This window comes from Aquarana catesbeiana, linkage group LG02 (genome assembly GCF_042186555.1).
Source record: "Aquarana catesbeiana isolate 2022-GZ linkage group LG02, ASM4218655v1, whole genome shotgun sequence".
NCBI classification, from domain to species: domain Eukaryota; kingdom Metazoa; phylum Chordata; class Amphibia; order Anura; family Ranidae; genus Aquarana; species Aquarana catesbeiana.
In genome coordinates this window covers 293,068,322-293,140,410 of record NC_133325.1, presented here as the reverse complement: position 1 = coordinate 293,140,410, position 72,089 = coordinate 293,068,322, and positions in this window count along the sequence as shown.

Sequence of the window (72,089 nt, the reverse complement as noted above, 5' to 3'; positions counted from 1 at the left end):
CTTCAGACAATAAAGCAGAAATACCCTTAGTGTAGTTCATCAACAGTAGGAACAAATAGAAGAAATATAATTAAAAAAATACTTCCTGTGCAATACAAAAAGTCTTTATGTTCTATTAAATTTATAGCTGAAACTTTTGAACATATCACTAATTAAAAGTCTTATGAGAGTTGCCATTCACATTAAAAATCTCTTTGGATATTTAATATCAATCAACATCTAAGCTCTACAATAGTACTGAAATAAATTATACTTTACCTTTTACACAGTTTCTTTAACCTTCTCAGTTGTTACACATCATCTCAAAAGGAGGTAGGATCTGCCAAGATTCTGTCCTCTACTGACTAGACAAGCAGTTAGACATCTAACAAGCCAGTGTTTAACCTCACAAGCTCTAAGGAAGTTTGTTTAGAACTGTTAGAAAAAGTATGAAGTCTTAATACTCTTCATCTGAGCACCCTGCAATTTACTGTCAGAAAGACAGCTAATATAGACAGTATTAATGCTTAAAAAGTGTCAGTTGAGAAGACTGTTTGACAAGTTGTATCATTTTGATAGCTGTATAGTTTTCATTTACTTGACATATGATTTTTCAATCATCCCAGTGTGAAGATCCCCTAGTCAAACTAAAATGTTAGTGATAATACACAGCTTAAAATGAGATTTTGCTTTTCCCTGATGTTGATGTACATGATTTACATGTCATGATCTTTGAGAGGGGGTTAGTGTAAAAAGAGAATGTACTAGATTTTGGTCTAATATAATGTGTATATTAAATGTACATTGTACAATGATGTGTGTATGATGTAAACTAAAATGCATGAAAACCTAACAAACCTGTAATGATATTTTTGTTTCTGTTTTGAAAGGGTGGAAATTGTGTTGCATAAAAAATTAGCATGGTGGTTTAACCTTTTCATTGCAAGGCCCTGCGCTCCATTTTTAAAATCAGCTGGCCGGACCATTTTTGCAATTTTTCCTTTGTTTTTTCTATTTTTTACTTATAGCTTTCAGAGTTTGTAAAAGACCCCCAAACCATATATTTTCTGAAAGCACAGGACCAGGAGTATAAAAAGAAGGTGCTACTGATTTTTAAGGCCAGATGATATTTGGGCAAATACTTATCAAAACATTATCTTTGCTAAAAATACACTAAAACCATTATTACCAGAAAAAAACACAGCTAATTTTACAAAATGCCTGCTAAATTCCTACTAAATATAAAAGCTTAACCTATAATGAGTTACTAAATAACAAATATTTGTAACTTTTAAATTCAAACCAATGCAAAAATGTAAACATCCACATCTCTCTAAAAATCTGAAGGTTTTCATTTTTCCCTTCCAGTTTTCAGAATTTGTGAAAGACCCCCCCCCCAAACCATATATTTTCTGAAAGCATATGACCTATAGAGAGAGAAGGTGCTACTGATTTTTAAGGCCCCGTGGTATTTGCAAAAAATGTTTATTAAATTTTTATTTTCACAAAAAATACACTAAAATCATTATTAGCAGAGTAGCAGATAAAAACACAGCAAATTTGACAACATTCTTGCTAAATTCCTACTAAATATAAAAGCTTAACCTGTGTTGAGTTAATAAATAACAAATATTTGAGAATTTTAAATTGCGCCTTTTTGCAAAATGGTGAAATTCGAACATACCCCAAAATTTCTAAAAAAATCTGGAGGTTTTCGTTTTTCACTTACAACTTTCAGAGTTTGTAAAAGACCCCTCAAACCATATATTTTCAGAAAGCTCATGACTAGTAGAATAAAAAGATGGTGCTACTGATTTTTAAGGCCCTGCGATTTTTGCGCAAATGTTTATCAAATCACTATTTTCACTAAAAAAAACACTAAAATCCTTTTTGCACGCATAAGCACAATTTAACTTACTTAATTTTTCCTAAATTCCTACTAATGACTTGTTTAGTGGGGTGTGCATCAATGTGCAGGCAATCCTATTCATGTAAAATGGGATGCAGCAGCTGCAAGGACAGATCTGACATCCATGTGGGTTTAGGTGCATGGACCGAAATGCAGACACTGTGAGTTCAGAGACATGCACCCACACGGATGTCAAGATGTGAGAAGTGGCTGTGTCCTTGCAGCTGCTACATCTCAATTGACATGAATAGGACTGCCTGCACAGGAATGCACAAAACACCTGTGTATTCCTGTGCAGCTGCTGTGTCCCAAATTACATTAATGGGACTGCCTGCATGGAGATGCACGGAAAACCTTTGCATCCCTCTGCAGCTAAACACGGCCCTGTAGTAGTAGCCCCACATGAACAAGGTCTTAGGCTTTGTTTAGACTTATGGTTGGGGGGTGGTATTAATGCATGACTGAGCTGCCTTTCTGCCACCCACCAATCACACCCCTCAAGCTGCAATAGACAGCGGATGAGGGTGTTTACATAATGGGGCATGATGCTTTGATGCTTTGCGCCCATGGCAAAGTTGACCTGACTTGTAGCGATGCCGTCTGCCGAAAGCTACCCATTAAAATGGGAAAGTGTTGCAAATGCTCTGGCGCATTTGTTGGCAAAAAACAGGCGAGGAGGAGGCATTGCATCACTTCATCACCACTTGTCAGTAGCCTCTGGAGCCTAGCCTCAGGCTTCAGAGGCAAGGGCGATTTGGACGCATGTCTAAATCTACCTTTACTATGATTTTTATTTTTATTTTACAAATTTTTTTTAGTCCCTTTCTCTGCAGGCTCAGCTGCAATGTTTAAGAATGCAATGTTGCAATGCTTATGGAATGTTTACAATGCCACCGTGACAGCTAAACATACAGCTAAACCATGACAGCTAAACATACAGCTAAACATCCACTATGTTCCTCAAGGAAAGGAAGAGGTCTGGTAAACACATGTTTACCAGCACCCTCCTGCTCTCCATCCTGACAACGAGCAATCCAGGCTCCCTCCTGTGCTCCCTCCTGAGGGAAGCCACAAGCTACAGGGGAGGATCGGTTGTGCAGGGGGGCAGGGGTGAGCAGGTTCGGTGCAGGGGTGTGGGGGGGGTTAGTGTAGAGAGTTAATGAGGTGCTGCAGGGATTAGTGAGGCAGGGAAGGGGTGTATTTTAGGTTAAAGCAGGGAGAAATGTCAGTGTACTAGCGGTGGCAATGGTGGTGGTGGGCACCTTTATGGGGGAATAGCTAATCAGCTAATCAGAGGTATTGTTTTGTTCAGCAGAGTCTGCTGAACAATTCTGATATAATTAACTGAAGTGACCATGAGCTTATAACACAAGGAGGAATGTGAGGTCCGTATGGGGTATGGACCTGGCCAGCTGGAAGCAGTTCTGTAAGTCTGTAAGCCATATGGACCTGACATTGAAAGAGTTAACAGCATCATAGACCATATGTTATTAAAGCATACATTTTTGTCTGGTCATCGTCTGGTTTAAATACATTTAGACTTTGTCATGGTAGCACAGACATCATACCTCAGATATGAGTTTTTGTAATATCAGATTTTTATTATTCTACAATGGTAGACATCAGGCTGGATATGCCTATTCAGTTGATTATCCAAGGTCCCTAAAGAGGACACATAGCCACGATTTTAGGAGAAAAGAGGTTTAATCTTAGATTGCGGAAAGAGTTCTAGCAGAAAGTGGTACTAGCTGAGAGTGTCAACCACTTCAAAAAACCTTTAGATGTCCTCTTATACAGAGTATACATAGCTATGCGAATGGCTAAATAATAGAAACCACACAAACATATACCCACACATAATTTGAACTGGTCGATGTGTGTCTTTTTTAATCTTATAAACTATGTATCATGGTTTTTGTTAAAGTGGTTGTAAAAGTTATTATTTCATTTTTTTTTAAATAACAAACATTTTATACTTACCTGCTTTGTGCAAGGGTTTTGCACAGAGCAGCCCTGATCCTCTTCCTCTGAGGTGCTCCGGTGATGCTCCTGGCTCCTCCTCTTCATTGGGTGCTACCGTAGAGACACTTTCCCTGGGGACACCTGTGCGGGGAGCTCACAAGTCCGCTGCTGTGTCTATTGACACAGACAGCAGGACTCAGCCCCGCCCCCAGGTCCCATTTCACTGGATTTGATTGACAGCAGTAGGAGCCAATGGCTCCTGCTGCTATCAATCTATCCAATGAGGACCCGAGACAGCGGCTGGAGCTGCTGGGTTTGTGCTCGTCCCTGGAACGGTCGTGTTCAGGTAAGAAAAAGGAGGGGCTCTGGGGGCAGCTGCAGCACAGAAGGTTTTTCACCTTAATGCATAGCATGTATATTTAGGTGAAAAACCTTGAGACTTTACAACCCCTTTAAATATTTGTTTTAAGCTTTATGGATAAAATCACAAATTTCACTCTTATGAGCAACTGTTCCCAAAAGCTCACTTACCACAGAAATCCTATCCTTGTGCTAATACCCTGTTTATATACTTGCCTGTTTGGTCATTATGGTTTCTACTGTTCCTGCACCTGTTATTCAATACATTTAAAGATAGAATAAGCAAATAAAGACAATCTTACTAAACTACAGACTTGATAAGGGGTAGCAGGGCTGAGCAGGAAAATAAATATAACTGCAAAGACAGTTGCTAAAATATTATGAACAGTTTCTGAGGGAGAAAGCCAAGCCACTTGGAAAATAGGTGACAATCTAAAATCTGTCATAGCCTGGTGGTTTCAAGAAATGCCTTTTTGATGGTATATCTTGAGCATGTGTCAGCAAGCATGATGAACTTTAATTCTCTAAGAAAAAGCTAATATATAGAGCTATGTTAAATTTAGGTCTCTAGTAAAATGTAATAACATGAACTGCACAACAGATCTGTCAGTTATTGTAGGTACCTGCTGTAGCTGTATTATTATGAATGTACCAGAGAAACAGAAATCCCCAATATCAACAAATTGCTTGAGGAAACCTTAAGTGCAAGAAGAAAAGAGTTTGATTGCAAAAGAGAAACTATTGATATGGGAAAGCAGTAACACACTTGTTCTAAAATCTTACTTAATTTACTACTTTCTGATTCTTCATAATGTTCATAATGTTTATGGGATTATATTATTTTTGCATCGTCTAGTTCACAAGCTTTGAAGGTGGGCAGGTGCATTCTTTAGGACAAACTAGAAAATTAACATATTTCAGGGGCTTGTTATATTCCTGTCTTTCTATGATTCATCATTAAATACAGCATTCAACTAGAGTTGGGCGAACAGTTTGAGCTGAGCAAAAGTTTGGCCTGAACATCGCCTGTTTGCCCGTTCAGTGAACACCCAAATTTGCAGGGCGCTTGGCAGGCAAACATTGCTGCATAGTGCTGGTTGTTAAGGAGGGGGCCGGGAAGCCGGCTGCTGGATCCTTAACCACTTCTCGCCCGGCCTATAGCAAAATGACGGCCCGGCGGTGGTTCAGTTATCCTGACTGGGCATCATATGACATCCTTCAGGATAACAGTCGCTGCGTGTCTGTGTGTCCGTTCAGTCTGACACACCGCTCCACCGATCTTGGTAAAGAGCCTCCGGCGGAGGCTCTTTACCACATGTTCAGCCGTGTCCAATCACGGCTGATCACGATGTAAATAGGAAGAGCTGTTGATCGGCTTTTCCTCACTCGTGTCTGACAGACGCGAGCAGAGGATAGCCGATCAGCGTCTCTCCTGACAGGGGCGTCTACACTGATTGTTTATCAGCGCAGACCCCCTTCAGATGACCACACTGGACCACCAGGGGCACCACTAGGACCACCAGGGAAGGGGGCAACATGTAGATGGCCAGGTATGTACCCCATGGCCATCCACATGATCAAATTAATGCCCAATCTGTGCCAATCAGTGCCCACAAATGGGGCACCAGTATGTAGTAACAGACATCAGTGATGCCCAGTAATGCCACCCATCAGTATCATCAGTGCCACCCATCAGTGACATCAGTGCACTGATGGGTGGCAGTGCCCATCAGTGCCCACCTATCAGTGCCCATTTGTGCCACCTATCAGTGCCACCCATAAGTACCCATCAGTGCCACCCATGAGTACCCATCAGTGCCACCTGTAAGTGCCCATCAGTGCCGCCTATGAGTGGCCATCAGTGCCGCATACCAGTGCCACCTATCAGTGCCCATCAGTGCCACCTATCAGTGCCCATCAGTGCCGCCTATCAGTGCCCGTCATCAGTGCCCGTCAGTGCCACCTCATCAGTGCCCATCAGTGCTGCCTTATCAGTGCCTGTCAGTGCTGCCATATCAGTGCCCATCATTGAAGGAGAAAACGTACTTATTTACAAAAATTTTTAACAGAAACAAAGAAAAACGTGTTTTTTTTTCAAAATTTTCAGTCTTTTTTTATTTGTTGCACAAAAAATAAAAATCCCAGAGGTGATCAAATACCACCAAAAGAATACTCTATTTGTGGGAACAAAATGATAAAAAATTTGTTTGGGTACAGTGTAGCAATCGTCATTCAAATTGCGACAGCGCTGAAAGCTGAAAATTGGCTTGGGCAGGAAGATGTCTAAGTGCCTGGTATTGAAGTGGTTAACAACGGATGAGTCATCAGCTTACAATGGGCTTCCCCACTGACAGCTGAATGAAAAATAAAACAATGCTGGCAATAGAAAAAAGTGAAAAAAACAGCATGGGGGTCCCTCCAATCCATACCAGGCCCTTCAAGTCTGGTATGAATTTTAAGAGGAATCCCTTGCCAAACTAAAAAAAAAATGTCATGGGGTCCCTCTTCCAAATCCATACCAGACCCTTATCCGAACGAGCGCCCCACCCCTCCCAGTCACATGCCCTCAACATGGGGGGGTGCTCCCCATGTTGATGGGGACAAGGGCCTCTTCCCGACAACCCTTGGTGGTGGCTGTGGGGATCTGCGAGAAGGGGGCTTATCAGAATCTGGAAGCCCCTTTTAACAATTTTTTCATTGTACCCCTACTCATTCACCAAAAAAGTGGCAAAATAAATAAAGACAGTAAGAAGTTTTTGACAATTTCTTTATAAAAAAATAATAAAACAATGTCCCCCAATGTAGATCCATCATCAATCACCGCTGCACCACCGGACCCGCAAAAAGAAGAAAAAAAAAACACTCAGCCCACAATGATGGCTAAAAGACAAATGCCTGCTCCACCAGTTGACAGTTCTTAAATAGGTAAGGGGTGGGGCCACCTGGTGAAATCACCTGGTGGCACCGACCCCACATGCACCATTATAATTTAAATGTCATTTTTTTTTCTTTATGAATTTCAGTTTTGCTGCAGCAGGTTCTATAGACAGTACAGATATGCCACTTTGCAGGCAGACTATGAGGACCCCCAGGCACTATATTTAAAGGGATTTTTCATTTTTATTGTTTCACTTTAAGCATGGTTAAAATCAATGCTCCTTTTAAAAACATTTTTAGAAATGATACATGTCCCCCAGGGCAGTACCCGAGCCCCCATACCCTTTTTATGGCCAATAACCTGGATATAAGCCTTCAAAATGGGCACTTTTGATTTTTCAAGTTCGGGTCCCATAGACTTTGTAGTGCTGGTAGATTTGCAATCTACCGCATGTTAGGTAAATTTAGTAAACTGTGCGTTAGGAAGGTTAAAGTTTGCCTCTGTTCCAGCTTGGCTGACATGGGGGGAATTTCTGTGCTGACTGGTGCTTGTCGCTGTTGCAATTGGTCAGGGTTGGAAAGGCAATGTGTTGAAGCGAATGGATGCTCCTCTGTCCCAGAGGCATGCTCAGTGGAGGTGGTCCTCCGAGTTGCATTCTGGGCAAAGGTATTTATGGGACAGACGCCATATTTTGGGGTTCATTTTACAGCCACCCGCTGGCCCTCCTGGCCGACAGGTATGCGTTAAGGAGCTACCTTGTGGTCCTCCGTTGGGAGGCACACAAAACAGTGGCGCGGGGGTGGGTCCAGAGGCTTGTCTGGAGCCTACCACTGCGGCCGAGGAATGGTCCTGAGCTGTCGGTCCTGTGTGAGGAAGCTGGACAGCCGAGGAGATCCCGGGGGAGGACCCGTCTTGGAGAGATCATGCGGCATGCTGGTCTATAGAGGGGCCTGGTGACTCAGTTGGAAGACGTATCCAAAAAGTAATCATACAGCATAGTGTTGCCGGCTCGGCTTAAAGGTTTAAGCACTGTGACTGACTTTCACTATAGAGAAACCTATACATCCTGTGGCAGAGGATTGTACGGATTTTGTTCCCAAACAAGTCTGTGGCAGAGACTTTGATTCGTGCTGCGTGCTGGCTGCTAGACCGGTGAGAGAGGCCTATCCAGACGAGCAAGGAGTGTGTCCCACAAGGGAAGCGCATTTCAAATAGTATTTGAATTCTACCAGGACATTTTGTCAAGAGAACCCTACCAGAGAATATTTGAGTTTCTTCTGCAAGTTTCCTTTCTACCTCTTTCCTGCTACTGCCTAAGTCGTTTGTTTAATAAAGCATTGAAAACGTACTCCAGTGTTGGTGCCTGTGTTGTTCAGGAGTAAACTCAACGGAACCCTAGACCCGGTGCCGGTGAAACAGAGGGAAGCAGAGCGAAGATAACAGACCCGCTTAAACCAGCAGCTCCACCGTGAGTTAGTGCTACACTTTAATAAGGTTTGCGGTTCCGGGTGTTCAGCACAACTCTACATTCAATTGAAGGAAGTAAAGCAGAAAGTCATGTCAGCTATTTTTAGGTATATGCATGTTAAAAAAATATTGTTCCCCTACATGATTTACACCATACCACATTTGTATCCACAAGTTGAGTGGAGGAATGCATCTCAATCAACTATTTTTTAACCATTTCCAATATACAGTATAAGGTAACAAGTGCAAATCATAACAAAAAGGGAATAGACATGCAAATACTGTAACAGGGATAACCCCTTTCCAAGGAACTCTATCCTCAGGGTCCCCAATCCCTTTCTCACACCAAATTGTATAAAAGTCACATGATTCCAGAAACATGAGCACACAAGGGTTTCTGGGAAGGAAGTGGTGTTTAGCTCAGAGGCAACAACAATAATCCTCCTTGACTGGTGTTATTGACAGCAATAAATACTCTCATCACTAGTGTCACTTGACAGCAATGGTACCTCCCCCCCTAATTATTGATGTCAGTGTCAGTAATAGGAAAGAAAAAACATATTTATAGATGTGCTGTCAGTGAAACCAATAACAGAGCCCCCACGCCATTGTTGTTAGTAATACAGACATCATCTACATTGCTGTCAGTTTGAGCAAGAATAAAGACGCCCTTTCCTTGGTGTAAGTGTCAGCAGTAATAAAGCCCCCCCACCCCAAATGGTGTCAGTTACAGCAATATTACAGATCCCCCTTCATTGGTGTCAGTGACAGCAATAATAAAGACCCGCTTTCATTGCTGTCAGTGGCAAGAGTTGTAAGATTCCTCCTTCATTTGTGCTCAGTGGAAGCAAAAATAACCCCCCCCACACTGGAGAAATGTCTATGCCCAATTACCAATAGCTTATAGAGTGCAACAAGTGACCACATATTCGAAAAAATTTAAAATAACTACTTGCTCATAGCATACATTAATGAAAATATGGTAGCGATACAGGGTTGGTAAACTATTTGAATTTGAACACAGACATTTCTCCAGTTCTGTTGTTCAGTGCAAGTCAGTGATAATACTCATGTCTGTAAGTCTCCCCCAACTATGTAATTTCACTGCATAATGTCACTATACAGTATGTTCATTACAGTATGCTATCAACAAGTAAGTATTTGGCATTTGCAAAGCATGGCAAGGAATGGCCAGAGAGTTATCACTTTAACATAGCTGGCCAGCTTGAACATCTGTTGCAATATATGCAAAGCAAGAATCCTTGTTTTTTTGCAAACCTTTGCAAGACATATGTAATGATACATAGCAGTGCACAGAAGGTTAATTTAGAATCTTTGGTAAAAAAAAAAAAAATCCTACATTTGTGTTCAGTAGTTACTTACAGTATCTCACAAAGGTGAGTACACCCCTCACATTTTTGTAAATATTTTATTATATTTTTTCTTATGACAACACTGAAGAAATTACACTTTGCTACAATGTAAAGTAGTGAGTGTACAGCTTGTATGACAGTGTAAATTTCTGTCCCCTCAAAATAACTCAACACACAGCTATTAATGTCTAAACCGCTGGCAACAAAAGTGAGTACACCTTGGGCCCAATTAGCCATTTTCCCTCCCCAATGTCATATGACTCATTAGTGTTACAAGGTCTCAGTTGTGAATGGGGAGCAGGTGTATTAAATTTGGTGTTATCGCTCTCACTCTTTCATACTGGTCACTGGATGTTCAACATGGCACCTCTTGGCACCTCATGGCAAAGAACTTTCTGAGGATCTGAAAAAAATAATTGTTGCTCTACATAAAGATGGCCTAGGCTATAAGAAGATTGCCAAGACCCTGAAACTGAGCTGCAGCATAATGGCCAAGACCTTACAGTGGTTTAAAAGGAAAGATTCCACTTAGAACAGGCCTCACCATGGTCGACCAAAATAGTTGAGTGCACGTTCTCAGCGTAATTTCCAGAGGCTGTCTTTGGGAAATAGACGTATGAGTGCTGCCAGCATTGCTGCAGAGGTTGAAGGGGTGAGGGGTCAGCCTGTCAGTGCTCAGACCATAAGCCGCACCCTGCATCAAATTGGTCTGCATGGCTGTCATCCCAGATGGAAACCTCTTCTAAATATGATGCATAAGAAAGCCCGCAAACAGTTCACTGAAGTCAAGCAGACTAAGGGCATGGATTACTGGAACCATGTCCTGTGGTCTGATGGTGTCAAGCGTATGTGGTGGCAACCAGGTGAGGTGTACAAAGACAAGTGTGTCTTTCCTACATTCAAGCATGGTGATGGGAGTCTCGTGGTCTGGGGTTGCATGAGTGCTGCCAGCACTGAGACTGAGGAGCTACAGTTCATTGAGGGAACCATGAATGCCAACATGTACTGTGACATACTGAAGCAGAGCATGATCCCCTCCCTTCAGAGACTAGGCCGCAGGGCAGTCATCCAACATGATAATGACCCCAAACACACTTCCAAGAAGACTAGTGCCTTGCTAAAAAAGCTGAGGGTAAAGGTGAGTGACTGGCCAAGCATGTCTCCCGACCTAAACCCTATTGAGCATCTGTGTGGCATCCTCAAATGGAAGGTGGAGAAGGGCAAAGTCTCTAACATCCACCAGCTCCGTGATGTTGTCATGGAGGAGTGGAAGAGGACTCCAGTGGCCACCTGTGAAGCTCTGGTGAACTCCATGCCAAAGAGGGTTAAGGCAGTGCTGGAAAATAATGGTGGCCACACAAAATATTGACACTTTGGGCCCAATTTGGGACATTTTCACTTAGGGGTGTACTCACTTTTGTTGCCAGCAGTTTAGACATTAATAGCTGTGTGTTGAGTTATTTTGAGGGGACAGCAAATTTACACTGTTATACAAGCTGTACACTCACTACTTTACATTGTAGCAAAGTGTCATTCCTGCATTGCTTCCTCATACCTTGATGATGTCAGCTCAGAAACTATTCCTGTAGTACAAGATCACTTTGCCCCATAGGCAGTGCTGGAGTCATTTAAGTGCAGGGTCCTGTAATGCTGAGAGCATTCCAGCACTAGGCATCCTGCTCCGACTCTGTATTGTGTCCACTGAAACCTTTCAGGCCACAAAAGAAGTACCCAAGAGCTGCATGTGGCCTGTGCCTGCCAGTGTATCTAAAAATCATACATTACATTTTTTGGTTTGGGATTGAGTAGGGTTAGAATAACTGCCAGATATTTATTGTCGTCTATTTCCCTTTTAGGGAGTTTCATGCTCTCTGGGCTAGTGGCAACTGTCACCATAAATGAAAGTGCAGGCAAATCCAAAAGTTTGAGTTGTCACTGGAGGGCAATAGAGCAGTACATTCTCTAATTGGGACAATTGCTCTGATGACAACTGTCTAAGGAGTTTTCCCTCATATTTCTGCTCACATTCTGTTGTGTTTACAGAACAAGAAGCGAGGACAAATCTCTCTACGAGAAACAGGTGGCAAAAACAGTTTTAGCTTTAGATACACTTAAAAAAAAATCTCTGTGGGCACTTTATATATTGATGTGCATTATGTGGGGATCTCAAATTTATGAACAGAGATAAATTGATCATCACTATATTGACCACTTCAATACCAGGCACTTATGCACTTTCCTGCCCAGACCAATTTTCAGCTTTCAGCGCTCTCACACTTTGAATGACAATTACTCAGTCATGCTACACTGTATCCAAACAAAGATTTTATAATTTTTTCTCACAAGTAAAGCTTTCTATTGGTGGTATTTAATCACCACTGGGTTTTTTATTTTTTGCGATAAAAGCGAAAAAACAGCAAAAATTTAGAAAAAAAAAACATTTTTTTTAGTTTCTTTTGTAAAATTTTGCAAATAAGTAATTTTTCTTCATAAATTTGGGCCAACATGTATACTGCTACATTTCTTTGGTAACAATAACCAAAATTAGTGGATATTATTTAGTCTGTGTGATAGTTATAAAGTCTACAAGTTATGGTGCCAATCACTGAAAATTGATCACACCTGATGTACCAACAGCCTATCTCCTTTCTTGAGACCCTAACAAGTCAGCCCACAAATGACCCTTTTTTGGAAAGTAGACACTCCAAGGTATTTACAAAGAGGCATGGTGAGTTTTTTGAAGTTGTAATTTTTTCCCACAATTTTTGGGAAAATGAAGAATTATTATTTTTTTTTACACAAACTTGTCATATTAACAGGTTAACACAGAGCATATGCATAATTGCAAATACACCCCAAAATATATTCTGCTACTCCTCCTGAGTATGGTGATACCACATGTGTGAAACTTTACACAGCCTGGCCACATACAGAGGCCCAACTTTGAAGTAGCACCTTCAGGCATTCTACGAGCATAAATTGCACATCTCATTTCTCAACCATCTCTTACACTTTTGAAGGCCCTGGAGCACCAGGACAATGGAATTGCCCACAAAATGACCCCATTTTGGAAAGCAAACACCCCAACATATAATCTATGAGGCATAATGAGTCTTTTGAGTGGTTCATTTTTTTTCCAGAAGTTTTTGGAAAATGTGGAAAAAAAATGAAAACGCATTTTTTTTACACAAAGTTGTCCATTTATAAGATATTTCTAACACATAGCATGTACATAGCCAGTGGCTTTGGGGGGGTAAGGGGGGCTGGAGCCCAGAGTGGGCCCCAAAAAGCCCCGGGTCTCGGGCATTCACAAATGTATTATTATTCCTGAGCCAGAGTAGGATCCGATCTGACTTGAGCGCGGCAGAGTGACATAGCAGGTCCCGTCTTCTGGAGCCTGCAGCGCCTATGATGGACGTTCCACTGGTCCAATGCCAGGACCGTGGGTCATGTGATGTCCATTATGGGTGCTGCAGACTCCAGAAGGTGAGAATTACAATGCGGCCACATGACTATGAGAATATCCCCACTCGGAGCTTGGGTAGGCGGCTCTCCTCTACTCTCCTGTCTCTGGCTGCCTGCTGTGTCCTGGGATGGGCGCGCCGGCACTGCACACTATGGCTGAGCTGCAGTAGGAGCCAGAGGTCATGGTCACCTGAAGTCTAACATCATGTGTAATTGGTCAGACAGGTCAGTGCATGTCAGTGTGTGTCAGGTAGGTTAGTGTGGGTCTGGGTCAGTGTAATGGTCAGTGTATGTCAGTGTCAGGTAGGTCAGTGTATGTTGTCAGGTAGATCAGTAGGCGTCAGGTAGGTCAGTGTGCATCAGGTAGGTCTGTGTGTGTCAGTGTGATGATCAGTGTGGGTCAGTGTGGGTCAGGTAGGTCAGTGTGGGTCAGGTAGGTCAGTGTGGGTCATGTAGGTCAGTGTGGGTCAGTCAGTGTAATGGTCAGTGTGCATCAGGTAGGTCAGTGTGTGTCAGGTAGGTCAGTGTGGGTCAGTGTAATGATCAGTGTGGGTCAGGTAGGTCAGTGTAATGGTCAGTGTGCATCAGGTAGGTCAGTGTGCATCAGGTAGGTCAGTCTGGGTCAGTGTAATAGTCAGTGTGGGTCAGGTAGGTCAGGTAGGTCAGTGTGTGTCAGCTAGGTCAGTGTAATGTCATGTAGGTCAGTATAATGGTCAGAGTGTGTCAGGTAGGTCAGTGTGGGTCTGGTAGGTCAGTGTAATGGTCAGGTAGGTCAGTGCATGTCAGTGTGCGTCAGGTAGGTCAGTGTGGGTCTGGGTCAGTGTATGTCAGTGTCAGGTAGGTCAGTGTATGTTGTCAGGTAGGTCAGTGTATGTCAGGTAGGTCAGTGTGCGTATGCAAGAAAAATAACCTGCTGCTCAAGGTGTATGATGAGAGACTAATGGGAGAGTCTCATAGAGTGCCAGCCCCGGCCCGACTCCGTGGGAAACTTGGAAAGAAGAAAGAAATGGTTGGACATCCAGAACTCCCAATTGCCTTTTATTGTTCACAAGGATAACACCAAGTACACCAATATATGGTCACATAGACGCGTTTCACACATACATCTTGTGCTTAATCATTACCAATGATTAATGATTAAGCACAAGATGTATGTGTGAAACATGTCTATGTGACCATATGTTGGTGTACTTGATGTTATCCTTGTGAACAATAAAAGGCAATCAGTAGTTCTGGATGTGCAGCCATTTCTTTCTTCTTTCCAGGTCTGTGTGCATCAGGTAGGTCAGTGTGGGTCAGTCAGTCTAACGGTCAGTGTGCATCAGGTATGTCAGTGTATGTCAGGTAGGTCAGTGTGTGTCAGGTAGGTCAGTGTGCATCAGGTAGGCCAGTGTGGGTCAGTGTGATGATCAGTCTGGGTCAGGTAGGTCAGTGTGGGTCAGTGTAATGATCAGTGTGGGTCAGGTAGGTCAGTGTGGGTCAGGTAGGTCAGTGTGGGTCAGTCAGTGTAATGGTTAGTGTACATCAGGTAGGTCAGTGTGAGTTAGGTAGGTCAGTGTGAATCAGGTAGGTTAGTGTGGGTCGGTGTAATGATCAGCGTGGGTCAGGTAGGTCAGTGTGGGTTAGTCTGTGTCAGATAGGTCAGTGTGGGTCAGGGAGGCCAGTGTGGGTCAGGTAGGTCAGTATGGGTCAATTAGTGTAATGGTCAGTGTGTGTCAGGTAGGTCAGTGTATGTTAGGTAGGTCAGTGTGTGTCAGGTAGGTCAGTGTGCATCAGGTAGGTCAGTGTGGGTCAGTGTAATGATCAGTGTGGGTCAGGTAGGTCAGTGTAGATCAGGTAGGTCAGTGTGGGTCAAGTAGGTCAGTGTAATGGTCAGGTAGGTCAGTGTAATGGCCAGTGTGTGTCAGGTAGGTCAGGGTAGGTCAGTGTAATGGTCAGGTAGGCCAATGTAATGGTCAGGTAGGTCAGTGCGGGTCAAGTAGGTCAGTGTGGGTCAGGTAGGTTAGTTTTTAGTGGTCAGCAATGATGGGCACTGGTAAGCCAGGCAGCAACCAGCAGGTGAGCTTACTCATCCACCCCCCCACACAACACCCCCCCTTTTCAGGCTCGGACTTCAGTCTGAAGCCCCTTGTCTTTTTCCCATCTAGCAACGCCCTGGTACATAGCAAAAATGACACCCCAAAATACATTCCACTACTCCTCCTGAGTATGGCGATACCACATGTGTGTGACTTTTACACAGCCTGCCCACATACAGAGGCCCAACATTGAAGTAGCACCTTCAGGCGTTCTACGAGCATAAATTGCACATCTAATTTCTCAACCACCTATTACAATTTAGAAGGCCCTGGAGCACCAGGACAATGGAATTGCCCACAAAATGACCCCATTTTGGAAAGCAAACACCCCAACGTATAATATATGAGGCATAACGAGTCTTTTGAACGGTTTATTTTTTTCCAGAAGTTTTCAGAAAATGTGGAAAAAAAAATGAAAACGCATTATTTTACACAAAGTTGTCCATTTATAAGATTTCTAACACATAGTATGTACACAACAAAAATGACACCCCAACATACATTCTGCTGCTCCTCCTGAGTATGGTGATACCATATGTGTGAGACTTTTACACGGCCTGGCCACATACAGAGGCCCAACATCCAAGTAGCACCTCCAGGTGATCACATCCAGGTGATCTAGGAGCATAAATTACACATATAATTTTCTAAAATACCGATCACATTTTTGAAGGCCTTTCATATTTCTAATGCCCTGTACACACGATTTGACGTTCCACCAACACACGGTCACACAAATATTGGCCAACAATTATGAACGTGGGAACGTGGTGACGTACGACGAGCCAAGAAAAGGAAAGTTCAATAACCAGTACGGCTCTTTCTGCTTGATTCTGATCATGCGTGAACTTTTGTGCGTCGGGCTTGTGTACACGCAATCGGTAATTCCGACAACAAAGTTTTGTTGGCGGAAAATTTGAGAACCTGCTAGCCAACATTTGTTGGTGGAAAGTCCGACAACAAATGTTCAATGGAGCATACACATGGTTGGACTTTCAGCCAACAAGCTCATATCCAACATTTGTTGTCGCAATATCCGATCGTGTGTATGGGGCATTACACACAACATGTACATACCAAATAACAAAAGATTACCTGTGGTTTTAGGCAGTGGTCCACAAAGGAGAGCATTGGCCCAGGCAGCAAGAAGGGATATGGTCAGCAACAGCAAAAGCAATCATCCAGGCAGCAAGCAGGAATACTGTCCATAGTTCGTACAGGCAGAGATAATGTCAGCACAGCCAAAGCACAGCCAAAGCATTGGTCCAGCTATCAACCAGAGGTGTCCAGGCAGAAATACTGTCCATAGTCAGTAGAGGCAGCAGGCAGATATATGGTCAAGACAGCCACAGTATTGGTCCAAGCAACAGGTAGAAACATGATCCATAATGTCCTGGGTCATTACAGGCAGCAATATGGTCAGCACAGCCAAAGTATTGGTCTAGGCAGCAGGAAGGACCATCAAGCTTAGGGCCAGGGTGACAGGGGTAGAGGATTCTCCCACCCAAATCTCTTTGAAGCCTCAGGGCAACCAGATCCTGTTCTGGGAGCACAGAAAATGAAAAACTGGTTTGCTCTACTCAGAACGCTATTCTAAAGCCCCTCACATATATGAGACTCCTGTGTACTAAAGTAGAAGGGCAAAAGATCAGTCCAAGTGGCAGGCAAAAACATGTTCGATAAACAGGCAGTTGGTGCACGTGGAAGTCAGAAACGTGGTTTAAATCTGCAGGCAAAGACATTGTTGGTAAACAAGCCAGGGTCAGTTAATGGAAGGTAGTAACATGGTAGCAGTCAAATTATCCACATAGGTATGTGAAATGGGGAAATGGCAGTCTGTTAATAATAAGGGGAACTAATATCTGATAGATGTGTGATTTTTTTTTATTTTGAAGCAATCTCCAGGCATAGGCCAGATTGGGAGGGACATTGGAGACAATAATAGCTAGTATTTCTTCTAGCTCCTCCTCTACTGCATACACTGCATTTCTTTTGGCATCTTCTTGCAGATTCTGTGGGGGGAATGTTATAGGGAAAATGTTGCTCATGAAGGCGACTCACATTATCAGAGTGAATGCGTCCTGGGGCGGGACCTTGTTGGTAAATCAGGGCAGTGACGATTTCTTCAATATACTTGAGGTAGGTGATCTGTTGGTTTTAAGTTGCTTTTTGGTAGCAGACAAACAAATTAATCAGGGCTATATGAAACAGGTGAAATGCAACTTTCTTATACCAGTAATGGGACTGTCTGGTTGACAAATAGGGTTGTAGCATCTGATCGTTTAAATCCACCCCCTCATGTACAGATTGTAGTCATGGACACATTCAGGCTTTACAACGGGGCCGCGTCTTCTCTGGATCTTCACCAAGGTGTCATTGTGGATGGTAGAGAGGATGTGGACATCTTTCTTGTCCCTCTACTTCATGGCCAACAGCTCCTCAATTCTCATGAATGCCGATTCTCCATTTTGCAATTTTTTTGTTAGCAGAATTTGTGGGAATCCCTTCCATTCTATTTAAGGTACCGCAGGCCAGGGTTTGTTTACTGTAAAGGTGACAAAAAAGGGGCAGGCTGGTATAATAATTGTCAACATATAAGTGGTATAATTTTTTGAACAGGGGGTATAACAGCTCCCAGACAGTTTTCCCGCTGGTTCCAATATATGTCTGGCACTCACAAGGGTGGAGCTAGGAGTCTTTGCTTTCATAATGTATACACGTATCCAGTGGCTCGATCACACAATTTATTTAATTTCCACCCATCCCTGGCTCTCTTACTTGGTATATACTGCTTGAAGTGCAGTCGACCAATAAAATGTATAAGGGATTTGGTCTGGGATAAAAATGTCTGCAAATCGCTGGGAAAAGGAATTGATTAGGGGGCCTATCTTGTACAATTTGTCGTGGCTGGGATGATCTCGGGGAGGGCTCTTCGAATTATTGTTGAAGTGTAAAAAAGCATAATCGTGTCATATCATGTCCTTTGCATAACAGCAGAATATATCGGCATGTGGTGGATGGGGTTGGTGGACCAATAGGCATGGAGTTTGTTCTTTTTGTAAGCCTCATATTGAATGTAAGCCCCAAAAACAATTTAACTTCTTCAGATCCGTGCTATATATGATGGCTACAGCGTGGATCTGCTTTGCCGGGAGTACATCTATTGACATCCTCCCCTTTGCAGGCTCACCACGCCCCTCTGAAGGGGGAGCGCGGCGTGTGCTGTGATCACCGGAGTCGATGAGACTCCGGTGATCACATATCCGAGTAAGTGGCCTATCCCAGCCCCTTACCACATGATCAATTGTCAGCCAATAACAGCTGATCACATGATGTAAACAGAGCATCAGTAATCATTTTTTTTCTTCTCTCGCTGACAGCGTGAGGAGAAAAAAAGCCGATCACCAGCTTCTGTTTGCAGGGACATTGGTCCCGAAGAGGAACAGCCTGTTATGTGCCCCATCAGTGCCGCCTAGCAGTGCTACCTATGAGTGCCACCTATTAGTTCCCTTCAGTGCCACCTATCAATGCCCTTCAGTGCCGCCCATCAGTGCCACCTCTCAGTGCCCACGAATGCCACCTATCAGTGCCCACCAGTGCCGCCTATTAGTGCCCATCAGTGTCACCTTATCAGTGCCCATAAATGCAGGCTATCGGTGCCCATCAGTGCAGCCCATCTGTGCCCTTCAGTGTAGCCTCATCAGCGTACATCAATGAAGGAGAAAAACTACCTGTTTGCAAAATTTATTAACAAAATATAAAACGGTTTTGTATTTTTTTTTTTTTAAATTCGGTCTTTTTTAATTTTATTAACAAAAAATAAAAAACCCAGAGGTGATCAAATACAACCAAAAGAAAGCTCTATTTGTGGGGAAAAAAATGATAAAAATTTCATTTGGGTACAGTGTTGTATGACTGCTCAATTGTCATTCAAAGAGTGACAGCACTAAAAGCTGAAAATTGGTCTGGGCAGGAGGGGGGGTTTAGGTGCCCAGTAAGCAAGTGGTTAAGTTTATCCAGTGTTAGACGTTGCCACTGGAACATGCGGAAGTAGGATGAATTGGGGTTGGCAGCAATAAATTGGGATGCATACAGATGGTTTGGTACACAATATTCGGCAGCAAATGTAGTGGGAAAAATAAATAAAAATAATATAACTGGGAAAAATTTGTATGTAGTGTTGGGCTGCACACCTGGGTGTGCAGTGAAAGGGGGATTATAGCGGATCCTGAGTTGGCAGGCAAACATAAGGGGTTTGCCAGGGCATCAGGAAGGTAGGACTGGGGCTGGATATTTTGGGTTGGGCGTGCAATTTCAGCACTTGTACTGGGCTCCTCTTCCTGGGGTCTGGTGCTGGTGGTGGTGGGTAGGTCTTCTGATCTTGGTCCTGATCTCCTTATTATTTTAGGAGGGACGGTTTCCTCCGCTGACTTGGACTCTGATCCACTATCCTCCACTGGCTCGTATACCGAGTCAGAATCGGATGATGGGAGCTCCCCGCTGCTCTCATCATCCAACATGGTAAGAATGGCATATGCCTCCTCAGGTGTGTAAACCCTTTGAGACATTATGGTGGTACTTATTGGCGGGCCTGTGTGATGGTACTGCTGGTGGTACTGGTGGCGGGCCTGTGTGGTGGTACGGATGGCGGTATTAGTGGCGGCCCTGTGTGGCAGTACTGATGGTGGTACTAGTGATGGGCCTGTGTGGTGGTACCGATAGCAGTACTGGTGGTAGGCATGTGTGGCGGTACCGATGGTGGTACCAGTGATGGACCTGTGTGGTGGTACTGATGGTGGTACCATTGGCGGGCCTGTGTGGTGGTACCGATGGTGGACCTATGTAGTTATACCCATGACGGTATTAGTGGCGGTACTAGTGAAGGGCCTGTGTAGATATACAGATGGCAGTATTAGTGGTGGCACTAGTGAGCCTGTGTGGTGATACCGATGGTGGTACTGGTGTCGGTGCTGATGGCGGTACCGATGGCAGTGCTGGTGGCGGGTCTGCATGGTGGTACTGATGGTGGTACTAGTGGCAGACCTATGTGGCGGTACCGATGGCAGTACGGGTGGCGGGCCTGTGTGACAGTACCAATGGCGGTACAGGTGGCAGTACTGGTGGCGATACCAATGACGGTACTAGTGGCAGGCCTGATGGCGGTACCGATGGAGGTACTGGTGGTGGTACCAATGGCAGTACTGGTGGCGGGCCTGTGACAGATGGGCTGTTTAACAGATGGGCTGTTTGACAAGTGGGCTGTTTGACAGATGGGCTGTGTGACTGACCGAACCAGAGAAAGTTCTGACAGGTCCTCTTTATTGGGGGGCCATGTTGTGCACAGTAAAACAATAAACTTTTAAAACAGACACTGATATCTCACTCACTGATCCCTGCTCTCTCCTCACATGATCAGTGTGTGAAGAGAGAGCAGGGATCAGATAGTAACTGCCCTCCTGTGTTGACATTTGTGACCGGCTATGATTGGACACAGTTGATCACATGGTAAACAGACAATTTCAGTGGCTGTTTACCCTGATCAGGGAAGCGCTGAAGCACTATGTCCAAGGGACATGCGCACTCCCTGATCCCCACGTTGCGCGGCATCCTGTAAGCACGTTTCATGTGCGCCTCTGATTTGTCTGTCACATGTGATCAGCTGTGATTGGACACAGCCGATCATGTGGTAAACAGCCAATTTTATTGGCTGTTAACCATGATCGGGGTAGCGGGCACGCGCTAGGGGTCATCCTGCTGGATGTCATATGAGGCCCAGTCAGGATAACACAACCACCGCCCGGCCGTCAACCTGCTATAGGCTGGGCGGGAAGTAGTTAAGCAATCTCAGTATAACAACATCACTATTGTAACACTGCACTTGTACATGTACATTAAAAAAAAAAAAAACAATCTGTATAGGTAATCACAGATAGGTAATCAATTAAATGTGTAATTTATGCACCCGCAACTCCTGAAGGTGCTCCTTGGATTTTGGAGCCCTCTATGCAGCTAGGGAGTGAAAAAGTCTCACACATATGGTATCCCCATACTCAGGAGGAGTAGCAGAATATGTTTTGGGGTGCAATTATAAGTATGCCCATCCTGTGTGAGAATTTCTCACACACAGCATAGGCATACTTATAATACTTATAACTTTGTGAAATGACAACAATTTGTTTTTCATTTTCCAAAAAAGGGTGACAAAAATTTCCAACTTTAAAAAACTCACCACGCCTCTTACTAAATAACTAAACACTTTCCAAAAAGGGGTAATTTGGGGGGGCACTGGTAATGTCCTAGCATTTTAGGACCTCAAGAAATGAAACAGTACATCAGGACTAATCAATTTTCAAATACACATACCATAGATTGAAGACTATAACTTTCACAGAGACTAAATAATGTACACTGATTTGGGTTATTTTATTTTTTTACCAAAGAAATGCAGCAGTATAGATGTTGACCTAAATTTATGGAAAACAAAGGATTAGTTATTCACAAAATTGTATAACTGTAGAAAACAAATTGTCAGAATAGTTAAGCTTTTTTTATTTATATAGTAGAAAAAAACCCAGTGGTGATTAAATACCACCAAAAGAGTGTTCTATCTGTCTCAAAAAATGATAACAATTTAATTTGGGTACAATGTTGCATGACTGAGTAATTATAATTCAAAGTGTGACAGTGTTGAAAGCTGAAAATTGGACTGGACTGGATAGGGGTGAAAGTGTCTGGTCTTGAGGTGGTTAATATATGTCCCCCCCAGGTCAGTGCCCATATTTCCATGCCCTTTGCCGTTTTTTACAAAACAACTATAGCCAGCAGAGAAATGTAATTTTATGGCAATTTTTTGTTGTTGTTAATGTTACTTTTGCTATGGTACATCTAACATATACCCCAATTCATAGGCAGGTTTAAGGCATCCCTGAAGCCTGTAAATATAGCCATTTAAGCCTTTTTAAAAGAACTGCTCTCCACTAAACAGAGTTTAAAAATATATATTTTTGCATTAGTACATATCCTTCCTTGCAGCTCCCAGCTCCCAGCTCCCCACACCCTTTTTGACAATCCCTTGCCTATTATACTGAAAATGGAGAGAATTAATTTTCAAGATTTGCCCTTCATGGACTTCATTGAAGATCACAATTTACGGATTTTGGGGATGTGTTCTCTGAATGGCCCTGCAAATCAATCCCGTCACTAATAGACATTTCTACATTTTCCTGACTGTTTAACATAAAAAAGGAATACATATTTTAGTGACTCCATAAACAGCATTTCAACATTTTTGGTAGGCTGAATTTTAAACAGGAAGGACTACAGTCAAGTTTAAAAAAAAAATCAACTTTAGATTGTACAGTATTTAATTTACAGAAAAAGACAGCTAAATATTGCATATATTGCATCAATACATAGTAATTTATGTATTTTTTTTTACCGCATTTTGCGCAGGAGAGAGACCAGACTGCCTTTGAAAACTGAAATCAGCAAAATTATTTATTAACTGCATATAAACAGTTTTAATAGGCCACAGTTTAATAGGGAGTCATGAGACATGTTGTAATGAGGAAATCACAGTTGTTTATTGTCTTACTATTTCATAGATTCAATAATTATATATATTCTTTGTTGATGAAGTAATGGAATAAGCCACAAACCAGGAGACACAAAGACTACTTTACCCTGCAATGAATACTATAGATTTTGCAGCTGAAGAGGACCAGTTGTGGAAAACATGTGGAAACATGATGTGTGGCACTATAACAATATCTGATCACAAGAATACACCCCAAATTGACCCTGTAGAAAATAATTACCAAAGCTGCAGTTGAGGCTTAGCAGAGGATACATTATGCATGACAGTACTTGATCACTAGAATACACCGTAAACTTTGAATCACAAATCAGGGTTGATCCTGCAGAAAAAAAATATAAGATTAGATTCATTCTTATCTGCCCATTGTGCTTAATGCCTTTTCTGACAGCACACTGGCCACAGGGCAGGCAGCAGCTCAATTGCATACTGGGAAACCTCTGGCCAGTAGTCAGTTAGACACTGACTACTTAGACACCCAAAAGTCCAGGAGGTATTTGGCTCTAGGTTGTCCACATTCACCTTGAACCCCAGATTATCTAAGTTTATATTGTTTAGGCACTGTCTATGACTGATGTCACCATCCAGGCCTTTAAAACCTTCTCCTTCTTAAAACCAGCACCCCGACACTTCTCCTAAAGCTTATTGTCACGACTAGTACTTACCGAGGCCAGATGCCGAGAGCGGCTCGCCCTTACGACCACACGCGCCCAGTCCCCCGAAGATGATACAGGAAGCAGGGGGCACGCAGAGGCACGGGCCACCAGCAGGTGAGTACTCCAAAGGTAGAAGGACTGTATCCAAGGTGGGGGTTATCAGGAGCTGACTGGAGGTGCCAATGCGGAGTCAGATCATCAGGTACGGAATAAACAGGAAGTCCGTAGAACTAGCCAGGGGTCACAACCAGGTAATCAGAGTTAAGCAAAGTCCGTTTGGATAGCCAGAGGTCAAGCACAGGTAATCGGGTATTTAAGCAGAGTCCGTTTGGAAAGCCAGGGGTCAAGCACAGGTAATCAGATATTTAAGCAGAGTCCGTTTGGGAAGCCAAGGGTCAAGCACAGGTAATCAGGTAGTTAAGGCAGAGTACACAGCGAACGGGAACCAGGGACAGCTGACGACAAACCAGCAACCCGACTGGGTGCTGGAGCCATCTGAAGTAGCCCACACAGTGCGCGCATCAGCGTGACGCGCTACCGTGCACCCGCACGGGCGACCACGCACACAGGGACCGTTGTGCATCCGCACGCACCGCACCATCAGGAGGGTATCCCTTCCAATGGATCAGGTACTGAAGCTGCCTGCCTCTCCTTCTGCAGTTCAAAATGGACTCCACTTCAAACTCATTTTCCCCGTCCACGATAATTGGTGGGGGAGGAAGTTCCCCTCTTCCGGGAAAAGGGCTGGGCACAACAGGTTTCAACAAGGATGCATGAAAAACAGGATGAATTCTGTAGGAGTTCGGTAATGCCAGTTCAAACGCCACGGGTTAATCATCCTTTTGATCTGAAAAGGCCCGATGAACCTAGGTCCAAGTTTCCATGATGGCAGAGGTAATTTAAGGTTTGTAGTTGATAACCAGACCTCCTCACCCACATTGAAAATTGGATTCTCCCTTCTCCATTGATCATACTGTTTTTTATAATCATCTTGAGCCTTTTGTAACATATCCTGGATCCTTTGGAAGTTAGATTGTAGGGAAGTTATCTGATCTTGAACAGCAGGAACGGTCATCTCAGGGACGTTATTAGAGAGAAAAGTAGGGTGAAACCCAAAGTTTGCCCAAAAGGGTGTTTGATTAGTAGCCGAATGAATAGAGTTATTATAGGCGAATTCGGCGTATGGGAGGAGACTTGCCCAATCGTCCTGAGAGCCAGAACAGAAACAATGGAGGTATTGCTCCAGGGTCTGATTTGTCCTCTCCATCTGGCCGTTGCTCTGAGGGTGGTATGCTGAAGAGAGGCAAACTGTGATGTCCAGGGTCTTGCAGAGTTCTCTCCAAAATTTAGAAGTAAATTGCACGCCCCTATCCGACACAATACTTTTGGGCACACCATGGAGTCTAATTATCTCTTTGAAAAAAATATTGGCTATGTCCACAGCAGAAGGGGTGCCCATCATGGGTAAAAAATGAGCCATCTTGGAGAGACGTCGACGACAACAAAAATAGTAGTAAAACCTTCTGAGGCTGGTAAGTCCACAATAAAATCCATGGAAACGTCAGCCCATGGTCGTTCTGGGATGGGCAAGGGCTTGAGCAATCCCCAAGACTTGGTGTTTTGCCCCTTGTTACGTTGGCACAGAGGACAAGAGGAAACATACTTCTTACAATCCCATCTCCACCCAGGCCACCAGAAGGAACGAGAGATCAGTTCAGATGTCTTCTTCGTCCCAAAGTGACCTGCCAATTTATGGTCATGACACATTTTGAGGGCCAGGGGCTGTATTTCCCATGGTACAAAAATTTTCCCCCGAACCCAGAATAGATCATCAAATTTCTCCAAAGAATGTACCTCTGATTCGGAACAATGACTGGATGAAGACTTGATGGAAGTTACTAGGTCTGTTTGGGTAAGACCGAGGAAATTTTGTGAAGAGAGGATGGTGCCGGGTTCAGTCATTTGGGGGTCTGCAGAGAACATCCGGGACAGTGCATCTGCCTTTCCATTCTTTGAACCGGGTCTATAGGATATGTGGAAGTTGAAACGGGAAAAGAAGAGAGCCCGATGTGCTTGTCTAGGTCCGGAGGTATTCCAAATTTTTGTGATCTGTAAAGATCATAACTGGGTGAAGTCCACCTTCCAGTAAATACCTCCACTCCTCAAGAGCGAATTTAATGGCCAGCAGCTCCCTGTCACCCACGTCGTAGTTGAGTTCTGGCGGGCTGAGTTTCCGAGATGCGAAGGCTACAGGGTGTAAAATGGTTTTAGGCCCATGTCTTTGAGAAAGGATGGCCCCTGTTGCGATTTCTGATGTGTCCACCTCTAGTACAAATGGTCGAGTTGGGTCCGGATGGCGGAGAATCGGTGCAGAGCTGAATAAGGTCTTCAATTTGCTAAAGGCTTCTTGTGCTGCTTGAGACCACTGAAAGGAACTGTGCTGACGTGTCAATTGGGTAATAGGTGCCACAATAGAAGAGAATCCGACAATAAATCTCCTGTAGAAGTTGGCGAACCCTATAAAACATTGCACCCCTTTTTTATCAGATGGAGACAGCCATTCCTGGGTCACTTGAATCTTTTGTGGGTCCATTGCGACCCCGTTGGTTGAAATGATGAATCCTAAAAATTGTACGACCGACTTCTCAAATTCACATTTTTCGGCTTTCAGGTACAACTTATGTTGTCTAAGTATGGTAAGGACCTTTCTTACATGCCCTCGGTGCAGCTCAATAGTGGAGGAAAAGATAAGAATATCATCCAGGTATACAACGAGGAAGTCATCCAGGTATTCTCGGAATATATTATTCACCAGGTGTTGAAAGGTGGCCGGGGCGTTGCAGAGCCCAAACGGCATCACCAGATATTCAAAATGTCCAAATCTGGACCTAAAAGCCGTCTTCCACTCGTCCCCAGCCCTGATCCTGATGAGATTATAGGCACCTCGGAGGTCTAGCTTGGAGAAAATTCTGGCTGATCGGAACCATTGGAATAACTCAGGAATGAGCGGCAGCGGATACCTGTTTTTGATGGTTATATTATTGAGCTGTCTGTAGTCCACAGATGGCCTTAGGGATCCATCTTTTTTACCTACAAAAAAGATGCCATGTCCGGCAGGTGAGGAAGAGGGACGAATGAAGCCGTTCTCGAGATTTTCGTCAATATACTGTTTGAGGGCTTTTAGCTCAGTTTCTGATAATGGGATTATACGGCCAAATGGAACCTCTGAACCAGGCAAGAGATTAAACGGACAGTCGTATGGCCGGTGAGGTGGTAAACAGTCAGCCATTTGTTTGTTAAATACTTCCTGAAACTCGAGGTATACGGGAGGAACATGTTGGAGGTTGTCAGGTGTGGTTGTGATTGCTGCGCAAACCTTCGGAGCTGTGGGGAGGCAATGTTGGGAACAATACGGAGATGAGAAAGATACTGACTTGGTACTCCACTTGATCCGCGGGTCATGTGCCTGAAGCCAGGGCAGGCCGAGTATAATAGGGAAGATTGGGGAATGAATGATGTCTAGCCGCAGAAATTCTTGATGGCCGGAGTCCGTGGTCACGAGAATAGGTTGAGTCTCCTGGGTGATAGTGCCTGAGCGGGGAAGTGACCCATCTGCTAGGTGTATTTGTAAACCATGTGCCTTGGTTTGAAGGGGAATGTGCAGACTGTGGGCCAAAGTAGCGTCTAGGAAGCAGCTGCAAGCTCCCGAATCAATGATGGCCGGTAAGCGGGTTTCCCCTTCCGTTAGCTGTAGGGAGACAAATAACATCACGTAAGTTTTAGGAACAGTGTTGACTTTACAGCTCATCAAATTTGGCTGATAGGACTTACTGGGTCTTATTGGGTAGCTGCGCAGGAAGTGTCCGGCACCCCTGCAGAGTAGGCACAAGTTAGATTGTTAGGAGTCAGCGGAGCCCAGACCAAGCCGAGCTGCATAGGCTCGACTTCGGGTGTGGGTGTTGTAGTTGCAGTTGGTGGTGACACCTGTGTTGGAATGGGTCTGGACGATGTCCAGGCTGGGCGTGGACCCTGAAAACGCTCCGAGCGTCGCTCACGTAAGCGCCTGTCTAGTTTGGTGGCTGCCTGAATTAACTCTTCTAAGGAGGCTGGAGTTTCCATCCTGGCCAATTCATCCTTAAGGGGTTCGGACAGATCCTGACGGTACTGGTATCTTAGGGCAGGCTCATTCCAATTTGTGTCGGCTGCCCATTTACGGAATTCCACCGTATAGTCCTCAATTGGTCTTCTTCCTTGTGACAGACTGTGTAAAATCGCTTCAGCTGTGGCTGTGAGAGTTGGCACATACTCTCAAAAAAGGTATCTATTGTATTCAGCACTGAACTTCTTTGTTCCATCAAGCTTAGGCCCAGGCTTGAGGTTTCTCGGTCAACAGCGAGATCGCAAATCCCACCTTAACAATCTCGGATGAAAAAGTTCTGGACTGGAGGGCAAAATAAAGGGAACAGGCGTTTTTAAAAGCCCTATATTTCTTGCGGTCCCCTGAGTAATGCTCTGGTGTCGGAACCCTGGGCTCCGGGAGAGCCATCACTACAGTGGGATTGGTGGTGGCCTGGGAAGGGAGACCCCCACTGCTGGGTGCGGGAGCTGCGGCTGTAGACGGGAGTGACCCCGTGATTTGTTGCAAGCGGCTGTCCATCTGGGTATATCCTTCCTGCAGTTTTTGGACGGAGTCAGCAAGAGCGGAAACCTGCTGGCACAAGATCTCCAGAGGGGAGCGCGCTCTGTCGGCCTCGGACATCTGGCTGGTTTGTACTGTCATGACTAGTACTTACCGAGGCCAAGATGCCGAGAGCGGCTAGCCCCGGAGATGATACAGGGAGCAGGGGGCATGCAGAGGCATGGGCCACCAGTAGGTGAGTACTCCAAATGTAGAAGGACTGTATCCAAGGTGGGGGTTACCAGGAGCTGACTGGAGGTGCCAATGCACAGGTTTTTGGGTATTTAAGCCAGGGGTCAAGCACAGGTAATCAGATATTTAAGCAGAGTCCGTTTGAGAAAGCCAGGGGTCAAGCACAGGTAATCAGGTATTTAAGCAGAGTCCGTTTGGGAAAGCCAGGGGTCAATCACAGGTAATCAGATATTTAAGCAGAGTCCGTTTGGGAAGCCAAGGGTCAAGCACAGGTAATCAGGTAGTTAAAGCAGAGTACACAGCGAACGGGAACCAGGGACAGCTGACGACAAACCAGCAACCCGACTGGGTGCTGGAGCCCTCTGAAGTAGCCCACACAGTGCGCGCATCAGCGTGACATGCTACCGTGCACCCGCACGGGCGACCGCGCGCACAAGGGGGTGTGAGCCAAAGCGCCAGTCCACCGCGCATGCACCCCGGAGCCCGGCGAACAGAGGCAGAAGCCGTCCTCTGACACTTATTCTGCTTGTTGATACCTTACAAGGATGGCATCAGTTCTGAAAGGATCCTGCAGGCCCTGAAACTGCAGGAAGTACTGCTCCTCCACCTGCTGTTGTGCCTCTAGTGTCTGGTATATTACACCATGCAGTGTGAGCTCCAGCAGGAACACCAGAGTAAATATGCCACTGATCCCCACCTCATCATGGCTTACCATTTACGTCATCTCTTCAAATGGTGACAAGACAGTATACGCATCAAGAATCAGCAGTCACTGCTATGGTGAAAAGGTACCCCAGACCCCCATAGCTTATTCTCCTCTTGTACTCATACAAATACTTATTGACAACCCACTGATGAAGGTGCAGCCTCTACAGCATGGCCAATAGCAAATTCCAGTATGTTTGTGTAATGCATATCAGGTGGTTGGCAGGCAGCTTGTTTAGCCACTGAATTTTGGCCAGGCAAACACTCACTAGATATGACCATCTGATGTGACTGCATACTCTTCTGGACTGCAGCAGGACATTGTGGAAACCAGTGTACCTAAATTAGAGCTGCTGTACCACCAGGCTGAAGACATGTGTCAGGCACATATGCAAACTTTCTCTGAAAGGAGGCCTAGCAAGTTGGTATTTTTTCCACACACAGCCTTTCCTGGCACAAAATTGCATGGGGTCAGTCACCTCTCAGCCTGCCCCTGATAAGTTGACAAAATATTTGGCCCAGTGTGACTTCTGTCTCCAAGGAATATCATCTGCAAACAGTATGGAAGAATTTTGCCTGGGCCATTGAGTATGCTCTTGTTCTCTTGGCTGGTTCCGGTGGTCCTGACTAGAGATGAACTTTGGGTATAAACAGAACCCCTGTTCAGTCTGAATTTTACTTTTTTAGGAGTCCAGAGTCTGGCCAAACTAAATGTATGTTTGAATAAGCAGACCCTCCAGTTGCAATGGGAAGTGAAACAAGCTGAAGTGAAAAGCTTAGCACTTATGCAGGTTGTTTGGGAGTTGGCGGTGGTATCCTAACAACCAGTGAGGCATTGCATCCAAACCCAATTGAGCTGTCAGCCATAAAAAAAAAAACATGGAGGGTCTGGTCTGAAATTTGGGGAGACCCCACATAAAAACTCCGTGAGGTCAGATTTCAAGGAAGAAAATGATTGCGAAAAACTTTACATCTAAAGTCCATACAAGATTCTTGTCTGAGCATGCGACCTGGCTGTCAAGAAAAGGCGGAGGAACAAGCAGCACCAGATATAGGCACCCCAATGTGTAATAGTAAGGTTCAGAAAAAATTGATAGTAAATGAAGACACCACACATTTTGAAAATTCATTTATTTTTAACAAAAAGACAAAGATGTTCCACAATGTAAATCAATCTCAATCATGTTGTCCAGTCCTCGCCAACAACATCTGCTGACACCCCCAGAAGAAAAATACATGACCTTCTGTCAAATCTGACCTCATCAACTGTTTGCTGGAAATAGCAGCTCCTGGGGCCTGCAGAGGAATGGAAACAAAGAAGCAGGGTGTCCTGGGTGACGTCATTGACCAAATATGGACTTGACTATATTTGGTCAATGATGTCACGGGGGATCCCATGTGACATCATTGACCAAATTTTGACATGTGGATTAATTATAAACAATGTTACCTAGTATACCTCGCCCCTTGGTTTACATTTGTCTGTCACCTAGATATCTGACTGTTAGTAACAGTATGCAGTCATGTGGAGCTGAACGTATCAGTGTAGCATGTGTTTTCTTTTGGTAGGTGACATATTTATTCAATTATGTATATACATTTTATCATGATCTGGCATTGTGCATAACTATTACGATTTGATAGGCTTTCATCATAAAAATAATGGAGGCATGAATGATCTACACTAATGGTCTTGAAATCACAACCAAAGCAAGCTTTTAATAAGAAGCTTCACATTTTCACCTTTGACACTTTCTTTATAAATTGGTCTTTTAATTTGTTATGAATCACTAACTTTGTGCTTGACACACAAAGATAACAGCATTAGAATCTCATACAGATGGATCTGTCAGAATAACCCTTGGGCAATTTATTTTCACAATTTAAAAAGAAATAGCACTGGAAGTTTGGTCAAAGTATTTAGTTAATCTGTGAAGTTGCAGCTAATGGTGCTCAGCATGTACCACATGTAACAAACTGTAATAGGTAGATTGTTTCAATTGAAGTGGTTTACATGCATCAATATACTCTGCTCTGTATTTTGTAATATCTGCAATTTGAAAAAGCAGGAAAAGATATGCAATTATTTTGCAGTTACAGTAGCAATTGTGAATATACCAGTACCCAATTACTCACTCTGTCTGAAAACCAGCAGTTACCAGCTACAGAAATAACTGCAGGTACTGCTACATGACTCAAAAAAGACCATTTAAATGCACACAAGCAGCAAATACACCATTTTCTTTATGTGTGATTGTGTGGATAGCTAAAGCAAAAGAAGGGGATACTACATACTCTATTCTGCTGGTAATTAGGACTTTACTGTATGTGACTCTTGATATAAGGGGCACTTTACAAACTAAACTGAGCATTCTCTGTGAATAATGGTCACACTCGAGTTTTACAAAAAACATTAAAACCCAGATTCTAGTGTTCATAACTAGAATATGCGTTTTATTTTTTTTAACTTACCAGCAATCCTTTATACCTTCATATTCATGTGGCTGTTCTCAACTTTCTTTCTGAATAAAATCAACAGATCCTATTTCTGTATCTGCTCTCCGTTTCTTTTGTAATAACATGAAGAGGATCTGAAAAAATTAGACTTGTGTTGTCTGTTGATGCTATCTAGCTTATCTTTTCTACTGTGTCTGCTAAATACTCAGTTGATGATGTGATCTGAAAATATTTTTTATGGACTCTGTATATCTTAGAGCAGAGATATTATAATGGACAACAGACCCGCAGATCTTCCCTCTAACAAAAAAACAGCAGTTAATTCATTAGTTGCAGCGTGGTCACAAAAACATCTTTCTCTTAAATTACATGTAAACGCTACCAATTAACTTTCTTACTTTCTCCCTTTTGGTCTCTTTAATACCATGAACGCCTTCTGTTAAATCTGTTCAAATAATGCTATAAAATAATTGTTGATCCTGCCAGAACTCCACTGAACTTGCTATGACGATTACACTCTCAGCCACCACCCTGTGCAGAGATTTTACTGCTCTATGAAAAAATCTTTGCATGAGAGTGATCTTTGATGGAGAAGGTTAACTGAACAGTTAACCCTTTAGACACCACACATTTTAACAGAAACATGCATCATTCACAGCATCTGCTGAAATTTTGACCTTTTAAAAAAAATCTATATCACTTACTGCCATGTCCAGACAGAAATGTAACAGTTTACAAAAGGGTTGTTTTCTAAAAAAATAATCAATTTCTGATCACAGCTTTGAAAGATTCAGCTTAACCATTTTAAAAGAAGAACAATGATGGTTGCCTAATTCTGAGGCAGGATGTCATCCAGGGGAAGCTTGCAGGGGAGTAGAGGGAGCAGCTATTCTATTGATAGATATTGATATACTGTAAATAGATGACACAGCTCCATGGAGGCAATCTACTGTAATCCCCAGACCTGCTTGACAGGACTCTAGGTCTTAGAAGTCTAGGCCTTTTTTTACACATGTGCTATGGACAGTACCATAGTATTTTCTAGCCTCAGTCTGCAGCCTATCCAGCATGATAAAGCTATCAGTTTTTTTTTTTTACTGAATTTTCAGTCTTTTTTGATTTATAGCACAAAAGATAAAAAACCCAGTGGTGATTAAATACCACCAAAAGAAAGCTCTATTTGTGTGAAAAAAAGGACAAACATTTCATATGGGTACATTGTTGCATGACTGAGTAATTGTCATTCAAAGTGCGAGAGCACCGAAAGCTGAAAATTGGTCTGGTTAGGAAGGGGGTTTAAGTGCCCAGTGGTCAAGTGGTTAATCTTTCAAATAAATGTGAGTTTATTGCTAGCTGGGGTGGAGAGGTTTCATTACTAATCCCTTGGATATTGCACTATAGGAGGCACTTTTTTTGTTTTTTCCATGTATTTCTGCATCTACCGGTCATAAATGTGGATTAAGGTTTTTGAAGCAGCAGAGTGGATGGAACCTATACCAGTTATAGATCATTTTTTTCTATTCCTTGAGCAAGTAAAAATCACTGAGGATCCCTTGGAGGGAGTATTGGCACAAAGTGCAAGGCGTGTGTGACCCCTTTCAGGGTCGTGTAAAGGAGGTGAGTGAGCGTTGCATGTGGTGGTGGGAGCACTCTGGCTAAGGAGGGTCTTTGAAGAAACATCACACACGTTTTTTTCACATCAGTTAAATAATTATTTTCTATATCTTCTTTGTTTTATTGTTTGGACTTTTTATTATTTGCAGTTATTACACACATATTGCACAGTCAGTTGTTGTTTATATTCATATAGTTTGTACCATTGCAGCGCTGTCACATTTTTCTTTTCTTTTGTTGTTTTCTGTGGGAGCACATAGTGACAGCTGCAGCAATTTTAGGTCTATCATTATTAGTTTAATTATCCAATCATTTCTACATATAAGCGCACCACTACCTTAAAACCCTTTCATGACTAAGCCTATTTTTGAAATGTGGTGTTTACAAGTTAAAATCCGTAGTTTTTGCTAGAAAATTACTTAGAACCCCCAAACAGTATATATATATTTTAGCAGAGAATCTAGGGAATAAAATGGAGATTGTTGCAATATTTTATATCACATGGTATTTGTGCAGCTGTGTTTTGCCCCGTACACATGATCAGATTTTCTGACGGAAAATGTGCGATCGGAGCGTGTTGTCGGAAATTCCGACCGTGTGTGGGCTCCATCGGACTTTTTCCATCGGATTTTCCGACACACAAAGTTTGAGAGCAGGCTATAAAATTTTCCGACAACAAAATCCGATCGTGTCAATTCCGACCATGTGTGGACAATTCCAACGCACAAATTGCCACGCATGCTCAGAACAAATTCCGAGACGGAACAGCTCTGTCTGGTAAAATTAGCGCTCGGAATGGATAGAGCACTTTCGTCAGGCTGCAATGTTTAAAATTGTTTAATGCAGCGCACTCTCTTCTTCTTTATAATGCTAGAAGAATGAAGTAGTTTTGCTGCTCATATTCACACAGACTTCTCACAAATGTATTTCTTTATTATTTATCGTGATTCACTCAATATATTTTGATTTGTCACATCTGACCAAAAATCTCCAGAATATTTTTATGTGTGTTTTGTGTGTCAAGTTACCACAACACCATTATTATCTTGTATTATTTAATCTCAAGGAGGTTGTTTGGTGTTGGTGTCTCTTGTTAATTTCACATTGTATTTTTTAAATGTACCTGACTCCTCACAAACAAACTGTCCTTTATGAAGGAAAACACACATAGGCGAGTATAATTGAAACAAAAATTCCTTTATTAAGGGCTCAGAACCAAACAAAGAGGGAAGCAACTCTGGATACATCATGAATTGGCAAAGCCTTTGACCCCCAGGGCACACATCAATTATTTGACTGCCAAATTGGTGGCCTGAGTAGTCCATATGTAAGGGAGTGCAGTCTGGTCCAGAAGTCCCAGAGATCATGAAAGCAGCAGATGATATGTATGTTCCTAGGCTGTGGTACTACAAGAGGCTGCATATTTTGCCAGACCAGACTGAACCCAGGGTCATCACTCTCTGGTCTTCCTTCCACGCTTCCTTCCCGGCTGTGGCTCTGGTGTTGGAGATGTGGCAGGAGGAGGAGTAGGACCTGGAGGAGGAGGAGGAGTAGGACCTGGAGGAGGAGGAGGACTATGGGTGAGGTGACAAATGTGGGTTGCACATGTGATTTGGCCCCTCAACCCCCTATTTAGAGCTTCCAAAATTAAGAACTCACATAGGAGTCGTTGGCCCTCCTCCATCTGCATCATTTTGCATGCAGTTATGGCAGCAAAGTCCTCCTCCACACTGTGGGGTGTTCTGAGGGCCTCAGTAGCCTTCCAAAAGAGGCCTATGGCAGCCTCCTCCAGGTTACTCCTCTTCCTGCCACTTTTTCTTTGCAGGTGTAGGGGAGGGACCTGTGTATCAGGCAGCCTGCTTGGCCCAGCCACCTCCTGGCTGAGACTTCCTTGTGTATGAAAAAGGGACCTTGTTTTAGTTTTTGCATCATCAATCACAATCATAAATTAGTACTCCAAACTAACATCTAGTTAACATCATTGATTGGACAACCACAAATATTTAGAAGAATGCTATACCTGGCTCAAGCTGGGCTCCTCCACATGTTGCTGCCTGGAAGGCCCAGGTTGGGCGTCAGAAGCCTCAGCCGGGGGGGGAAGGAAGCATGGAAGGAAGAGTAGAGAGTGATGGCCTGGGTTCAGTCTGACCTGCCAGGAAATGCAGCCTGTCATAGTACCACAGCCTGGGGACATAAATGTAATCTGCAGCTACTGATCTCTGGGAATCCTGGACCTTCTTGTGCTCCCTTAGATAAGTGCTCCTCAGGCCACCAATTAGGATCTTCAAATAGATGATGTCTGCCGTGGGGATCACCCTCTTCACAAATTGCAGCAAATTATTCAGCGCTGCCTTCCTCTTTGTTTGGTTCTTATATTCAGAGTGGTTTATCTGCCACAGACAGGGCAGCTCCCTGAACATATCAATGAAGATTGGCATGATCCTTCAAGATATCCATTTTAACTGCAAGACACAACACAAGATAAACACTAATGTCAGCCTAAAGTCTTCTAAACTTGTCCAAATACGGGCCTCAATCTAGAAGCAGTATAGGCCCAATGTTAAATCTTACCTATCACGAACAGCGCCTTGTTACTCCTTCCTCCGCTCACAGATCGTACGTACTACGCACGCGTGTTACGCTTTATAGACACTGCGCATGCGTGAAACTCCGCCCACCCTTGACGTTCTTTCTAGTCTATTCCCCGCCCCTTCTTGTTCGTCGCAGGGGGGGAAGAGCACATGGCAGAGGCACAGCAGGTGTCAGATAATTACACCAACGAGGAGGAGGAGGAGGAAAGCCCAGAGCCTGAAATGTTCCGATCCAGAAAGAGACGATTTAAGGCATCAAATATGTCCTTTGGGGAGATGTTGGAGATGGTTGACAACCTGAAGTATGGACCTTACCCCAATCCCAATGTCCAAAAGGCCAAGATCATGGCGAAAGTGGTCAAGAGTCTGCACCGGAATTTTGGGGTATGACGATCCAAGGATCAGCTCAGGAAGCATTGGTCGGACCTCAAATTAAGGGAGCACGAGCAGTACCGAAGGATCCGGGGAGTGCTGCAAAAAAGTAAGTAGTTGTCCTGTGTTCCTATTCTTTATGTTTATTACGGTCGTGCTGCTCCATGTGCTTTTCTTTACTGTTGTACACTTTAAAATTGCAACTTACATTTTCATGGGCACATTATTCGTTCGTATGAAACATTGTTCGTTCGGACTAGAAAACACCATTGTTTTGGCCATATGCATTTGATTAGTTTTTTTATGGCCTACTTATCTTAAAATAAGTTGGTTGTCTATATGGGTTTGTAACTAGAATGAAATGCAAACTAGATTCTGAGTAAGGAGAGGACACTCAGCAGCTGTTTACACATCTAGACGCTGGAGCACTAGTGTGGGACACCAGAACACCCTTTTCATTAGGGGGTCCCACACAGGTGCTCCAATGTATACTATAGGGGTGGCTCCATCTGTGAAGCTTGTACAAAACAGGTAAGTATTCAAGCTTGACCAAGGACAAAATATGTCTTCATCTTGGAACTCTGCCAAAACAGACAATTGTACCCCACTTCCAAGCAATGTTTCATATTCCTAGTTCTGCCATCAAATATCTGTGTGCTAAGTATACCTATTTTTATTTACATAGGGGAGAAAAGACTCGGAGGACACCCCTCATCCGAGGAGACCACAGACCCCACACCTCTGGAAGAAGTGGAGACCCACCAAAAACAACAGGAGGAGGAGGAGGAAGGAGATGTGGTGGAAATTGGCACCACAACAGGTGAGTGTCTGCGACCACGGCTCAGGTAAGAGATGGATGCCAGCATATTTATAATACATGGTGTGTTTTTGTTTCTATCTTTTTAGGTGATGGTAATGTTGTGGATCCAGATCATTTTACCTCTGAAAGTGCACAGATCCTGATCGGGGAGATCATGGGGTGTTATAGGGATTTGGAAAACATCCATAAAAACATCAATGATTTTTAAAAAAATGAAGAACATCATTGATGTTTTAGGGAGAGTTTAAGACCCATCCAAATCCCTTTGTTTTTTTGTGCTTTTTGTGATCTAAAAATTTATACCATTTTTTGACATATTTGCGAAAAGCCAAATTTTGAAGATGCACACAGTGTGTCAACATGTGCTATCTGCCATCACGGGAGATCAATGTAGGCGTTTTGGGGATGCAACCCCTTCCTCAATAATAAAGTAGCTGTGAGGAAGGGGTTGCACCCACAAAACACGTTCCTTGATCCCCCCGTGATAGCAGCTAGCACATGTTGACATTCGACAATTTGTGTGCATCTTCAAAATTTGGCTTTTCCTGGGGTGACTTTACCCCATCTGAACGCAAAATCAAACACAGTTTGTAAATACTCATGTCTGATATTGCCTTCAAGTTCTACCTAATGTGAACTTTGTAAGTTCAAGATTTGTGTCTTTCTTGTTGGTTTTAAACATGCCTGTTTTATCTTAAATGGACATTTCTACTTTATCTAATGTGACCCCAAAAATTGTTATACAACAAACATGTTGGTTTGTTTTAAAAAACTTTTACAAATGCACATGTGATTGTGCTGGGATTAAAAAGATTGATAATCAAGAATGTGTGGATTATTGTTTCAACGCTCCAAAACTTTTGTTGTGCTCTAATTGGTGTTTTCTGTGACAATGGGTGTTATTTCCTAAGGTAAAATCCACTTTGCACTACAAGTGCAGTTTCAAGTGCACTTGTAGTGCAAAGTGTCTTTGCCTTTAGTAAATAACACCCAACAGTGCTTTGTAATGTTACACAATCAGGCCATTTTCAGGACTCTGTCAGGGTCAGCTAAAAGAAACACAAGCAGTAAATGTCACCAAAGATTTTAGTAGTTAAAAGTTTTTTTTTATTTGAAAAAGGTTTCAGACATTGTCTGGCATATTGATGGCCCCCCTACCCGCAAAGTATTCAAGGTATCTTAGACGGACCTCACGGGCACTCAGGGGGGGCAAGCCAGGACGGACACTTTCAAGCACCATCAGGGTTGGTTCATTCTTAATTCCGGCCTCAGGCCCAACTGAGCCAGCATAGTTGGCAGAATGTTGCCGTAAAAAATTGTGTAGAACACAGCACGCCAGGATGATATGATTCAGTTTGTACTCTGTCATGTGTATGGGTGTAAGAAATAGGTGGAACTGGCTGGCCATGATTCCAAACATGTTCTCCACCACTCTTCTGGCTCTGGCCAGCCGGTAATTAAAAACCCTCTGGTCCGGGGTGAGGGTCCTCATCGGGAATGGCCGCATAAGATGGCCCCCCAGCGCAAATGCTTCATCCACAACGAAGACAAATGGGAGTCCTTCCGCATTGTCTTCTGGAGGTGGCAAGTCCACGCTGCTATTCTGGAGATGCCTGTAGAACTCCGTCTGGGCGATGACTACACCAACGGACATCCGGCCATTCTTCCTCATGTCCACATACAGGAACTCATAAGTAGCCGACACCACCGCCAACATCACAATACTATTGAACCCCTTATAGTTGAAATAGTATGACCCCGAGTTGGGTGGTGGGATGATGTGGACATGTTTCCCATCAATTGCCCCTCCTCAGTTAGGAAAGTCCCACCGCTGGGCAAAGTGGGAGGCCACAGTCTGCCATTCCTGTGGGTTGGAAGGAAACTGTGGAGTCAAACAAGAAAAAAAAATTAATAATTTTGCACATAAACAGGGAAAGCAGATTAGACACAAACATTCTTGGCCAACATCAAGATAACATTTATTTGAGGGAGTTTTTAAAGACCAAGGTATAAGGTACACCTATCAGATTCCCCCTCCCCTCCCCCTCTTATGGGTCATTTCTAACATTATGGGGGGGAGCTCTTGGACAGGTAACCCTCTCCACTTCATTGAGAGATGAATGCCTAAATAATGTGTGTTACTTTGGTCAGCCCCTCCTTACTTACACTATCGACAGCCCACTGGACAGGTAAGAAGTGTCATAATACAAAGATATAAATACACATTGTACACATTTGAGCACATTTAGACATTCTGCTATTACCTATCAAGATAAGAATAGTATACCAAAACTTTAAACATTACCATTTGAAAGTATACAGGCAGGCCCTTGCACTACATGCTTTGGGGAATTCATCCATACATCTGACCACAAAAGAGATGGGTATAGTGTATATGGGTTTGGCAAAGTCAGCAGATAGATGATTGAGGATAGATAGAGAATTGGTATCAGCTGACTTAGCAGTTGGGGGGAGGGAGGGTTCCAAATGATTTGGGGACCCCCCAAAAAAAGCCTCTGGCACTTTGCCTGAATTTTTTTTTTATTTTAAAATATTTATTAAGGTAAAATATTAAACAACAACAATTCTCTACCCACGCAGGGGAGTAAAAAAGATAACAGATTATGGTCATGTAGAAATTAATGCACTAGGAAGTAACAAGAGATATATTGCAAAGGAAATATTCATGTATATATCTTCTATGCAGCAATGATAATCATAGACAACGTGGGAGCCCTGTCTGGTATTCAAAATAAGTTACCATCCGCCTTGAAATCCAGACACCCCATTTTGGGATCATGCTGTGTCTGGGCTTCAAAGGCCTCTGGATCCTAGATGAGAAGTAAGTCCTAGACAGTGCATAAAGAGTGATACTGTACAATACAATTGGGCTCTGTATGATAACAAAAGTGCTTAGAAGTCGAACTATCGGAGCCCTTATCTGTTCTGCTAAATTCTGACCTTAATCAAAGGTGGATAAACCAATTTAAAATACACTGAATATTAAACAAAAAAGTCATAATAGTACAAGGTATAAATCATGAAACCTCTGCTTCACAACCCACCGTTCTGGTCCGGTGGGAGAGAAGAGTATAGAAAAGAAAGCAAGAAGAAAGAGAGAAATAGAATTAGGAAGAAAGGAAGAGGGGGTTTAAGAGAGGTGGGTAGGGAAGGAATGCCTGTGCTCCGAGGAGAGCTGGAACAGGGTGCTAAGCAACCGAGCAGGGGAACTTAACTGACCATATTATGGTAGAGTTAGAGACTAGAGGGTCATGCCAATATGACGGGCTCATGGTTCCCATATAAGTTTGAATTTCTCAGTTTTCTCTAGGATGATGTTGGAGATTTTCTCCTGGTACAAGATCCAGTAAACTTTCTGTTTGGCTAAATGGAAGGATACCTTGGAAAGTTTCCATGCCCAGGCTATGGTAATTTTGGCTCCAATGAGAATGTAGTGGATTAGAATTTGGTCGTATTTAGAAATTTTGGGGACTTTTTGATTTAATAGTGCTACAGTTGGGGTTTGTGGGATCGCCTTGCCTGTGACTTTTCTGATTAGATTGAAGATTTTGTTCCAATAGCCTCTGATTCTTGGGCATTCCCAAAAAATATATAGGAGAGTACCCAGGTGGCCACATCCTCTAAAACATAGAGGGGAGGATTGTGGGTAAAATTTAGCAAGTCTAGTAGGGACTAGGTACCATCGTGTCATGATTTTGAGGTCTGCTTCAGTAAGGGATACGTTTAGGATCCCCTTAAAGGTGGAAGCAAAATACGAGTGCCATGTGTCAAGATCCCAGTCAAATCCAACCTCATGTTCCCAGGTCATCATATAGGACGCTTTCTCTTGTGGTTCGGCTAAGGGCGAGTAGATGAGAGAAATTCCCCCTTTCATGTCCATAGCTGAGGAACACCATTGTTCGTAGGGAGTGGTAGTAAGGGGGAGCGGTTCCTGGGAGAGGATGGAGAGTAGGAAATGTCTTATTTGGTGAAAGAGAAACTTTTCCGATTGGGGCATTTTAAGATTTGATGTACATTGAGTCAATCTGAGGGGTCCACTAGAGTTACAAAAATGACCTATTCTATATAAGCCCTTATCAAGCCACCACTGGAACGCTCTTATATTTGTGCCTGGTGGGAAAAGGGGGTTATTAAATATGTGAGCCAGGGGATGCCATTTAGATGTTAGAATGTTTAATTTATGTAGTGTGTCGCACAACGTGAACGAGTGTGAAAGAGAGGGGGAGAGGATTGGTGGTCTAGCTTTATGGGGATGCCAAAGAAGATAGTATATAGTGAATTCGGGTATAGCTTGTCTTTCCATCTCTATCCATTCTGGTTTTGGGCCTCTAGAGTAAACAGCCGATATTTGGCTGAGATGTGCTGCCTGGTAGTACCACCAGAGGTTGGGCAGTACAAGACCCCCTTTATTCCTTGGTCTAAAGAGTGTCTTTTTAGGGAGCCTGTGGTTTGAATTACTCCAGATAAATTGGATGATCGAGGATTGTAGCTTGCAGATATGTAGTTTGGGGACAGGAATGGGAAGGGATCGGAAGAGGTATAGTATCCGTGGGATTAGAGTCATCTTAACCGCATTCAACCGCCCTAAAGATGACAATTTGTGTAGTGACCATTGATCGAGATCAGATTTAAGTTTTTTGAACATGGGGGGGTAGTTAAAGCGGTATAGTTGATCTATTTGGGGGGTTAACTGGATGCCTAGATAAGGGATGGAGGTTGAACTCCATACAAAGGGGAAATGGTCCTTAAGGCTTTCCACTACGAGTGAAGGGGTAGAGATGTTAAGTGCTAAAGATTTAGCCATGTTCACTTGAAGGCCTGAAATCTGTCCAAATTTTTTAAGAAGTGATAGGACATTTGGGGTGGAAATAAGGGGGAAGTGATGACGAGAAGGACGTCATCTGTGAACAAAGCGCATTTATGTAATGACTGACCACATTTAACGCCATGGATGTCTGGGTGATTTCTTGCAATATCCAAATTTTCTATGCCGATGGCAAAGAGAAGAGGGGATAAAGGGTGACCCTGTCTGGTCCCTTTAGTTATGGGGAAGAAATCAGATAAGTGTCCTTGGATTCTAATCTGGGCCCTAGGTAGGGAATAGAGAGCTGCGAGGAGATTAATGAAATGAGAACCAAACCCCCATCTCTCTAAAGTCCCGAATAGATAAGGCCAGGTGATGGTGTCAAAGGCCTTTTGGAGATCTATGGATAAGAGGTAACCTTCTTGAGGTGGATTGCTATCCCATTTTGACTTCAACAGGGAGACGATATCTACTGCTCTCCTTATCTGATCCGGACCCTGCCTCCCCGGTATAAAGCCCACTTGATCCCTATGAACATACGACCCTATAAAGGAGCCTAGTCTGTTGGAGAGGATTTTTGTCATGATTTTCAGGTCGTTGTTCATGAGGGATATAGGTCTGTAGTTACTAACCTGGCTCTGGTCTTTACCCGGTTTGGGTATGACTGAGATGTAGGCTAAATTAGTCACTGGGTCTAATGGTGAATCCTTATTGAGGGAATTGAAGAACCGGACCAGATAAGGAGATAGCACAGCTCCAAATGTTTTATAATAAAGTGACGAGAAACCGTCTGGGCCTGGGGCTGAACCTGTTTTAATATCTTTTATTACCTTCATAACCTCCTCTACAGAAATAGGGGCTTCCATTAAAGAGCGATGAGATTCAAAGATTATGGGGAGGGGGATACTATCAAAAAATGCATTGAATTTATGGGTACTATCCGGATTGGGGTATGAGTACAGTTTAGAGTAGAAAGAATGGAATGCTTCTAGTATTGCCTTGGGGTTTTGGGTTAAGGAGCCCGACAGGGATTTAATTTTTGATAAGGCTTGATATCTATGTCTGGGTGAAAGTTTTGAGGCGAGTTGGGGACCAAATTTGTCAGAGTTGAGGTAAAATCTCCTACTAGCCCATTTTAAGTGTTTTTCTGCAGTAGACGTGAGAGCAGTATTTAGTTCGATCCTGGAAGCGTCCATTTTAGCTTGCGAAGCGAGAGTTGGGTGTTGCTTATGTCTTTTACAAGTGGATTGGAAATTTTTATGTAAATTTTTAAGATCTATTTGCTTTTCTCATTTTAGTTGTGATGCCAATTGTATAAGGTTACCCCTTATTACTGTTTTATGAGCTCCCCATAAGGAGCTTGGAGAAATCTCTGGTGTATCATTCAAGCGGAAATATTCTATAATATCTTTTTCGATCATGGTACAGTGTACTAGGTTGGAGAGGAGGGCTTCATTGAGGCGCCACTGTGGAGGGCTAGCTTTATGTAGGAAACCACAAAGATTGGTGGAGACCAAGAAGTGGTCAGACCAAGGGACATCGCTAATTGTTGCTCGAGATACTAAATGTATGTCAGTGCTATGCAGAAAAATGTGGTCTATACGCGCGTAAGTTCTGTGGGGAGCTGAAAAGTGAGTGTAGTCTTTGGCATTAGGGTTTAATTCTCTCCATACATCAATCATTCCTAAGGAATGTAGAAGTTGAGCAATACGAAGGCTCTGATTGGGAGGTCGTTTGAGCTTCGAATGACCTCTTGTCGATTTGTCAAGCATATAGTCGAAGGCAATATTTGAGTCCCCTCCCATGATCACCTTGCCCTCCAGGTGGGGGGAGAGAGAGGTAAGCATGGCTGAGAAGAAGGAAGCCTGTCCCTTATTGGGGGCATAGTATGATATAAAGGAGAGAAGTATACCATTTATGTGGCCTTTTACCAGGATGTATCTCCCCTCTTCATCCTTAACAGTTTGGGCCAGAGTAAAGGGAGTGCGTTTGGATATGAGGACAGCTACTCCTCTTTTTTTGTCATCTGCGTTGGCTAAATAAAAGGTGGGATAATTACGGTGCATGAAGGATGGGTTAAAGCTCTTCGGAAAGTGGGTTTCCTGAATGAGTATAACGTCTAACCCTCTGGAATGTTAGCTATGGAAGGCCTTACGCCTTTTCACTGGGGAGTTTAGTCCTTGTGTATTGTGGGACGCTATTTTGAGAGATGACTGTGGGGGGGGGGGTGTTCATCAGCCATGGACAATGTGTGGAGTGTTCGTCAATAAAAAACGAATTCTTACCCGATCTAGGGACCCGATCTAGGGGAGTGGGTCCGTCCATCATGAGAATAAGATTCCAGCTTCGGGATTCAGGATGCCGAACCTGGCCAGCTCTCCTCAAAGGCACCTGGGTGGGAGGAAAAAGAGGTGGGGGGAGAAAAGGACCGAGAAGGAAGAGAGAAAAGAAAAGGAGGAGTTGAGAAAGAAGTATTCCAGTGTAAAAAGAACCCTGGGTCCTTTAGTTGCAGGATCAAAACCTGCACTGAACCCCTAAAAATGAAGGGTTCAGTGAAAAAAGCAACCCAAATCAGGGCCGCAAGTCTATTGTTGCCAAGGGATCAAAATTCCTCTCGGTTACAATAGGTGGAGTGGCATGTAGCCCCGCTCCAGCCGCAGAGCGTTTTTTGAAGAAAAAAAGGAAAAAACTATGGGAGAGATCTCCCTGTGACAATTACTTACTGTTCCTTATCAAAAGTAACATTGATTGCTATCTAATTATTATCTCTAAAAAAGGTGATATGACCTTTATAAACTGGAAAAAAAGAAACATACAAAATATGAAAAAGAGAAGGACCGGCTTCATGTCATGCTGGATAAATCTGCCATGAAGGATTAATATATCAGGAGAGGGTAGGGAGGGGAGGGGGGATAATAGGGGATGGAAGGGGAAAGGGAATAGGGAAAAGGGAGGTGGGATGGGGTGATGCTTAGGCAGGTTAAGAAGTGTCCCGAGCTAAAGCCTCTTCTTGAATTGTAGAGCAAAAATATTTGTAGTCCTCATACGATGAAGGGATACGGTGCCGAAAGTGCGTCAGAAGATTCTGGCAAACAAAAAAAAAGGGGTTTATGGGTAAAAGGGAAGGTTAATTTCAGTGGGTCTTAAAAAAGACCGGGGGGTGTAGGAGAAGCCTCTACACTATCAAAAGAAGGGACTTGGACCAATTGAGCAAATGTCAACAGTGTTCATCTGGGGGGCAGGGATTCCTGTTGTTTCTTCGTTTGCTGTTTCACCCACAAGTAAGGGGGCTGTTTGGAGGAGGCCTTTTGGAAGAGGTTGGCCAATTCTCTGAGTTGTGTGGGGGCAGGTCTTGAGATATAAGCCCAAGGTGGAGAAGTAATTGCTCGCCCATTTGGAAGTTTGAGAAACTGTAGGATTTACCTCTGTAATGGAATTGCAGACGGAAGGGGAAGGCCCATCTATATTTGATCATCCTCTGTGAGAGAATGTCTAGAAGTGGTCTGAATGATCTTTTCTGTATCGTGGTTGGAGAAATATCAGCAAAAATCTGGATTTTGTTACCAAATAGGGTGATGTCATCTTTGTAGCGAGATCTTTTCATTATCTCTTCTTTTACTCCGTAAAAGTGTGGCTTGACTACTATATCCCGGAGGGGGCCATCTTGGCGGGGGGGGGTGGAAGCACTCTGTGGGCCCTGTCCAATTCGAGCTTATGGTCTGGGATGTCAGGGATAATTTCCTTGATTAATAATTTGATGGTGCTAGGGATATCCGTATTGGCTTCAGGAATGCCTCACACTCGAAAGTTATAGCATCTGCTTCTATTCTCTAAATCTTCAATTTTGGCTACAGCGTTTTCGAGTTGATTCTGTAAAGATTGGATACAGGTGGCATGTTGGTTGGTGCGTGCAGCAGATTCATCTACAGCCTGTTTAATAGCATCCATTCTTGCCCCTAGACTCTGAAGATCTGCCTTAATTGAAGTGGTGATTTGCATAGCATTTTATGCTAGCCCTGCAGCAAGCATATCAGAAAAGCAATCGAGGATTTGAGCCATTTCTGGTGGATGATTATTAGTAATGGGGGAAGCCTGTGGAGAGTCTGCAATGCTATCAGGGGAGTTGAGAAGGGGAGAGTATGGGTTGCCGTTCTGCATTCTGCTTAGGAGAGATTCAGTAGAAGCAGGTGATGCCAGGTAGCTTTGGGTGGCCAGGAGGTTACTCACATGTGCCGTGGCTGGTGTGGAAAGAGCTAGAGGGTTCGCTGGGCCTTGCTGGTTTACAGTGTCTCAGCATGGAGAATTTGCAGCCGCCATCTTGGAAAGCACAGGGGACGTTAGGCCAAAGTCCAATTGCCGATTAATGTCCTTCTTCGGCTGGGTTCTGGACATTTAGGCTGATGCCTGGAACTGTGAGGATGCGATGTCTGGTCCTCCTGCTGAGATTTGCTCAGAATAGCAATTGTGCTGAGCTCTGGAAGGCCGGAGCGGTGCGGAGCTCTCGGTCAGCATGACGCTTCGGAGGTCCCGCGCATGCGCACTCCACTTTGCCTGAATTTTGAAGTTTAACATGTTTATTGAGACAACTTACATTACAGAATATGTCCATCAAAAGATAGATTTCAGTGTACATTATTATCTCTTTACATCCAAAACTCTAAGGATACTCAACATAAAACAAGAAATGAGACATACTATCATCGTCAACCATATTGGGTCTAATGCTTCATAGGGCGCAATAAACTAGGGACTAGCCAGACACCCCTGATGGGATCACACTGTGTTCTGGTCTAGACCTTGATGATATTTAGATAGAAAATGCCCTACCCATTAGAGATCATGAGCTGCCTCCCCGAAGCCACTGATTCGCAATGGGGAAACTGCACTGATCCCCAAGGGCGAACTTTTGTTCCTTATAACATAGTAGTGTATAATATCTCATACGAAATTAGAGGACTAACCAACATAAACTTGATTTGTCAAAAGAACCGTAGTCATCTATTCTTGCAATATCTGGGAAATAGACGAAATAGGTAGAAGGTAAAGGAAAGAAGAGAGAAAAAGAAAGGAATAGAAAAAGAGACGTCCAGCTCTCAGGTCATGTGTAACTATCCTGACGAGGAGATTCCAGGAACCAGGGAGATACCTATATGCCCAGCCCAGGGTTCCCATATTGCTTCAAAGGTTTTGTAATTGTCCTGAATTTTGCTTACTACCCTTTCCTGGGTCATAATCCAAGAGATTTTTCGTTTAGCCGCTACAAGTGAAATTTTTGGTGTCTTCCAGGCTTTAGCGATGGTAATTTTAGCTCCTAATAGCATGAAGGTAATCAGTCGGAGAGAAAATTTAGAAATCTTGGGGATTTGCTCATTCAATAGAGCAATTTGTGGAGTCTTAGGGATCGGTAGGTTTGTTACTTTGCGGATAAGATTAAAAATCTTATTCCAAAACCCTCTAATTCTTGGGCATTCCCACCAAATATGAAGCGTGGAACCCTGGGCTTAGCATTCCCTAAAACATAGAGGAGATAAGGAAGGAAACATTTTGTTCAATCTTAACGGAACCAGATACCATCTGGTCATCACTTTCCAATTGGCTTCTATTATTGAAATGTTCATTATACCTTTGTGAGCTCTGATTCCTCTTCCGTGCCATGTCTCCAGGTCCCAGGTCTCTTGTAAGTCCTTCTCCCAGGCCTCCATGTAAGAGAATTTAGAGACGGGTTCTGATAGGGAAGAATATATTATGGAGATTCCCCTTTATGCACTGAATCCTGGCCACACCAGTGTTCATACTCCGAAAAAGTCGGAGGAGTGGGTTTGTTTTTCCATATTGTATGAAGAAAGTGGGAAATTTGATAAAATCTAAATTTTTCTGAGGCTGGGATCTCCAGCTTATCCATACAGAATTTCAGGGAAACAGGGCCCGAAGGGGTAAAGTAGTGTCCAATCCTGTACATCCCCTTATCTAACCACCATTGAAATGTTTTGATATCCATACCCGGTCTGAAGAGGGGATTATGGAAAATGTGGGCCAACGGTTGAATGTCAGACGTCTAGGAGGGTGAGTGTTTTATATCATCGCATAATCTCATGGAATGTGAAAGAGCGGGGGATAAGATAGGAGGTCTATTTTTACGAGGAGACCACAGTAAAAAGTCTAACGGGTATGTAGGGACCGCTTGTCTTTCTATATTAATCCAATCTGGGATTTCGTGTTTGAAGTAGATTGTTGATAGTTGGGCTAATCTGGCAGCTTGATAATATTTGAAAAGGTCTGGAAGACCTAGTCCTCCTTTTGTGTTTTGGCTGAATAGGACTTTTCTCGCTAGTCTATAGCCTTTCTTACCCCAAATGTATTTGATTATTTTGTCTTGAAGTGATTTTAAGTGATCTTCCCTGATAGGAATCGATAGGGAACAGAAGAGATAGAGTAATCTGGGTAATAGGGTCATTTTAATGGAATTAATTTTACCTATCCATGAGATGTTGTGATGGGACCAGGTGAGGAGATCCTCCACTTTGCCTGAATTTTAAACACAAATCACATTTTTACACATTTTAGGGGGTGTTTGGGGTAAAGCACCACTATGGAGCTGATAAAATACATTGTTAAGTGACTACATGAGGTGAATGTAGGGCCAGGAGAGCATGCTGGGAAGGTAAGTGAAGGAAAATATGTATGAAGCACAAAAAAAAATTACATAAAAACCCAGCATGAATGAGGACAAAGGGGACATTCACAGCATATTACAATCATGGTAATTAGGGAATGAGGAAAGAAATACAATATATTATCAAACATTAAATACAATAAAATTTGAGATTAAAGGATAAAAATCTTACCTTAATATACTCCTTCTGCAGGACCTGGATGATGGCAGAACAGGTCTCTGGAATAAAGATACTTAGAGCCTGGGGGAAATGCCTGTCGAGAACTTGAGGTCCTGCAGGCTTCTCCCCGTCACCAAGTACCGCAGGGTGGCAACTAGCCTCTGCTCCGGAGTGATGGCTATCCTCATGCAGGTATGCTGCCTGCTGATATAGGGAGTCAGCAAAGCCAACAAACGGTGAAATATGGGGTCCATCATCCGGAGAAAGTTCCTGAAATCATCAGGATTATTCTCTCGGATCTCACGGAGCAAAGGCATATGACAGAACTGGTCACGCTGAAGCAACCAATTCTTTGTCCATGAACTCCTCCCCACCCTGTTCATGGACTGGACTTGTGTCAAGGTAAGGACCCCAACACCAAGCTCCCGCACAACACGAACTCTACAAGGAGTACGTATACGCAACGAAGTAACAGAACGCACTGAAGAACAGCAAGGCCTGTGAAGAGCGACCTGAAAAACAGTAACGAACGAGCAATAACATAATGACAGAGTCACGCGTAACTCGCTGCACGCGCTGAAGACCAGATATAAACCCACAAGCACAAACTGAACAGCAGAAAACGTTCTGAAAGCCACGAGTCTGAAAAAGCATGAATCATCTCTCAGCAAACTTTTACTAACATGAGATTAGCAAAAGGAGCCCAAAGGGTGCAATGCTTGGTTCGGACCTGCCCTTTTCTAGTCTTGTCGTAGGTGGTGTACGTGACCGCATTCTTGGCGATCGGAAATTCCGACAACTGTGTGCGGCCATGTGTATGCAAAACAAGTCTGAGCCAACATCCGTTGGAAAAAATCTATGGATTTTGTTGTTGGAATGTCTGATCAATGTCCGACCGTGTGTACGGGGCATTTTAAACGCAAATTTTTGGGAAAAGGGACACTTTCATGAATTTTAAAAATTACAAATAGTAAAGTTACCCCAATTTTTTTGTATAATGTGAAAGATGATGTTACGCCGAGTAAATAGATATCAAACATGTCACACTTTATAATTGCACGCACTCGTGGAATGGCGACAAACTACGGTACCTAAGAATTTCCATGGGTGACGCTTTAAATTTTTTTTACAGTTACCAGGTTAGAGTTACAGAGGAGGTCTAGTGCTAGAATTATTGCTCTCACTCTGACGATCGCGTCGATACCTCACATGTGTGATTTAAACACCGTTTACATATGTGGGCGCGACTTCCGTAAGCGTTTTCTTTGCTGCGTGAGCTCGCGGGGACGGGGCGCTTTAAAATTTTTTTTTTCTTATTTATTTTATTTAATGATATATTTATAAATTGTGTTTAAAAAAAAATTTTTTTGATGACTTTTATTGCTGTCACAAGGAATGTAAACATCCCTTGTGACAGTAATAGGTGGTGACAGGTACTCTTTATGGAGGGATCGGGGTCTAAAAGACCTCTGATCCCTCCTTTGCACTTCAAAGTATTCAGATCGCCAAAAACGGTGTATACTGTGTATTTTTTAAAAACCGGCACCATTGGCAGCCGAGTAAACGGGAAGTGACATCATGACATCGCTTCCGCGTTTACAATGAGAAGGCTGGAACGAAGCTGCCAACAGCTTCGTTCCAGCCCGCCCCTAGCTGCCGGAGGCAGGCGATTGGCCTTACCGGCCGTCCTGATCGAACGGGAGGCCAGGTAAGAGCGGCGGGAGGCGGCGGGAGGGGGGGCTTTTAGCCGCATCGGTTGTTATATTCGGATAGCCGATCGTCAGCTCTAAACAACGGTAACGGGATGATGCCTGCAGCTGCGGGCATCATCCCAGTATAACCTCTGAAAGCCGAGTATGCACATCTGCGTACGCTCGGCGGGAAGGGGTTAATTCTTACTACTTTATTGATAGATATTGATATACTGTAAATATAGGACACTGCTCCATGGAGGCAGTCCACTGTAATCCCCAGGCCTGCTCGACAGGACTCTAGGACTTAGTAGTCTAGACCTTTTTTTACACATGTGCTATGGACAGTACCATAGTATTTTCTAGCCTCAGTCTGCAGCCTATCCAGCATGATAAAGCTACCAGTCAGTTTGGCACTGCATGCATGAGGAGAAATATGACTGTTTACCAAAGCTGGGTGAGAGCAGCATGGGTCAGCACAAAAGGTTTGAAATCCTCCTTCAGTGGTTGAGGATACCATTGTCATCAGTGATAATGAGAACAATGGTACCCTCAGTGATAATGAGTGCCCAGGTTCCAGAAGTTTGTGGTGGATGGGCTCATTCATACTGTGGTGTCTGCACAAGCCCCTCAGGAATCAGGCAGTCAAGGTGAGAGCCATTACTGGTTGACCACCCTTTGGGATCCACGTTACAAAGGGCGAATTCAACAACTCATTCTGCCCTCATAGAAAGAGCAAAAAATATGCCATCTGGCAGAGGTGGTGCAGAGGAAAGTCTTAACTTGCTTTTTTAGAGAGCAGCAAGATGTCCTTTCATGGCCCACATGATTTAGATTCTCTGGTGGATGAAAGGAGGACCAGCAGTGGCAATGGTAGCATAAGCAAGTCATTAGGGTCCTTCTTTGTGATGCATCACTCAGGCCTTGCTGCTTGCAGCAGTCAGAGGAAGCACATAACCCATACGATCAATGATTATATGGGGTCAAGAATAGATGTGAACACTCTTATTCCGTGTACACACGATCGCACATTCTGACAACAAAATCCATGTTTTTTTCCAATGGATGTTGGCTCAAACTTGTCTTCCATACACACGGTCACACAAATGTTGTCGGAAATTCCGAACGTCAAGAACACGGTGACGTACAACACGTACGACGGCACTATAAAAGGGAAGTTCAATACCAAGTGCTCCACCCTTTGGGCTCCTTCTGCTAATCTCGTGTTTATCTCGTGTTAGTAGAAGTTTGGTGAGAGACGATTCACGCTTTTCAGCCTCGTGCTTTTCAGATCATTATAGCTCTTCAGTTTGTGCTTGTGGGTTTGTATCTGGTTTTCAGTGCATGTAGTCAGTTCCCATTTGTTTTCCAGTGCGTATTTTATAGTACGTATTTGATCGTCAGTGCCTTCTTGTCCGCTTGTTTCTGGTTTTCAGCTTTCTCTTCTCAGGCTTTTCTGATTTTCAGTGCTTTCTGTTAGTTCGTTCTGACCAGCCGACCACTTTGAAGCCACGTTGGGGGAACGTACTCATCATAGAGTTCATGCTGTGCAGGGGCTTGGTGTTGGGGTTCTTACTTTGACCCAAGCAAAGTCCATGAACAGAGCAGGGAGGAGTTCATGGATGAAGAATTGGTTACTCCAGCGTGACCAATCCTCTCATATGCCTTTGTTGCGGGAGATCTGTAAAAATAATCCTGATGATTTCAGGAATTATCTCCAGATGACGGACCCGTTTTTCACCGTCTGATGGCTTTGCTGTCCCCTTATATTACCAAGCAGGACACCTGCATGTGGCAAGCCATCACTCCTGAGCAGAGGCTAGTCACCACGTTGCAGTACTTCGTGACGGGGAGAAGTCTGCAGGACATCAAGTTCTCGACAGGCATCTCCCCCCAGGCTCTGGGGATCATTATTCCAGAGACCTGTTCTTCCATCATTCAGATCCTGCAGAAGGACTATATTAAGGTAAGATTTCTCCTTTAACATCACATTCTATGTATTTAATGTTTGCGAATGTATTGTATTTCTTTCATCATTCCCTAATTACCATGATTGTAATATGCTGTGAATATCCCCTTTGTCCTCATGCATGCTATAAGTTTTTAAACTTCCTTTTTTGTCCTTCATGCATATTTGCCTTTACTAACCTTCCCAGCATGCCATCCTGGGCCCATACCCACCTAGCCTAGTCACTTAACAATGTATTTTGTCAGCTCCATAGTACTGCTTTATCCTAAACACCTCCTAAAATGTGTTTAAATGTTATTTGTGTGCTTAAATTCAGGCAAAGTGTCCCAAAATCATTTTGAACCCTCCCCCCAACCGCTAAGTTAACCGATACCAATACTCTATCTGCTGACTTTGCCAAACCCATACACACTATACCTATCTATTTTGTGGTCATATTTATGGATGAATTCACCAAAGAATGTAGTGCAAGGGCCTGCCTGAATACTTTCAAATTGTACTGTTTAAGGTTTTGTTCTCCTATTATCTTGATAGGTAATTGCAGAATGTATAATAAACAAAGCAGTGCATCGCTAAACCCAAAAGTCCAAATAGAAGTCCCTTAAGAGTAAAATCAAATGTAGATAGAGAAAGGTTCTCCTCTGTAGTGATATAGGTGCTCAAGATAGTCCATGCAGTGCCACATATCCGTGATACCACCACCGGCTAGCCAAACTGTTCACCTCAGCATATGGACCCCTTAACTAACAGATGGGTCAAAACAGCATTTACCACTCTCAGTGGATGGGGATGAAGAATTGTCTAGGCAGATGGTCCCACGGTAGTAAAGATGGCACTCAATATTGTAGATCATATCACATGCAATAAAAATGAAAATACATAGTGCACACTGCGTGGCTTAAAAATGATAACATTTATTAAAAGTCAGGTACTCACATACACAGCACTATGCCCTAGTGCTGTGTATGTGAGTACCTGACTTTTAATAAATGTTATGATTTTTAAGCCACGCAGTGTGCACTATGTATTTTCATTTTTATTGCATGTGATATGATCTACAATATTGAGTGCCATCTTTACTACCGTGGGACCATCTGCCTGGACAAGTCTTCATCCCCATCCACTGAGAGTGGTAAATGCTGTTTTGACCCATCTGTTAGTTCAGGGGTCCATATGCTGAGGTGAGCAGTTTGTCTAGCCGGTGGTGGTATCACGGATATGTAGCACTGCATGGACTATCTTGAGCACCTATATCACTACAGAGGAGAACCTTTCTCTACCTACATTTGATTTTACTCTTAAGGGACTTCTATTTGGACTTTTGGGTTTAGCGCTGCACTGCTTTGTTTATTATACGTTCTCTGAGGTTTTATATGTTTACCTTCAGTGTTCAGCTGCTTGTTATCTTTTGTTATTTGAATTTTTGCGCTGACTTTATTATTTTAATACAAATTGCAGAATGTAAAAATGTGCTTAGATTTGTACAGTGTGTATTCACGTTTTTGTATTATGACACTTCCTACCTGTCCAGTGGGCTGCCAATAGTGTAAGTAAGGAGGGGCTGGCCAAAGTAACACACATTATGTATGCATTCAGCTCTCAATGAAGTGGAGAGGGTTATCTGTCCAAAACATACCCCCCTAAAATTTTTACTATGGGCCATCAGAGGGGGTGAGGAATCTGATAAGTGGACCTTAGATTTTTGTCTTTAAATACTCCTTAAAATAAATGTTATACTGATGTTGGCCAAGAATGTTTGTGTCCAATCTGCTTGCAATGCTATGTGCAAAAGTACTCTTTTTTTTTTCTTGTTTGACTCCACAGGTTCCTTCAACACCACAGGAATGGCAGACTGTGGCATCCCACTTTGCCCAGTGGTGGGACTTTCCCACCAATTGATGGGAAACACGTCCCACCCCCCAACTCAGGGTCATACTATTATTAAGGGGTTTAATAGTATTGTGATGTTGGCGGTGGTGTCGGCGACATATGAGTTTCTCTATGTGGACGTGGGGAAGAATGGCCAGATGTCGGATAGTGGAGTCATCACTCAGACCGAGTTCTATGGACAGCTCCAGATTGGTGGCTTGGGATTGCCACCTCTGGAAGACAACGTGGCTGGTCTGCCATTAGTCTTGGTTGCTGATGAAACGTTTGGGCTGGGTGATCACCTTATGTGGCCATTTCCGATGAGGACCCTCACCCCAGACCAGAGGGTTTTAAACTACCAGCTGGCCAGAGCCAGAAGAGGGGTGGAGAACGTTTTTGGGATAATGGCCAGCCGGTTCCACCTATTCCTTACGGCAATCAACATGGCGGAATATAAACATAACAATAAAATCCTTGCATGCTGCATTCTCCACAACTATTTAAGGAGAAATTCAATGAACTATGTGGCCTCAGTTGGGCCTGAGGTCGGACTTAAAGAACCAACCCTGATGGCGCTTGAAGCTGGCTGTCCTGGCTTGCCCCCCAAAAGCACCCACAAAGTAAGACAAAAGTATGTTGAGTACTTTGCGGGTAGGGGGGCCATTGATATGCCAGAAAATGTTTAAGAAACATTTAAAGAAAAAAACTTTAAACTGAAATAAGATTTCCTTTCATTTACTGCTTGTGTTTCTTTTAGCTGTCTCCTAGGTTAGCCAATGAGCTTTTCTTTTTGGCCATTTTCTTCAATAGTGCAAACTTAATTTATATGATACATGAGGTGACAATCTCTTCTTCAGCTAATTATTATGTTGTGGGTCTGCTACACACACACCTTGTTTTTGTTGTTAATGTATGTAATGCATTACTGATATAAATATTCATCATTTTCAGCACCATGAATTAATTTTTGGGAGTCACGAAAATGGCCTGATTATGGCAAATGATAAAGCACTGTGGGAGTTATTTACTAAATGAAAATCCACTTTGCTCTCCAAGTGCACTGCAAAAGTGCACTTGAAACTGCATTGAAAGTGCACTAAAAGTGCACTTGTAGTGCAAAGTGGATTTGCCTTTAGTAAATAACCCCCATTGGTACTGTAAACACCAACTTAGTCCAAAAACTGCTATTGAGCATTGAAAGAAGAAGCCACACATTGTTGAGTAGAAAAATGTTTACTCTGTGCACATTCACATGTGCATTAGAAAACGTTTTTTTAACAAACCAACATATTTTTGTAATAACATTTTTGGTTTTGACAGTACAAATAGCCTTTTTTGTGTTAAAACAGGCATGTTTAAAACCATAAAACAATACACAACTCAGGAACTTACAAAGTTCAACTTTGATAATTTGAAGGCAATATCAGACATTAGTATGTCCAAACTGTGTTGATCTTCATCAGATGGGGTGATGTCACCCCTGTGAAAGCCAAATTTTGAAGATGCACACAAATTGAGAGTCAAAATGGGGATTTCCCTCCTGATCCCATGCCTAATGTCAACATGTGCTAGCTCCCATCATGGGGGATCAATGGACGTGTTTAGGGGTGCAACCCCTTCCTCTCATCTACTTGAGTTGTGAAGAAGGGGTTGCACCCACAAAACGCGCACATTGATATCCCGTGATGGCAGATAGCACATGTTGACACACTGTGTGCATCTTCAAAATTTGGCTTTCAATATACTTTAAAAAAGATTCAAAAATCTTAAAAATATAAACAAATTGAAGAATTTAGGTGTGTTTTAGATTCTGCCTAAAACATCAATGATGTTTTTGAGTCTTTTTTCAACATCATTGATGTCTTCCTTGATCTTCTGTAAATCATGATTGCACACCATGATCTCCCCGATGAGGACGTGTGCACTTGCACTTGTGAAATGAGTTTCTTCTTCCACAACATCCACATCACCTAAAATTCAAAAACACACCATGTATTAAAAATATGCAGGCATCCATCTATTACCTGAAACTGTGGTCTCAGACACTCACCTGTTGTGGTCACTATTTCGCCCACTTCATAAACCTCTCCTTCCTCCACATCCTCTGGTTGTGGTGTTGGTATTTCCCCTTCTTTAGGAGCATACAGATATTTGAGGGAAGAAATAGGAATCTGAAACATTGCTTGGAAGTGTCGTACAATTGTCTTTTTGGGCAGAGTTCCAAGCTGAAGACATTTTTTTTCCCTTTCTAAAGCTGGAATATTTACTTTTTTTGTACAATTTTCACACAAGAAAACACCCCTAGTATCCACTGGAGCACCTGTGTGGGACACCCTAAAAAGGGTGTTCTGGTGTCCCACACTAGTGTTCCTGTGCAGACTTTTCACAACTTTAGTCATGATCTTGGCCTTTCTCACATTTGGGTTTGGGTAAGGTCCATGCTTCCCATCATAATCGGCTCCCTTCAAGATGTCCACCATCTCCACCATCTCTACTAAGGACAAATTTGAGGCCTTAAATCTCCTCCGGGATCGGGACGTTCGTGGCTCCGGCCTTTCGTCGTTGCTGCTGCTGTCTGCATGCACCTGTTGTCTCTCTGCCATGTGCTCTCCCACTGCGCCAAAAGAGAAGGGGTGGGGAATATGCTAGATAGAATGTCAGGGGCAGGCAGGGTTCCACGCATGCACAGTGTATATAAAGTGCAACACGCGTGCGTCATACGTAAGATCTGTGAGCGGAGGAAGGAGTAGTGAAAGCGCTGATCGTGATAACAATTTTAACTTGGTGCATCAGTGGCCTATACTGCTTATAGATTGAGGCTTATATTGGGACAAGATTAGGAGAGTTTAGCATGACATTAGGGTTTGTCTTGTGTTGTGTCTTGCAGAGAAAATGGATGGCTTCATTGATCACAACTTCCTCCCCCTAGACAAGTACAGGGAGCTGCCCTGTCTGTGGCAGGTGATACACCCGCATTATAATCATAAACAAAAGAGGCAGGCAGCACTGGAGAAACTGCTGAGGTTGGTGAAGCTGCAAATCCCCACGACAACCATCCCCTATTTGAAGGCAAAAATTGTTGGCCTGAGGAGCACTTATAATAGGGAGTGCAATAAGGTTCAGGATTCCCAGAGATCAGGAGCAGCAGCAGATGACATTTATGTACCCAGGCTGTGGTACTATGACAGACTGCGGTTTCTGTCAGACCAGACTGAAGTCAAGCAATCACTCTCAACCCTACCTTCCACTCTTCCTTCCATGCTTCCTTCCACCCCAGCTGAGGCTTCCGACATCCCAGCCAGGTATAGCATTGTTCTACATATTTCTTGTCGTAAAATTAATGATGTTAACTAGATGTTATTATTGATCACTAATTGCTGATTTAATAAAGTGTTTTACATATCAATAGACAGTAGTGGCCAAAAATGTTTGGGACCAGAATGCAAAATGCTGGGCTCAGAATGATAGTCTTTTCTATTTGTTAACATTCAATTTGCAACAGTCATGAGCTGAAAATTGTGTGTGATTGATGAACAAAAAACTAAAACTATGTCCCTTTTTCATACACAGGAAAGCCTCAGCCAGTAGGAGGGCATGGAATGTGGCAGCCAGGAGGAGGCTGTGGAATGTGGCAGCCAGCAGGTGGCGGGGTAAGTGGCAGCCAGGGGGTGGTACGGCCCAGTAGCCTGACCAAATCCCAGTTCTCTCCCCTCCGCCTTCAAACCAAAAGGCCTAGGAGGGGAAGGAATGTGGAGGAGGAAGTGCTTGGGCTGATTTGGGAGGCTAATGCTGCCCTCAGAACCACCCCCACTCTTCAAGAGGCCTTTGCCTCCATGGCTGCATGCAAAATGCAGGAAATGGAGGAGTGCCAATGCCTCGTCTTGGAGGAAATTATGTATCTGACCCTAAATAAGGGGGTTGAGGGGCCAACTCACAACCAAAACCCACCTGTGTGAGTTCGACCATCCTCCTCCTCCTCCTCCTCCACCTCCTGCCACAACAAGGAAGAAAAGAGTGTGATGGGCTGGGTTCAGTCTGGTCTGACAAAAGATGCAGGCTGTTGTATCATCTGCTGCAGTGCCTGATCTCTTGGAGTCCTGGACCGGATTGTGCTCACTATTTTATGGACTCATCAGGCTACCACTTTTGCCTGTAAAGTAGTTGATGTGTGCCCTGGGGTACAAAGGCTTCGCCAATTGCACCAGTTTCTCCAGCGTTGCCTTCCTCTTTATTTTCTTTTTACCCATAATAAACGGCTATTTTTGATTCACAAATACTTGCCTATGTGTTTTAGTTCAAAAAGGACAGTTTGTTTGTGAGTAGACAGGTACATTTCCTAAATACAATGTCAAATTAACAAGGGACACCAACCAACCTCCTTGAGGTAAGAAAATACAAGATAATAATGGTGTTGTGGTAACTTGACACACAAAACGAAAAAAAAAATATTATAGAGAGCACTAGAAAAAAAAAACAAAACAGGAGATCTTGATAAAAAAAACAAAAAAAAAATCACTATAAAAATAAATGCAAAACATTACTATGGAGATCTGAAGAAAAAAAAAAAATATTATTCAGGAGATCGCGAGAAATAATAAAGAAATCAGTTTGTCAGAACTGTGTGAATATCAGCAGCAAAACAACTTCATTATTCATTATGCTAGCATTATGAAGAAGAAGCGAATGCACTGCATTAAAAGATTTTAAAATTTGCAGCATGACGAATGTGCTATCTCCATTACGAAGGCTAGTTTTACCAGAATGAGAGCTTCCGTCTCTGAAACAGAGCATGAGTGGAATTTTGTGCGTCAGAATTGTCTACACATGCTCGGAATTTACGAGAACAGATTTTGTTGTCGGAAAATTTGAGATCCAGATCTCAAATTTTGTTTGTCGGAAATTCCGACGGAAAATGTCCGATAGAGCCTACACATGGTCAGAATTTCCGACAACAAGCTCCCATCGAACATTTGTTGTCGGAAATAACACCCGCCACCACCCCACAAATCCACATACATACATTGGTGAGTATGTTCTGCTGGAAGCTGCATTTCTGTGTACATGAGTAAGCAATGAGATCAAAGAGTATAAGGTCAGCACATGCTCCCAAACCATGTTTGCATGTTCAGACAGGAACAATACACACACAACATCGAAAGCATGGCCACATAAACCCACTTTTGATTGAAAAAATGCACAAGAATTTCAGCAAACAGCCCCTAGTTGGGCGTTTGTCAATATGCACAATATCATTTCTCCCCCCTCCCCCACAGATCACAGCAAAAAACCTGGCCTTCTCAGGCCAAACAAACCCCCCTACTGCAGCCCTTTATATAAGGTGGGTTGTATTGTTAGCCCACTGACACATGCCCAATAGAAGTACACACCCACCAGTATCTTTCAATCTGTCTATCCGTGTATGTCTAAAGTGATTGCACCTGATGGGCAGGAACACATAATACTATTTGCAAGTGTGTTAGCCCTTGGCTATGTGTATCAAATCTCCAACTACAGGCCAAAGATCGAAGTCCATTTGCATGCACATAAACAAAGTAACAGTTTTCTAAGCATATGTACCTGTGCAGTGTGAACTCTACAATTTTAAATGTCCAAGTCCCTGGGCATGATTAGTACTAACAAATATTAGCATCAGTCCCTGGCTGCAATGAGCTTCCAATATAAAGTCCAAAACTAACTTTCTTACATTAGAGAATATTTTTACAGGAGACAAATAATTTGCCAGCATGTTTTTGGATTGTAGTGAGATACCCACACAGGGAGAGCATATTAACTTTGACACAAGAATTAGCATGTTGAGGAATTGAACTAGCAACCCCAGCACTGCTAGACAGAATTGCTACCCACTTCACTAGCAGGCAGCCTCACACATGTTCTCTGCATCTCTGTGGTGTGAACCAGCCCTAAGTCCATAACCATGCTCAGTGTCACAAGCAATATACAATATATTAGCCTAAGTATTGGGACGCCTGCCTATAAACGCACATGAACTGTAATGACATCCCAGTCTTAGTACGTAGGGTTCCAAATTCATTTGGCCCACCCTTTGCAGCTATAACAGCTTCAACTCTTCTGGGAAGGCTGTCCACAAGGTTTAGGAATTTGTTTATGGGAATGTTTGACCATTCTTTCGAGTGCATTTGTGAGGTCAGGAACTGATGTTGGACGAGAAGGCCTGGCTTACAGTCTCTGCTCTGGTGTTCTGTTGTGTTGAGGTCAGAACTCTGTCCAGGCCAGTCAAGTTTCTGCACCCCAAACTCACTCATCCATGTCTTTATGGACATTGCTTTGTGCACTGGTCCAAATCATTTGGTGGAGGGGGGATTGTGATGTGGGGATGTTTTTCATGGGTTGGGCTTGGTCTCTTAGTTCCAGTGAAGGGAACTCTTAAGACATCAGCATACCAAGACTTTTTGGACAATTTCATGCTCCCAAATTTGAGCGAACAGTTTGGGGATAGCCCCTTCCTGTTCTAACATGACTGCACAAAGCAAGGTCCATAAAGACATGGATGAGTAAGTTTGGGGTGGAGGAACTTGACTGGCTGCACAGAGTCCTGACCTCAACCTTATAGAACACCTTTTGGCAGAATTAGAGCAGAGACTGCGAGCCAGGCCTGCTCATCCAACATCAGTGCCTAGCCTCACAAATGCACTTCTGGAAGAATGGTCAAACATTTCCATAGACACACTTAACCTTATGGACAGCTTTTCTAGCCTTCCCAGAATCTGTTATAGCTGCAAAGGGTGGGCCAAATCAATTTTTAACCCTACGGACTAAGACTGGGCTGGCCAGCCCAATACTTTTGATTGGATAGTGTATCTGGCAAGAACTACAATAGTGGTGGAATCCTGCTACACATAAATACTACATTTAGTTTTAGGATCCGGGAGATAAGACAACTCTACATGAAGCAGCACGTTTGGGAATTGAACCCAGACACTCAGGGATGCTAAGCAGAAGCTCTAACCTCTAAGCCACAGAGCTGACACATGTATAAACCCCCTACACATAAATACTCATAAATACTGCATTTCTTTGGACATACAGGTGATGGAATTACATTACACAAGAGTTATTCTTCTTTATTTTGTGATATTTGGTGTTTTTTTTGTGGGTCAGTGTAGAATAGTGTTATTACCCTCAAATTTTGGGGAATTACATTTTGATTTTTGATGTTGGTACACATATCACATTCTTTGGGCTCAAATTATGATTATTTTGAAATAATAAAAAGCACAAAAAATTGTGACTCATTTTAAATTTGCATCAGCAATGGTATTGTTTGTGGTTTGTAAAGACACCTGTTTGAGTTTGGGTAAAGATTGTTGTGAGATGGAGAGTAATGCCGCGTACACACAGTCGGAATTTACGACAACAAATGTTCAATGTGAGCTTGGTGTAGGAAATTCTGACCGTGTGTAGGCTCCATCGGACAATTGGTGTTGGAATTTCCGACAACAAAAATTTAAGAGCTGGTTCTCCGACAACAAAATCTGTTGTCGGAAATTCCGATCGTGTGTACACAATTCCGACAAACAAAATTCCTCACATGTTCGGAATCAAGCAGAAGAGCTGCACTGTCTATTGAACTTAATTTTTCTTGGCTTGTCGTACGTGTTGTACGTCACTGCGTTCTTCACATTCGGAATTTCCGACAACATTTGTGTGACCGTGTGTATGCAAGACAAGTTTGAGCTAACGTAACAAGTGACAGAGAAAAATACATTTTACCAAAACATCAAAACATTCCACATTCTAGCATTCTTAAAAACAAAATATTTTAAGTAGAAGCAACAATGTTGCAAAGGAAAATTTATTTCAGAGAAAGATACATTTCATCTCAACATTAAAAGGATTTATTTGGGGAAGTTACAATTGTTCCATTAGAGTCAATAGCTAAAACTTGCATTGGACTATAATAGCGCAGATTTTCACTTCCAAAAATGCTCTTTTACTCAGCGCTCATTTTCGTATTTACTATAGCACCCTGTAAAAAAGACACTGGAGCTAAAATGAGAGCTATTTGTAGGTCTGAGCATGCTCAGTTGTGCTGGCACCTAGTTGTACAAAAACGGGGAATTTATCTCTTCTCAGACTTTTAAAGATATTTCAGTGTAGAAATCACTTTTTCACACAGTTTAAAAGCAGATTATCTTTAAATAATATACCGCATATTTCAGTACTATTTAGGCAATTATATCAGGCTCTAAACAATATTTCCATGTGCAATTCTCCAGGTTTTAGCAGAGTAAGGGTTTCGGCACTATTTGGTTTCAGGGAACTATAGTAACTATAGTAAATTCGATTTTGGGAGTATTTCCTCACCAGCACTATAGTGAATACTGTTTTAGTGCTAATTACCACGATTAGCACTAATTCACGCTAATTCGCAGCAATTAGCGCTAATTAGCACCGCGGCGCTATAGTAAATGACCCCCACTCTGTCATGTTATCTCCTTGGCTGCATGATTCATATAAAGTCCCATTTCCTTTCCCCCTCGTCTACATGTGTAACTAGCTTTCTTTAATCCCATACTCCTCCCAAACCTACTAAACATACTAAAATCTGGAGCTTCCTACATCAACCTCTCCACCTGGTAGAGGCATATCTTACTTCTACAATATCCTTCAAAGAAAACTTGAATTTACAAAATCTGCTCCTATACAACACTAGGAAAAGTATTTAGACAAAAGCTCAAAGCCTTCACTTCTATATACCATGGTTCACATTGTGTGAACCACTGGGAATTGGCATAAAAAAATTATGCTCCGATGGTACTAAACCTCTCACCGGCTATCACTTTTTTCCTCCTCTGACTTCCCTTACAGCTGGTAGGAATGCGGTTATGTAGGGACATTATTTTACATACTGTACAATGATCATGCAAATCTCTGTTGAGTTGCTGGTGGAAGATCTTTTAACTTATCTCTAAACTCTCTGGAGTGCTGGTTTAGCCCAATCCTACTTTAGCCTTACTAAATCTGGGAATTGAAAACTTCCCGCCCAACTACCATAATATGATTACCCCTATTTTACTTGCTGCCAGAACCACTATAGTAAGACATTGAAGATCACAGCTGGCACCTAATCCATCTGAAGCAGTCATGCTGGTTAAAAATAATGATCTATATGAGAGATCATTGTCATACAGTACCATGCTACATTAGATAAACAATGGCAATCCTGGTTCATCTGGTCCAACCTTTCAAATGCTATGTTATACTGTATATTTCCATGCTCTCTAGTAAAGAGAGTAAACTAGTGAAGCCTTTTGAATTTTCGGTATGATATGTCTCATTATTACGCTAATGGAGAATCTCTGTACATCCTTTTTAACCTGCTGTTTAATATATTTTGTATCTCACTTGCAAATTATTAATAACAATTTATTGAAAAAAAGAATTAGACATAACTGTGCTATGAAACTAAATTTTGAGACCAAGGATCCCTAAGAATGAATGAGCCTTAAGAAATCCTTAAGACCAATGCTTAGCAGACAAAAAAATCTACAAATTAAAAAAAAGTGGGCCTAACAATACACCATCTATTACTTCATATAATTCTCAATATACTGTAAATTATTAACCACTTCAGTGCCACACTATAGCCAAAATGCGGCTACAGCGCGGTCATCTAGTTCTGGGAGGGCATCTAAGGATGTCCTCTCAGAAATTAGATTGTACTGAAAGGTAATAGCCCCAAATATTCAGTGGCTACAGGAAACAGTAAACATTTAGCAGGGGAGGTCCAGAAGCAGAACAATTGGGTGAAATCTTTACATTACTTGAACAATGGAATAGGCTACACACATTGCGGTGCAAAAAGTGATTTCCCCTGCAGAAAAACTCAGAATAAACAGCTCTGGTCCAGCTGCACAAAGGTTGTGTGGAACTTTTACAGCACTGGAACACAGGAATAGGCCACATGCTACAAGGAGCAAAGAAGGATTTACCCCAAAGCCAACATTACAAATTTGAGGAGCGGAGAAACAGATAATTTCCATTTCGAAAAGGTGGTTAACAAGCCCATAGCTCACAAAGCTATGCTCTTGTCTTAAATTGATTTTGGCATATTTTTACCTATTAAGCCCATTTATTCGGATAGGGATAAATAGGTCGCTGCTAACCCTTTCTACTCCTGTCAGGAACTGGGCGTGATTTCCCCCTTTCCTAGTTTTATTTTCCTGATGGAACGATATGGTCAGTACGTTATCTTGGAGGGAGATCTCTTTTATTTTATCACAGGGAATTTAAAATATGGTCCTCATCTCCTACTCCAAGGCCATGATTGTCAGGTTGGATAACTGTAACATCGGGGAACTGACTATTCCTGAAATGGATTTCTAGGGAACCAGACCTTTCTTCCACCAGGTGGCAGTATTGCTGGGAATGGGGGGTTTTAAGTCTCTCATACTTGACAGGGTAATTTGACTTGTGACCACATTACTTGGTTCACACATTTGACAATTGTGTTGAGGCTCTTAAGGAGATCCATTCCAATTATCACATGATGGTGTGGGAGATTTGCAATAATAATAGGGTGCCTAATTTCCTTATTACCTAATTTAAGTTTAAGCCAGGCAGTACCCATGACTTGCAGTGGCTCTCAACCCACCCCAATTAGTGAGCAATCAAAGCTCCTAAGTTTTGGTTTGTTGGGCATTGAATTTACGACTTCATTAAATTGTTCTTGCGGCAGGATGGTGGCTTGGGACCCAGTGTCAATTAAACCTGAAATGGAGTGATCACAGGCCTCACATACCTTCCTTTATTGTAGTGAAATATCTTCCATTAGATTCAGTCAACTCACACATGAAATTAGTGTGGTTGAGGATCTGTGGGTTTTCCAGTTATTTACAGTTGGCATTTATCTCACCGCATGTCACAGATTCTTTGTGCTTATGATTCCTGTGGGATGGCCTGCGGGGCTTATTCGAGATGGAAGCACAAAGAATAGGAGCAGAATTAACAACCCAAGACTGATTTCCCCTGACCCTTTGATTGAGCCTCCTATTTAAGGGCACGTCAGGGGTATGGTGTGTGTCTCCTGTCATTGCGTCCGTGGTTGTCCCCTGCTGGAGGACTGTCTGGGGTTTTACGCATTCTGTGACCCTGGGTTGGTCACAGGAGTGGCCCCTAAAAAGACGGGTTAGCAGATTACTGGTTAATCAGGCATGTCATCTGTTTGCACATTCGATATATCTGGGTCTCTACCTGTTAAATTCGCCGGCCCATGGTACTTTGGTGATTTGCCCTATTTTGCCTGACTCAGTTACGTTCAGGACGGGACCGCACAGATGCATCAGACTCATCACCACTCCTCTGGTTTGATGCTGCGGTCTTTCTCTCGGGAGTTCCTGTGAATCTCTTTGATTTTGGAGAATTTGGGGAGCTACACCAAACCTGGGGTTACTTACATGTTTCTGATTGGGAGGCGACCTACGATTATCAGGATTCTTATTAAAATTAGGGTCACTTATGAAGTTTGGGCCTCGGTTAAAGTTGGGGTTTTCTGTAATAACTGGGGTGCCCATGGAAGTTGGGGTTTCTGTTAAAGTGGAGGTACCCTTGGAAGTTGGGGTCTCTGCTACAGCATGGGTACCCTTGGAAGTTGGGGTCTCTGTTAAAAATAGGGTTTCTGTCAAAGTTAGGGCTGGGCTCAACGCTTCCTTCTCTGAGCTGGCCGCTCAGCTGTCAGCTAATTGCCAGCTCCTATCTCTCCGCAGTGACTCACCTATTGATGATATCCTGCTCGTCAGTCCTGCTTACTTAAGCCATCCAGCCCAGATTATCTCTGCCTTCGCCTTGGTCAACATCACAGAGACTTTCTCCAGCGCTCCTGTTAAAGACTTGCTTGGCAAACCCTCTATGGGAGATGCAAAAATCCAATGTCCTGAGTTACCCAGACTTTGTGGCTTCCTTTAAAAGGATATTTGACCTTCCCACATGCTCCACTTCTGCTGCCAAGTGCCTCATGTCCATCAAACAGAATATGAGAACTGTTGCCGATTACACCATTGAATTCCATACTCTGGCAGCAGAGGTTGCTTGGAACAATGAGGCCCTCATGGCTGCTTTTTCTCATGGTCTCTTAGGTACCATCAAGGATGAGATAGCAGCCCGAGATATACCCACTGAGCTGGAGAAGTTGATTACGTTTGCCATCCTCATTGACTCCAGACTCAGAGAAAGACTCACTTTTAAGGAGTGCTTGTGGAAGTCTCCTGTACATTTGTCTCCGAGCTTTGCAGTCCTACCCTTGCCTTCCTCACCTCCCATGCCTCCTGGTACCGAGTCGGTCAGTAAAGATGAACCCATGCACTTGGGCTTCATGAGATGAGAGAGCCCTTAGGAGGAGGGAGAGACTGTGCCTTTATTGTGGCCAGGCAGGTCACTTTTTGAAGTCTTGTCCTATCCATCCAGGGAATGCCCGAACCTTGAGGTCCTGTCATGGACAGACCTTAGGTGGCATTGTTTCGTCCCCAGTTATTCAGAAGGATAAGCCCCTTGTTCCGGTTACTCTTTCTTGGGCTGAGTTGTCTGTTGAGATACAGGCTCTAATCGACTTTGAGGCTGCAGGTCTGTTCATTGATATTGCCTTTTTATTGAAGCACTTGATTCCGATGCAGCTGCATGCCACTCCACTTGCCATTGAGGCTCATGAGACTGTTCCATTGTCCATGGGGCTCTTCACCATGAGATAATCCAATCATCCAAGTTATTTCCTCACCTAAGTTTCCACTGGTTATTGGTTATCCTTGGTTACAGAGGCACAACCCCTCTTTTGATTGGCTCCCTGCAGAGGTTCTTTCCTGGTCGCCACAATGCAGTAAGACCTGCTTCCAGAAGGTAGCCAAGGTCCTGTGCCCCTCTTCACTCTCATCCCTGCCAGAGGAGTATCATGATTTTAGCGATGTCTTTGACAAAGTTCAAGCCGGTAGTTTGCCTCCACACCGGTAGTATGATTGTGCAATTGACCTTCAACCTGGTGCCATACGCTCTCGTGGCTGGGTTTACCATTTGTTGGTCTTGGAGGATAAGGTCATGGAGGAGTATGTTGCAGACGCACTTTCTCAAGGTTTCATCCACAAATCCTCATCTCCTGCTGGTGTTGGTTTCTTCTTTGTGAAGAAGAAGAGTGGTGAACTGAGACTTTGTATTGATTATAGGGGTCTCAATCGTTTCACGATTAATAATGCTTATCCAATTCCATTGATTAAGGAGTTATTTGACCCCCTCAAGGCAGCAATGGTTTTCACGAAGCTTGATTTATGAGGGCCATAAATCTCGTGAGGATTAAGGAGGGCGACAAGTGGAAAACTGCATTTAATACCAGAACAGGCCATTATGAGTGCCTAATAATGCCATTTGGCCTTTGTAACATTCCGGCAGCTTTCCAGGAATTTATTAACGATGTCCTCCGAGATTTGCTGCAGTTATGTGTGGTGGTATATCTCGACGATATCCTCATATTTTCCAAGCCCCTGGAGACCCACCACACAGATGTCTGTCATGTGCTTCAGAAACTAAGAGAGAACAATCTCTTTTGTAAATTGGAGAAGTGCGAATTCCATCGTGAACAGGTTAAAATCCTGGGTTATGTCATTTCCACTGCTGGTTTTTCGATGGACCCAGAGAAACTTTCAGCAGTCGTACAGTGGCCCCAACCCAGGGGTTTACATCCTCTGCAGCATTTTCTTGGCTTTGCCAACTATTATCGGAAGATTATTCATAACTTCTCATCTCTGGTCAAGCCCCTGACTGATATGACCAGAAAGGACGGTAACCCACAGAGTTGGTCTCCGGAGTCCATTAAGGCCTTTGAGAGTCTCAAGGCTGCCCTTGTTTCTGCTCCTGTGTTGGCACATCCTGATCCTATGTTACATTCTATCCATGAGGTAGATGCTTCTGAGACTGGAGTTGGCACCCTTCTGTCTCAACGTCCTACCTCTGAGAGCGCTATGCATCCTTTGTGGCTACTTTTCCAAGAAATTGTCACCCTCGGAGTGCAAATGCGATATTGGGGACAGAGAGCTGTTATTGATCAGTTTAGCCCTGAAAGAATGGAGACATCTCCTCGAAGGTACCACTGTGCTGGTTCTCATTCTTACTGACCATAAGAATCTCACTTTCTTGTCTGAGGTTAAATGCCTCTCTCCCAAAAGGGCACGATGGGCTCTTTTTTTGTCAAGTTTTAATTACATTGTCTCATTCTTACCCGTTCCTAAGACTGTAAGGGCTGACGCTTTGCGGCAACAATTTTCCTCCACTTCCAAGAAGGAGTCGTTTACGATTCCTGTGATACTCCCTGATCGTATTCTGGTTACGGTTCGCACCAGTCTCACTTCTCCTTTGGGTGACAAAATTCTTGCCGCTCAGGTCCGATCGGTACAGAGGGGGAGGAGCGGGGGAGGGATCGGATGGTAGCAGCGTTGTGGGCTGCATCTGTAGTGCCCACAACGCTGCTCTGTGACAAATACAGTCACATCCAGCCACCCATCCATCCATGCTCAGCCATCCCTCCATACTATAATACTCTGCAATACCCCACAATACTCTGCAATACTCTGCAATACCCCACAATACTCTGCAATACCCCGCAATACTCTGCAATACCCCGCAATACTCTGCACTACCCCCAACACTCTGCAGTACTCTGCACTACTCCGCAACACTCTGCAATACTCTGCAATACTCCACAACACTCTGCAATACTCTGCAATACTCTGCAACACTCTGCTATACTCTGCACTACTCCGCAACACTCTGCAATACTCTGCACTACTCCGCAACACTCTGCAATACTCTGCAATACTCTGCACTACTTCGCAACACTCTGCAATACTCTGCAATACTCCGCAACACTCTGCAATACTCTACACTACTCCGCAACACTTTGCAATACTCTGCACTACTCCGCAACACTCTGCAATACTCTGCACTACTCCACAATACTCTGCAATACTCCGCAACACCCCACAATACTCTGCATTACTCTGCAATATCCCGCAATACTCTGCAATACTCTGCAATACCCCGCAATACCCTGCACTACTTCGCAACACCCCGCAATACTCTGCATTACTCCACAATACTCTGCAATACTCTGCAATACCCCGCAATACCCTGCACTACTCCGCAACACCCCACAATACTCTGCACTACTCTGCAACACTGCAATACTCTGCACTACTCCGCAACACCCCGCAATACTCTGCAACACCCCGCAATACTCTGCAATACTCTCCAACACTCTGCAATACTCTGCACTACTCCGCAACACCCCGTAATACTCTGCAACACCCCGCAATACTCTGCAATACTCTGCAATACTCCGCAATACTCCGCAACACCCCGCAACACCCCGCAACACCCCACAATACTCTGCAATACCCTGCAATATCCCGCAATACTCTGCAATACTCTGCAATACCCCGCAATACCCTGCAATATTCCGCAATACCCTGCACTACCTGGCCATACCCAGCCATACCCAGTCATACTCGGCGATACCCAGCCATGCACGGCCATACTCAGCCATACCCAGCCATACTCAGCCATACTCTGCCATACCCAGCCATGCTCGGCCATACTCGGCCTCTGTATGTGGCCAGGCTGTGGAAGTCTCACACATGTGATATCGCGGTACTCAGGAGGACTAGGAGAATCTATTTTGGGGTGTCATTTTTGGTATGTACATGCTATGTGTTAGAAATATTGTATAAATGGACAACTTTGTGTTAAAAAAAAATGTGTTTTAACCACTTCCTGCCCGCCGGCCATCATACAATGTCCTTGACTTTTTGCTGGGATATCTGAATGATGGGTGCAGCTACAGGCATCATTCAGATATCAGCTTTTTCAGCCGGCGATTCCCTACACCATAGGAATGATCATAGCGGCTGTTCCACTGCTTGATCGTTCTTATGGGAGGCGAGAGGGACCCCCCTCCATCCGCCCTCCGGTGCTTCTACCGACTCACCACTACTATCGAAGCCAGGATTTTTAAATTTTTTTTATTTCAGGCTTCCCAGCCTAGAGGTGAGATGTGGGGTCTTATTGACCCCATATCTCACTGTAAAGAGGACCTGTCATGCCATATTCCTATTACAAGGGATGTTTACATTGCTTGTAATAGGAATAAAAGTGATCAAAAAAAATTTGGGGGGGAAAAAAGTGTCAAACTAAAATAAATAATGTAAAATGAACAATAAAAAGAAAAACATTTTTTTTTAAAGCGCCCCTGTCCGTGTGCTCACATGCAGAAGCGAATGCACGTGTAGGTCCAGCCCACATATGAAAACGGTGTTCAAACTACACATGTGAGGTATTGGTGCGAATGTTAGAGTAAGAGCAATAATTTTGGCCCTAGACCTCCTCTGTAACTCAAAACATGTAACCAGTAAAAAATGTTAAAGCGTCACCTATGGGGATTTTTAAGTAGTGAAGTTTGGCGCCATTCCACGAGCGTGTGCAATTTTGAAGGGTGACATGTTAGGTATCTATTTACTCGGTGTAACTTCATCTTTCACATTATGCAAAAACATTGGGCCAACTTTACTGTTTTGTTTTTTTTTAAGCACAAAACATTTTTTTTCCCCGAAAAAGCGTTAAAAAAACTGCTGCGCAAATACTGTGCAAGATAAAAAGTTGCAACAACCGCCATTGTATTCTCCAGGGTCTTTGCTTAAAAAACATATATAATGTTTTGGGGTTCTATGTAATTTTCTAGCAAATAAATGATGATTTTTACATGTAGGAGAGAAATGTCAGAATTGGCCTGGGTGCTCCAGAATGCCTGGAGGTGCTCCCCTGCAGGTTGGGCCTCAAAATGTGGCCACGCTGTGTAAAAGTCTCACACATGTGGTATCACCATACTCAGGAGTAAAAGCAGAATGTGTTTTGGGGTGTAATTTGTGGTATGCATATGCGGTGTGTGAGAAATAACCTGCTAATATGACATTTTTGTGGAAAAAAAAAAAAAAGAAAAAAAAATCTTGATTTTGCTAAGAATTGTGGGAAAAAATGACAACTTCAAAAAACTCACCATGCCTCTTACTAAATAACTTGGAATGTCTTATTTCCAAAAAGGGGTCATTTGGGGGGTATTTGTACTTTTCTGGCATGTTAGGGTTTCAAGAATATAGATAGGCCGTCAGTAATTCAGGTGTGATCAATTTTCAGATATTGGCACCATAGCTTTTAGACTCTATAACTTTCACAAAGACCAAATAATATACACTGATTTGTACTTATTTTTACCAAAGATATGTAGCGGTATAAATTGTGGCCAAAATTTATGAAGAAAAATTACTAATTTGCTAAATTTTATAACAGAAACAAAGAAAATTTCATTTTTTTACCGAATTTTCAGTCTTTTTTCTTTTATAGCGCAAAAAATAAAAAACCCAACAGTGATTAAATACCACCAAAAGAAAGCTCTATTTGTGTGAAAAAAAGGACAAAAATTTCATATGGGTACAGTGTTGCATGACTGAGTAATTGTCATTGAAAATGTGAGAGCACCGAAAGCTGAAAATTGGTCTGGTTAGGAAGGGGGTTTAAGTGCCCAGTGGTCAAGTGGTTAAGGTGGTGCAGGTTTCCAGCAATTCTTTCTTTAAGGCTGACATTTTTTTGGCAACTTCTTTACATAAAAACCACAAGATCGGCCAAGACTCCAGAATGAGAGAGTCTCGACTTTTTGTGTCTTTTGCGCTAGCAATAGCCATAA